General features: G+C 49.7%; 2 protein-coding genes across 3 annotated transcripts; both read left to right on the top strand.

Annotated features, from left to right (window-relative positions):
• The first annotated feature begins 10,446 nt into the window (after window positions 1-10,446).
• Window positions 10,447-11,780, top strand: TNNI2 (troponin I2, fast skeletal type). Its single transcript, XM_066552466.1, has 4 exons — window positions 10,447-10,575; window positions 10,974-11,063; window positions 11,199-11,375; window positions 11,682-11,780. The coding sequence occupies exons 1-4, from the start codon at window positions 10,453-10,455 to the stop codon at window positions 11,778-11,780; spliced, it is 489 nt and encodes a 162-aa protein (XP_066408563.1). The 5' UTR covers window positions 10,447-10,452.
• An 853-nt stretch (window positions 11,781-12,633) lies between these two features.
• On the top strand, window positions 12,634-61,225 carry LSP1 (lymphocyte specific protein 1). 2 transcript variants are annotated; one of them, XM_066551876.1, is made up of 11 exons: window positions 12,634-12,774; window positions 37,255-37,407; window positions 39,526-39,615; window positions 43,186-43,369; window positions 44,313-44,441; window positions 47,565-47,608; window positions 47,780-47,861; window positions 48,213-48,353; window positions 49,139-49,219; window positions 50,090-50,204; window positions 59,881-61,225. In XM_066551876.1, exons 1-10 carry the CDS (start codon window positions 12,695-12,697, stop codon window positions 50,177-50,179), a joined length of 1,074 nt encoding a protein of 357 aa, XP_066407973.1. In that variant the 5' UTR covers window positions 12,634-12,694; the 3' UTR covers window positions 50,180-50,204; window positions 59,881-61,225. The 2 variants fall into 2 exon arrangements, with proteins under 2 accessions (XP_066407973.1, XP_066407974.1); XM_066551877.1 differs by lacking the exon at window positions 12,634-12,774 and adding an exon at window positions 24,453-24,592.
• Window positions 61,226-69,136: the final 7,911 nt, after the last annotated feature.

Here is a 69,136-nt window from a genome sequence, read left to right as displayed (position 1 = left end):
TTTTCTCCCCCTTTTTCGTCCTCCCTTTTCCCAGGCCCTTTCCCCTGCTCTGACTGCTACTGGGGCTCTTGTATCTGGGAGTGTTCCTACCCCAGGTTGGGCTTGTTTTGCTTCTGGATACAGAAATACTGTTTGGACCACTTTACATCTCAATGCACCTTGCCCTGCATGGGCAGGAAGGGAGAGGTAGAAGCCCCAGACAGTCCAGTCTGAGAAACAGGAACAATAATGGGTGCACAGAGGTGCTTCCCAAAGTTCCAATTCGAGCTTTGTGGGCAGACCTGGAAAAAACAGACTTCTCATTTCTCCAGATTTCAGGTCTAGGTAGGATGGAACCCAAGGAGAAGCAGCATGAAGATTTCATAGCTTTCATGCTCTGGGCAAAAAGTGCTCCCTGAAGAAGTTCGGTGTTCCAAACAGGTGAATGGGTACCCATCAGTGATGGCTTGTTGCATGTCAACAAGATGGGAATTTCTCAACCAGCTTTGTTGACTTCACAGAGAGGTGATGAAACCCCTGAAGGCACTTATTGCCACTCAATTACAGAAACAAGCACACTTCCCTTCAGTTAGGAAGAGGAGTTTAACTAAGCTGAAAAGAGGCCTTGACCTGCAAACAACCCAACCCATATCGTATTTTACGTTCTGTGAGCAGCATCTGGGAAGATGGTGGGTTTGTAAACTAGTGTTTCATCACCCTGCTCGTGAACATGGGCATTGCAGATGTCCTTGTCTGAGCCTGAAAAGCTCTTTGTGGGAAACTGGCACTTTGAGTTGTGAATCAGTCATTGCTGACTTACTAAAAGAAGCACTGCCCCCTTGGAAGAGCCAGTGAAGAGCCCAGTGCCCATGAAAGAGGTGCCTGTCTCATGTGGAAACCAGCCCAGTTGGCATCTGGTTTTGCCCTGGATAGAGAGCATTTTCCTCTTAACTTTTACATACAAGTCAGAGCAGGTTAAGCATAGAAGCCTGAATCAGCAAACTGGACTAAAGACAGTCCAGTTAAAACACTTGGCTTTGGTGTTCACTCTGGATGTGACAAAGGATGTGTACATTCCTGCAAAAGCCTTTGCTGAGGTTTCTCTGCTTTGGATGCACTCATCCCACACCATCCCCAACTTTTGCACATGTGCTAAACTCAGGTCTGCCTTTGTAAAAGAACATTCATGTCCCAGATACTCTGTGAATTAATTGGCTTTGGGGATGTTCTTGGGAGATGCTCATTGGTGCTGGGTGTTGAGTTTCCCTGGTGCAGCTCTCTCCTACTCTGAGCTCACCCCCTCCACTGCCTTGGAGAACCTGCATGAGAAGCACCTCCAGAAGAGCTTCCAGAGCCCCATCTCCTTGCAGCTGTCTTCTCCAAGGCTTTCTCAATGTGTGCAGGTAGGTGAGGCTGCCAAGGGTCTTTGCAGCTGACAGCTGTTATTTTTGTAAAATGAGGTGTCTGGGGTCACACAGCATTTACAAAAAGCCAGTGTGCTTGGAATGGATAAATTCTGGAGAATCATTCCTTGCATGGCTACTGGTTTGTAGAGCAATTGCTGACCCTGGGGAGAGAAGAGCTTTGTGATTGATCAGTTTTTCTTGAGCTCTGTTTTTTTTTTAAACTAACACCATGTTCTTGCTGCTGCTTTGTCTTGGCACAGAGAGCCTGGAAGACCTTTTGAGAGCAAAGACATGTTTCATACTCCTTTGAGCACACAGAGGTCTCAACTTGTTCTCCAGACACGTTCTGGGCCATACCCTGGTCTTAACCAGGCTTTGAGGATGTGCATACACATGAAGGATTGTGATCAGGTGTTGGGTCACTTGGGTAATACTATCCAGGGGCAAGCTGGGTGGAAATTCCAGTGGGATCACCTCCTGTACACATTAAATGCTGAAGGCCTGGGCACGGACCAGTGCCTGTCAGAGGTGTTCACTTTCCAGGGGACTGCCAACTCAGCCTGGGGTCATGGAGGAAGGGCCACACTGTGGAAGAGTCCAAGGCAGAAGTGAGAAAAGCTCCTCAGAGGAGTGAGGTTTGTACCCAGGGCTGTGCTGGGAACCGGGTGATCCTAACCCTGGCAATGCCCACAGACTCTCCATCACTGGAGACTGAAGCCCCTGTGTGCTACCATGGTCAGAAGGGATTTCATCCTGAGGAGTTTCCTGGTTTTTGCCCTCTCCCTCAAGCCTCTCTTCACCCTTTTGTGTTTTCATTTTGAAATGCCACCCTTCCTCCAGGCTCCAGCTTGCAGTGAGCTGCAAACTCTTCTGGAAGCCCACACCAAAGAGTGTCTCTTTGGAGTGGAAGGGATCATTAAAATGCCTTGTTTCTCTTCAAGGCCAGTGTTTATATTGAAAGCAGCCATGTGTGAGTACTTCTGTGTGTCCATAGGGAGTTGTTCTGTTCCACAGGCACTTGTCCAAAGTTGGTGAGTACAAAAGTGAAAAGAGTGGGGATGTGGTGTTTATAGTCCTGTAGCGTGGCAAGATACCCTGGTCACTCTTGTTAGCACCCTCAGGAGGCAACGACTGTTTCAGCAAGATTGGTCTGCATGTCTCCTTGCTCGTGCAGCTGCGGAGATGAGTTTTTGTGGTCTCACCAGTCCTTTTTTTAATACTGTTTGGCAGATGGAAGAGGCTGAGAGCAGAGGGGCAGTCCACAACATGGGGTCCCTAATGCAGGCCCACAGATCCAGTCCCACCCCTGCTCCTCCCCTGCCTTCTCCAGGCCGAGCTCTCCTTTCAAGGCCAAGCTCTCCTTTCATTCGTCCCTCTTTTTGCTGCTGTTGTGAGCCCAATTTCAGCCCCTGCACCACATGCCAGCTCCAAGAAATCCCTCAGGAGGAAGAAGGTAAAGCCGCATCCCAAGGAACCCACTTTTCAGAAACTTGTGTGTTGCCCCTTCACAGGACCCATCATCACTCAGGTAACTGACTGCAGCCACCTGGGGCACATCAACAATGGGCAGGGCTGTGCCTGAACAGCACTGACAGCTTCAGCAGTGACAGCTTCAGCAGTGACAGCTTCCCTGACATGAGTTGCCTGCCCAGCAATGGCAGCCTGAGTGTCATCCCCTACCTCTGCCACAGAGAGGGTTCTGCTCACACCTCAGGGCTGACATCTGGGCTCTGCTGCATGAGCACTGTCATGGAATGGGGCAGCCCTGGTTGTGGGACATCAAAGTCTCACTGGAAAAAGGGAATTGTGTCTTCATCCACTGCTGGGATGGCTTCTCCCAGGGTCCTATGTGCATCATTGTGTAGCTGATGGTCAAACACAGCATGAAGCAGCTGTCAGCTTATGAATTTGTGATGTATCTGCTGAACATGAAGAGTGTCATCAGGACCTGCTGGTGGGTTTGGAGCCTAAGGGCATCAACATCATGTGCCTGAAGCACTCCCTGTCAAGGAAGACAGCATGGAGCTAAACAGACAGGGTGGCTCTGTTGGTTGGCAGCTGCCCTGTACAGGAACAGCCAAAAACCTTAATCCCATTGCATGGGCAAATGAGGTGACTGCAGCTGCGGGATGTAGGACAGCACTGGCACAAAGATGTGAAAGTGATGGTAGAGTTCCTGGGTGTTGGTGTCAGCAGAAGCAGAGAAATGGGGCCACATTTTAGGGACACACTGCAGGGGAGTGGGTATGTCCTGGGCAGGATGGGAGCCATGTGCTTTGCTTTGGTGCGATGGGATTTTGGGAAAGCAAAGGGCAGCCAAATACAGGTTTCCCCAGTGATCTTGCCTGAACTTTTACTGTGATCACCATTGCTGCTGAGTAGCATGCTTGTGTTTTGCTAACAGTGTAATTCTTGGAAATAAGGCACAGCATCATCTGGTGTCATAGTGCCTTTCCACTTGATCCTTGTGGGATGCTGAAGAGGAGGCAAGGTGTAAAGTGTAGGAGAATGTCATGAGGAACAGCTTGCATGGATTCATCAGCCTCATCCTTCCAACACGTGGTGATTCCATGGAAGAACCTGGCCCAAAAAAGCTGCACCTGAGTCTCTAAAACATTGTGCAGAAGCTCCTGTGTGTGACAGGTCTTCTCTCTGACCTCACAGGATGGTGGAAGTGCTCTGGGAATGGTGGCCCACACCCATGGTGCGTTCCTCTAGCTCAGGTGGGGGGAAATGAGGGAAAGGAACAAGGTCAGATGCTCCATAGGAAAGTACCCAAGTATGAACAGTGCATCCATTCCTGGCCCCTGCCTAATTACCTCACTAATACCTAATATTCAGAGGCAAACACCTCTTTGAAGGATGTGCCTGGAGCTCCCTTATGCCTTCATTGAGCTTTTTGCAAGGAACTTGTTCTTTCATCACTCAAACACTTAAATAATTCCTTTGGAAACTTCTGTCTTTCCTAACGTTAACCATGGCTTCAAACTTTGTTTTCCTGTTCTTCCTTCTCCTCACTGGGTTTCTTCCTCATGCCATTTAAGTCTGCTGCTTCTTTCTTTTTCTGGGAGAGCTGCCATACAGCTTAACCCCTGTGCAAGGCAGCTCCATGGAAAGCCTTCTGCAGACTTGCAGACTCGACCTTCTGCTCATGCTATTACCACACCTCACCATCCACTCCTCCTGTATCCTACAAACACTCCTGTTGGCCAGTATTTTGGTCATGGGATTCTTTCTTTGAACTCCATTCTTCCACTATATCAGGCCAACTCTTTCCTGTCACAAGGTGATAACCACACCCTTGAAATTCTGAGCAGTTCTCTTTTGCTGTGCTGCATGCCTGGACTCCAGGAGGCCCAGGTTGCCTTCCTCTCACAGAGCTGAAGGAAACTCCCTGCCTGTGGGGAATTTTGAATGGAGAACTCCCCCAGTTTGATTCCTCCACCAAGAGCTGAGCAGCTCTCTGGAGGACTGATGGGCCAACAGAGGCCAGAATGTGTAGCAGCAGCATTTCAAAGGGACATTTCCCAAGAGGGATATGTGGATCCAAGCAGACCCAGCCTTGCCCACGATGGGGGTTTTTCCAGGCAAACCCCTGAGAAACACCAGCCCCATACCAAGGACTTGCTCGCCCTTCAGCAGCACCTGCAGCACCACTTGTGTGGTGCTGAGCATGGTGAAACAGGAAGCCTGCAGCAAGGGATTTGCCACTATCTCTATAATGTCTGGGAGGTGCCTGCAAAATATTGTCAGGGCCATGTCTGAATCAGCCTAAAAAGCCCCGGCTGGAAGAGGAGGGAGCGCCTGGCCTGGGGGAGGAGAGCAGGAGCTGTTTGGGTCCCTGTCTCCATGGGATCCCCTACACACACGCTCTACATATGCTGTGACAAGGGCTGAGGAATATTTCCAGCCACGTTTCCACCTGCTTCTCCTTCAGATCCATGGAGATATGGGTCTGGGTCATCCCACAGAGGGGATTACCCTTCTTGCTGTCAGCATGGGGCTGCTCCCCCATGCGTTGCTGCCTCTGCCCAGCCCCTGGCTGGATTTGAGGCTTGAGGCTGCCTGCAGCAGATCCACAGCTCGTTTTTTTTAAAAAAACCCTGAATTGTGTTGAAATATTTCACACAGGGAAGAGCTACAGGTATTTACTGTGTGAGGGAAATAATTGAGGTTTAAAAAGCGTGCTAGTGCTGGATGGCTTATTAAGGGATTGCTCTTGCCTATGCTGTTGGCAGTGGATATTTGGGGTGCAAGCTCTTTCCTGTCTTCCTTCCTGAAGGGCAGAGTTGCTCCCAAGCCCTTGAAGGCAAATTGAGTCATGCCCTTGTCCATGGATAAGCCACTCTGTGTATCCAAGGGGAAATTTTAATTAGAGGCCTTGCGGATGGATGGCTGTGTGCAGGGAGCCTGGGCATCCCACAGATTTGAAGCCATATCTATTTTGACTGGTTGGTGGCAGGAGAAGGGAGAGGAAGGCTCCCTACTTGGCACTTCTGAGGAAAAACACCTCCCCGGCTCCTCCAGATCCCACGGGTAGAAGATGTTTTCCTCCTCCTCCCCACCCCTCCTTCCCTGGGGGCTGCCCTCTCCTGTTCTCCTGCTGGCCTGGCCTGCCCCAGCCAAGGGAGGTGCACAGCGGACTCTTGCACATCATTGGTCTGAGAAGGTCTCCATGCCCTTAAAGAGAAGGTGGATTTTCTGCTGAGCCACCCGAGAAGCCCTTTTATACCTCCTTACTCAGCCAGCTGCCTGTGGCTCGTCTGTCCATCCCGTCCAGCCAGCACCACTGATTTCCTCCAGACTTGGGTGAGTCTTTTTGTGTATCTCCTTACGACCCAGCTTGCTCTTAGGGAGTGATGGGGGAGCAGATTTACTTACCAGAGTATTAAGGAGATAAATACTAGGTGGGGGTGGCCTGTGGGAGAAACAGGAGTGCGAATAACACTTTCTCCATCCTTTGCTTATTGGAGAGGGTCTGTGCATTGGAAAGGTTTGCTCTCTCTCTTCCAGCTTTTCTCTTTCCGATTTCATGCTTTCCCCTGCCTTGGCCGGTTTTCTCAGCTTGATTGGCGAGGGCAAGTGGTGCCTAGCGCTGACCTCCGCGGGGCCATAGGATTCAGGGTCCTTGCCTGCTGTGACTCGGCTATGCTCGCTACTCACACCCCTTCCTCCAGCTCCCTACCCGGCCCTTGCAGTGCCTTCCTGCCCAAAAACACCCTCGGACAGGCACTCACATCCAAATTTATGATGTTCCCCCTGCAGAGCAGGTGATTCAAAGCCCACATCGTGGGCAGCGAGCTGCAGCCTGGCGCTGTCCCCTGGCTCCCCGGCGCCGCTGCGGCCGGAGCAGGAGCGTGTGCGGGGCAGGGATGGGTGTCAGCGAGCACAGCCCGCGTTCCTGTGTGTGCGGGGCAGGCAGGGATGGGTGTCAGCGAGCACAGCCCGCGTTCCTGTGTGTGCGGGGCAGGGATGGGTGTCAGCGAGCACAGCCCGCGTTCCTGTGTGTGCGGGGCAGGGATGGGTGTCAGCGAGCACAGCCCGCGTTCCTGTGTGTGCGGGGCAGGCAGGGATGGGTGTCAGCGAGCACAGCCCGCGTTCCTGTGTGTGCGGGGCAGGCAGGGATGGGTGTCAGCGAACACAGCCCGCGTTCCTGGGCCGTCCCAGCTGCAGCCCCGCCACCTGCGGTGGCCGCTCCGCATCGCCGCCGCCTCCCGAGTCACGGGGCTGGCACCGCGGAACAGCGGCCGTCCCAGGAGACAGCTGCAGCTCCTTCTGCAGCTCCCTGGCCATTTTTAGAAGCACTTTCCCCCCCCTCCTCTCTGAAGTAATGTGATGGGCCCGCACATTTTCCAGGATAAAGTTTCCTTGGCCCTGCAAGCTGTGCCTCCTGCCTCGGGCATGAGCCCCCATTAACACTTCCCCTCCTGACTGAGCCTCCCAGGCTGCGTTTGGGGGCCTTGTCTGCTCTGCAAAGGAAAGCCTTGCAGGAGATGCAAGTAGATATTGCTCTGATAGAAGACTAACATTCTATTTATGTGGAAATCATTTATAGCAAAGCAAAGGGGCTCTTCCATTTCTTCCCTAATACACTGTGTTGTATGTGTAAAATTTCCACTTAAAGGAAATGCAAGGGATTGCCTAGGGAATTTTTTGTGCTTGTATCAACTCAACACAACTTCCAGCTGTGCTGAGGTTGCTGCAACAGGCTCTCCTGTCCCAGAGGATGAGTGCACACACTGGCAGCAGCATCCTCTGAAGTCCTTCCTTGTCACCTGGGGTCATTTCCAACCCTTTGCAGGCTTTGTGATATTTCTTGTTTATGAAGTGAATTAAGGTTGAATGGCAAAGTAAAGCAGCAAACTGAAAATAGTCTTTGCCTTTTCTTCCCTCATTGAATAAAATGGTTTCGTGAGGGTCAGATAAGAAACATACCTGCAGGAATCACTGTCACAAATCACTCTTTTTCTGGTTCAACCCCATTTAGTCTTTTCCAGAAGTCCCTTGATGCTGTGGTTTGTGTTGCTATGAGGAGATGTTTGCCTCTCATCTACAAACTGCAGCCTAGTTCCCTATGTGATGAAAAATTGGTGAAGTTGGGAAATAAGAACAAAACTGTTCCTCTTTTTATTTTCTAGAGGAGTCTTGCTTTGTTTTTAAACCCACAAAAAAAAACAAGTGGGTTTAAAACTCACAAAAAAAGCGACCACAAGCATGAATAATTGTAAACTTTTTCTCTTGGTTTTCATTTCAGGCTCACAACAACCTAAACCAAGATGTCTGAGTAAGTTCCCATTCTTCTGTCTCTAATATACTGTTGGCATTTCAAAACTTTTGTTCAATCACCAACTTTTATGCTTGTTAAGATTCTTCTGCTTGTTTCCAGTTAGGATGCTAACTAACTGTCTTTTTTTCCTCTTTCCCCTTTCTCTTCCTTCCTTTCCTTGTCCATCTGCTTTTCCTGAACAGTGAAGAGGTAAGTGTGTTTTGCTGGGGTTTTTCCTTTAGCAATGCTTATGGCAGCAGTCCTGGCTTCACTGTTCCTCCCCAGGAAAATCAGCTGCTGAGCGTGTGTGTGGGAAGAATGGCTCATGGTTATTTTCTTGCTGACTCCTCCTGATAAACACCTGAAGGAGAAGAAAAATCCCTTTTGAAAGACTTTTTTTTGTCCCCTGGCTTGGAGTTGGATGCTTTTTTCCCTCCATTCCTGCTTCCCCAGCCGGCCACGAGATGGTGCTGGAAAGGCAGTGGTCCAGAGCCGCCTCTCCTGCATCATCCATCCACCATCCCGACCTTGGCCTGGCATCCTCTCCTCCTTCCCCACATCCCCCTTCATTTTCTACCCACTGAGCACTGACAAATCCCTTCTCAAAGGCAGTTCAAGGAGACCTGGAGCCTGGGGAGTTTGAGCAGGGTGGAAGTTTCATTCTTAGCAAGTCTTCCCTGGCTTCTGGCAAAGCCAGGTGGGGTTGGGGGTGTCTGGAGAAATGCAGGGGAAGGTGTGGGAGGATTGTTTGTGGCTTTGTCACTCCACATTTCCTCTTTGCAAATTGCTCCATCCTTCGTTTCTGCTTGGCATCTCCCCATATGTCTGCAACACCACACCACAATCTCCAGCTTGTTCTCACTGAGAGAAAAGAGGATGTCAGGGACACAGAAATGCCACAAAATGGTGCTGATATCCACCATTTTCTTTTACTCCCCATCAAACCCAGACCTCCCAGAAGAGGCTGGGAGGACACTCTTTGCTAAGGTACCAGTTTTCAGATGGAGAATAAACCCTGGACTGACAGTCCTCAAGGGATCTGATTATCTGATGGTTAATAGTGTGCTGCATCTCTGAGCTGGGTGCCTTTTTTCTGCAGAGCCCTCCAGCCCTGTCAGGAGGGCCTTGGCACCATTTACATATGTGAGACATGTCAGGTTTTGTTACATTTCACTCTGCACATCCTTATCCACTTCCTCCTCCCTGCAGCACAGAACCACACCCAAGTGCTGCTTTCTACTCCCCGCCCCTCAGCATATCAGACGTGTTTCCCCTGGGCCAGCCCAACTCAGCCATGTCTGTCTTCTGGGTGAAATGCTCAGGAAACAGCTGAAATGCAGAAGTTGTGGGTTTTTTTATAAATTGGAGTCCTGTGGCTGCTGGTCCAGCATGGCAAGGACAGAAGGGCAGCCTGTGGTCAGGTCTGCCCTCCAGCTGTGATGAACCTCTGCTTCAGCATCTCTTGGTCTTTCCAGCTCCAAGAAATTACTGAGCCTTCATGTTTTCACCTGCCTGGCTGTCCTTGTCACCAGAGTGTCAGAAGGACACATGCCCTGGACTGCTCAGAAAGACATCCCACAGCTCCTGAGTGCCCAGGGACATGGGGTAATTAGCTTGAGCATAAAGTAAAACACATCTGAGTGAAGAGGAAATTAGAGAAAAGGCTAAAAGTCCCAAGAAGCCAAGTTGGACACCATATTTTATACATATATTTCCAAGTTCATCACCCTTGTTATCTCTTTCTCTGGGACTTTGTGGGTTTTAGCTACCTGAGGTTGGCAAAGCTGGATTCAGCAGGGAGCCTCTTCCTTGAGTGCTGCTGGTTTGGGGACAAACTGTGTGTCGAGATGGAGCCATCTCCCTGGCAGGGCTGCAGGTCCTTGGTGGACTGTGGCATTGCATGGGGGAGGGCAATGGAAAGGGGAATGGGCACCTGATAACATTCTTTTGTCTTTTGTTCCACTTGCAGAAAAAGAGGAGGGCAGCCACTGCCCGCCGGCAGCACCTGAAGGTACGTGGGTGGCACTGCCTTGGCTCTGGGATGTGTGTCCCAGCCTTCCCACCTCCCATCCCAAGCCAGCAGCTCTCAGCACTCTCCCTGCTAGAAGAGGCCATGATGTACAGTGTAGGGGCCTCCCACCCCACTCCTTACTGGGTCTCTACCTTATCCCTTGCTTGAAAATGGTGGGATTTAGGGGAACTCCCCTCTCCATCAGGACTCCCACTCCCCTGATGACCCCCTACTCTCCTTCTTTGCTTCCACCCTGCACTGACGCTTCTCCTGCTGCCTTCCAGAGTGCTATGCTCCAGCTTGCTGTCACTGAAATAGAAAAGGAAGCAGCTGCTAAAGAAGTGGAGAAGCAAAACTACCTGGCAGAACATTGCCCTCCTCTCTCGCTCCCAGGATCCATGCAGGAACTTCAGGTACAGGCTTCTTTAACCCTTTCAGTGCTGGAGCAGAAAATATTTGACTCCATCAGTCAGCCTGGTGGATCTAGACTGGCCTTCCCATCTTGATCCTCTCCTCCCCCTGTGTTACCCTGGAGCCAGATGAACATGCAGCTGGCTTGAGATGCAGGTGGTGTCTCTCTGCAAACAAAAGGGGTCTGGCTGGCAGGAAATATGTGTTTTAAATTATTTGTTGAGGCAGCATTTCTGTGCAGCCAGTAGCATGGAGATTAGGAGCTGGCTGACAAGCCCCTCTTCACCTCAATCCCATCTAGCCTTCTGGACTGAGGGCTTTCAGAGCCAGAGTGGTCAGGAGAGAGGAATCATGTGTGGAGGGTCCTAGCAGTCAACATCCCTCTTTGCTTTCTTCCCAGGAGCTGTGCAAAAAGCTTCATGCCAAGATAGAGTCAGTGGATGAGGAGAGGTATGACACAGAGGTGAAGCTACAGAAGACTACAAAGGAGGTGAGTTTCCTCTGGAGCCATCCTTCTGGGGAGTCTGCAGCCTGTTCCTCATGCCTCCCTGCACTGCTCGGGTCCATCTCATTAAACCCATACCCCCCTCTCTCTTTCTACCCCCCCATATTTCATCCCCCCCAGCTGGAAGACTTGAGCCAGAAACTCTTTGACCTGCGTGGCAAGTTCAAGCGGCCGCCGCTGCGCAGGGTGCGCATGTCGGCTGACGCCATGCTGCGCGCCCTGCTGGGCTCCAAGCACAAGGTCTGCATGGACCTCCGAGCCAACCTGAAACAAGTGAAGAAGGAGGACACTGAGAAGGTATCCTTCCCTTTCCCTTTTTTCCCTAATAGGAGTTGCCCCCACCCTTCAGGGCTCACACCTCACTGTAAGACAGACAGGGTTGAGAACGACTCTTTCTCCATAAGGTTCTTCTTCCTGCTCAGCGTTTCCCTCTTTTGGCACCCATGATGTTGAAACAGGAGGGTGCAGTTTAAAAAGATGTGTAGCATGGGTGGAACTGGGCTCCTCTAGCTGACATGGGGGTTTCCATGGGTGGGCTGGTGTGGGGCTGGGTGGGTTCTTACCACGGCACCATTCACACCTATGCAACCATCCCTCCCCCAGGAGAAGGATCTGCGTGATGTCGGTGACTGGAGGAAGAACATTGAGGAGAAGTCTGGCATGGAGGGTAGAAAGAAGATGTTTGAGGCTGGCGAGTCCTAAGCACCTGTGTCTCCACAGCTGTCCTCCTCTCCCTGCTGTCCCCACTGCCCTGCTTGGCTCAGGGGCACTGACTGGGTGCCATTTCTCTCTAGTTATGCGAAGAGCTGCATCATGGCAGCAGTGATGTAAATAAAGCTTTGGTGGGAGAGGTGGGTGTTGCCTGCCTGGGTGGCCAGACCCTGATTCATGCCACGGTGCCAGCAGGGACTCCCTCACTGTGGCAGTCCTGGTGGGGATGGGGAGGCTTTGGCAGGGGCTGTGCTGAGGACGTGGGGGACCTCTCTGCTGTCGGTCCCTGTCCAAAGCTGCAGGTGCTCATGCCTTTCCCCAGTGGTGAAGAGACAAAGAGACACCCCAGGAGGTGTTGCAGAACTTCAGCCCATGATGATCAGCAGGAAGCTGTGGGGAGGAGCTGAGAAGGGGGGAGAGGGGTGGCATGTGCAGGGCAGAAGCAGACCCTTTGGCCCCGGTGGGATTTGAGAGGTGCAAAGTCAGGAGAACCTTGGCAGCACCTGCAGCAGCACCCTGGGACTGGTACAGGGTAGGGTGCTGTGGTTTAGAGATGATGGCTGTCACCAGAGTGGCATGGGGAGCTGGGGGGGACAGTGGGTCACTCCTTTCCCTGCCATGGTGGGGATGTCCATTCTGCCCACTTTTCTTTTGGGTTAGCTCAGGATTTCCAAAATTTTTAGCTGCCGACAAGTAAAATCTTAAATCAGTCTCAGTGGTTTTTAAAAGAGAACAAAACAAAGCTCCAAATTCACCTTCCTTCTGCCCTCTCCCATCCCCCCAAACCCTCAGCCCATGAAGTTTCCGGCACAGCTCACTTCTGCTGAGCACAGGAAAAGCGAAACAGTGGCAGCACCCTGGTGCTGGAGCTGTCTGTGGGGCTGCTGTGCCAACCAGGGGAGAAGATGTCAGACTCGGAGGGGTGCCAGGAGGGTGCAGAAGGAGTGACCCAAGTGGGAGATGAATCCCCTGAGGAGAACGAGAGGTGAGGCTTGGGGACACCACGGCTGCCTTCCAGTCCCAGGATGCTGGGAAGCTGGGGAGCTGGGGGGGCACAGAGGGAAAGGAGGATGTGCAGCCAGAACAATGATGACCCACGAGGCTGGAATAGGTCAGATGTTCCATCAGGCTTTTGGCAAGCTTCTCCAGCTAGGATGAGACTTAGATTTCCTAAAGGTCTCATCCCCTTTGAACTTCAAAGCCCTTGGGAAGGGGTTGATGGAGTGGGAACCCCAGCTCCAGAAGCAGGAAAGCTCAAGAGAGAGGTCTGATGACCTGGAGCTGCTCTGCTGCTGAAATCAGCCCCATATCTAAGACCTCTCTAATGTGATCAGCTGCCTTCTCTCCTTGCTGGGCACATCTGATTTCTTGCTGCATCCCCTATGTATCCAGCCGAATTAACCTGGCAATGTTTCAGGCTGGCTGCTGTAAAATTATATATCTCCCTGTGCCTCTGCTCTGCTTTATTGCTTTATCAGCAGAGACTGCAAAATATGGGGTCTCTTCATTTGAATACAGACAGCTTTCCATGAGGGCTGACCACATCTGCAGATAGATAAGCTTGGCCAAAGTGCATCACCCAGAAGTGCTCAGATTTGGACTAGATTCAGGCTGAGCATCCCGGGAGCTTAGGAGGTTGCCTGATTTTTCACCTCCAGCTTCAAAGCTCACATTAGCATTTCTCCCCAAGGCTTCTGAGAGCTGGCACAGCTAATGTTGAAGGGAAAAAAAGCCCCTTGAGTGACAATGAGAGGAGAAAGGTGTGTCATCTCCTGTCATCAGTGGCTGCAGTAAGTGCTTCGGCTGACACCTGACAGCAATTAGCCTGGGCTGAAGATTTGACTGGAAGCTTCAAAAGGTGCTGGAAAGCTCTGTACATGACTGGCTGCTGAAACAAAGGGGAAGCCTTGGCTGCTGGGGGAGCACAGGGGTTTCCTCAGCACCAGGATCGATGTGATTCCCAGCACTGCTCCTGGCTGTGCCTGTGCTGCAGGCTCAGCTCACCTTGCAGCAGCAAGGAGCAGGTGCTGTGTGTGGCCCAAGGCAAGCAAACCTTCCTGCTCCCCTCTTGCTGCAGTGAGTGCAGCTACTTTGGTGCATGCAGGGCCATCACTGGGGTCTGCTGGTGGGGCTGGGTCAGCTTGTTCCCTTTTCTGTTTCCTGCTGGAGTTTCAGCTAAATAAAAGGCTGTTTGGAGGAGTCTGTTCTGTGGCACACAGACCCTTACAGCCTTGTTTAAAAAGAGCGTGAACGCTGACAGCAGGGTGGCACATCCTTTCCTCTCGAGCTGTATTTTAGAATCTTAATGAAATATGAAAATTGAGGGCAAAAATAGTGAGCAGAAACGAGTTCCTCTTTGTTTCAAAAATATGAAGAATTACTTTCCCTTACAATTTGTATAATAGTTTCATCTGCACCTCTAAACTTCTCTTGCTTTTCCTTGTACTGTTTAAACGCTTGCTAGACTCTGGTGATTTCCACTCCCAAAATGGAGGAAGGAAGTGTTTATTTGCTGTTTGGGTCTACCTTTTCTCACCCTGTGGCTAGCTTATCTCCCTGATCTCCTCTCCTTGATGAAAAAGCTCTTTTCAAGCTGACCCATGGATGGATGGAGGCAGGACAAAGCTCTAAGGACAGCCTAAAGCATGATGGATGTCAGAGCAACCAATCTTGTGATGGAGCTGCCAGGAAAGTAAATCCCAAGGCTCCTGGGTATAATGCACAGTGGGAGATGTCAGGAGAAAAATATTGGTGCTGTGTTTCTGTAGACAATGTTCATTGTCTATTTAACTATGCCCAGTGTATATAGGAGCATGCATTAGAAAATGGCCCAGAAATATTAATTTGAACACAGCCTACCTACTCTGTTTCTGATACAAATTGGGACATACTGGTAAAGTCCTGCTGATGCTGGTGTAACTCTGCTTAAACCAGACCACGGTTATGCTCTCTTCCATGAACTGGAATTGCTATATGGGAAACTGCTGTGGTGTGAGCCTTCCCCAACAAGTGAGAAGCTGGGGGGAGCTCTGGAGAAGTGGCTGCTTGGGTTGTCCTGCCTTGATGGGGAGAGGTTGGGAGCCCAGCATGCACAGGGTCTGCTACTTAGAGCTCTCTGTAGATCTCTGGAGGCTTCAGGTGACTCCTGCCTTCAGTTCCTACACCCATGGCTGGGCACGTCCCCTGGGCTGTGCTCTGCAGGATATCTGCACCTGGAAGGCAGATTGGATTTGGCTTTTCCCAAATTGCCCTGTCTCTGTCCTCCTGGGGTTTCCCTCCCTGTGAGCTGCAGGGCAGGCAGCCCATGTATGGTCACTGCCTGGGGAGAGGCTCTGCTGTGCCAGCAAGCCCCAGGCTTTTCTTTGCCACGTCCATCCCCAGCTGTCTTGAATTCTCCAGATCCTTGGAGGAGTCTCAGTCTTTGCTGAAATGACTGCTGTTGCTAAGTATACCCATGGTTGGAAGGAAGTTGTTTGGGAAAACTGATACTTGGAGAGTTTTTGGACTCCTCGGTGCACCAGATTCCTTGGGGGTGGAATGGAGGGATGGCTGATCCCTGCTGAGGAGGACCTGGTCACAGTTTGACCCAGCTGGGCTCATTAAAGTGGAAAAATAGTAGGGAAATTAACAGGGGAGGACCAGATGGATTATTTAATGAAGCTGGGTTATACTTCTGGTTTCCAAATTGGATATAGGTGGTCTGGTAGTGGCATTAGGGATAAAGAACTGTCTCTAATTATAGGAGGTATCAGGTGCCTTCACTGTCCTTTTCTCCTTGAGGAAAAAAAATAAATTAAGGCTGGCTTGCCTCGCCTTGCCTCCAGGCTTATTTTGCTATGTAAAGCTATGGGTTTGGAGGAGTGTGTGTTAAAGCAGGGGATTGCCCAGCAGCCTTCATTTGAATTGCACTTTTCTTTTTAAACTACAGAACACTCTCTGCTGGCTGAAAGGCTGGCTTTTTAAAAACTCTTGGTGTGAAGTCTGGCTCTGAAGCTGGTGGGAATCCCTTGCCCCTGGATTTTGTAAGGTGAACTTACTTCAGAGGGTTTAGGGCTTTTCCCCAAATCTGAAAAGCCTGTGATAACTGGAAGGGCTGGCTGTGCAGCAGGGAAGTGCTTAACCTTGGTATGTCCTGGGGATCCTGGGCCCCTCTGCTCTGACCTTCACCGACCTTGCTAATCCAGCCCTGACTGATGCTCTGCCTGCATCCCCCTTTGCATCTGTCACCCTGTGACCCACATGCCCAGCTGTGGGGTCTGCCTGGGGGCTGAGCTGACTCCTTGCTGCCCTGGTGCTCTCTTCAGAGCTGGGCTTGATCCCAGCTAGGCACTCATCCAGCCTGGCTGCTGCCTCTGTCAGGACACTGACTCACATCTGGACAGACCACCTGGCCAGGAGGTGCTCCAAGACCTCCTCAGTGTCATGTTTTTGTTGGGAACAGCTTTTTCTTTGAGGGGGGTGAGAATCCTGACCCAAACAAGGTTGTTGCTCAGGCTCCAGGAGGCATTGGCATGACCACCAGGCTCCTGAGAGTGTAATCTGGCTGTGAGTGACTGCAAACCTGCAGTGGTGCTCAGGGGCTCAGAGGGAACACCACAAGGATTTGGGGCTCTCACTGCATCCTCCCCCTGCTGCTCTCCTGGGCACTTTGCACACCTGCCTGGGAAGGACGGTGCCTGCTCACCTGGAACAGCTGAGGGAGGGCTCTGCTCCCCCAGCCTGCACAGCAGCCTGGACCTCCTGTAGCTGCAGTTCCTCTTCTCTTTATGAGTCCAATAAACTCCTGATCAGGCTGTCTTTGGGATTACTGACGGGGTGCTTTGGCATCCTTTGAGGCCAAATGCACGGGGAATGGATCTTCATGGTGTGGTTCTGTTCCAAAACCTTTCGTGAGGAGAAGCCTTGGGGATCAATGAAAGGAAGACACAGGGGTGTGTGATAGGGGCTCAGGCCTCTTTACCCAGGTCGTGTTCTGGATCATGGCCATCTGGTATGGGGCAAAAAACATGTCCTAGGAGGTGCTGCACACTCTGGGAAAGCAGCTGTCCTGCATGACATGAGTTTGGTATTATCAGTGCTAGAGGAGCACCCATGGTGCCCAGCCAAGGTCAGGGTGTCACCATGGTGGGTGTTCTGTGGCTACTGCCTCAGGGATAGAGGACAGGTTATCTCTGCTGCAAGGCCAGACAGCTGAGGTTGAGATGCTCAGGAAGGGGAAGGGTTGCCCTGATGCAGAACTTGCCCACTGTGGGTTTGGTACCCAGAAGAGGTGGTATCCTACCGGACCTGTGTGACATCTTGGCAGCTCTCTTAAGTAACCCAAGGCATCCCACAATTGACAGTTGTGTTCAGGCACCTGAATCACTCCCTGATTTCCCAGAATCAGCTAGGAAGCACAGGCCACTAGTGAGACTTGAGTCCAGCTCTCCTGGCCAGGTGTCTCGCAGTCCTCAGCCTGTCCCCATGTTCCACAGAGGCTCAGGCATGAGTGAGTTAACCAGCCCCACTTGGAGCCCATGGATGTTTTCCTTGCCAGTGCATCCATCCTAACACACACCAGATGTGTGAGGCAGCCTTTGAAGTGTCTTAATCCCAGGTTTTGGCACTCAGAGTTGTCTTTCTCACGGGCAGGTCTCCAGTGCCTTTCTGGGGGCTCCACTCCTGCAGCCCCCATCCCCTGCAGGAGAGCTGGCAGCAAGGCAGGACAAAACATCTTCTGTTATTGGCTACTTTAAGCAAGTCCCTCCTGGGATGGGCTGCTGGGGCTGGCAGCAGAGCTCCATATTCAGTCCCATGTCGGAGTGTCAAACCCAGGAGCTACTTGGGTTCAGCCTGTCTCACATGAGCTGTGGTGGTGCCCAGCAGCCTGGTGCATCTGGTAACTGTCCAAGAAATACATGGATAAAGAGGAAGATGCAGGAGCAAACCCAGCTGGATTTATTAATGAATGGGAATGGCAGTCAGTGGACTTCTGTTGGCTTAATTGGTGACTTCCATCCAGTCTGAAAACTTGGGGCAATCTGCAAGCAATTGATCTGAGAAGTGCAAGACTCAGATTAGCTGGAGCTCAGTTCATTTGGATTTCTCCTGCTATTGAGCAGACACGTAGGCCCAAATGCTTTTGCCAGTGTATGTCAGCACCATCCCTGTGCCTGCCATAGAGAAAGCTCTGCCAGTTTGCATCAGCTGGAGCTCTTTGGTTCTTTTGCTTAAGTGCTCATTTTGAAAAGAGATTTTTTTTTTTTTTTTTTTTTTTTTTTTTTTTTTTTTTGTTAGGGATTCATTCTGCATTACCAAGGAAGCCTCTCTCCCAGCTCTAGGTATCTGTTGCTTGCTGCAGCTGACTAGACAGTTTGTGCAGTGCCTTTTATCTAGTCCTTGCCAGATAGCTTGGAAAATATGATCTCTTCTTCTGTGCTTGTGCATGCTTGTGCTTTTCTGCTGCAGAAGCAGTTTCCTTTCCAGTGCAAGCTTGCTTTGGAGCCATTAGCATTGACAAATTCTGAATTATTGACAGACCTCAAACAATCACGGCTGCCAGCTATTTAGGAGGGGCAGAGTTCTCTCCCAGTAAAATTGATGACAATAATAATTTCCTTTTGAAATAAGTGCCTCCTTGCAGGTGTCACATAGCTTCCCATACCAGGAGCTGGCAGCATTGTGCCCAAGCTGAGCTGTCTTGAAGGGCAGACTACTGTGATACACAGGCTGTGCACCCCTGCTCTGGTGGCACCTCTTCCTGGGGGTGGCATTTGTCTCCTGCTGCTTCTGCACTCCAGTTGCCATCTTCCTGCATACAGCATTAGCTGCCCTTTGTGCAGAAAGGCTCCTCTCAGCTTTTCTTTGGGCCTCACTTTGGAGCATTAATGACTATTCCCCCTTGATGGAGCCATGTGTCCTCAAGCTCTCTGAATACATGATGATGCTTTTGGGAGCCCTTTCCAAACAGCTCCTGTCTTTTGCCCAGCTTAGCGAGGGAAGCATGGATGGATATGGGCAAGCTGATCTTAGATGCCTTTCCCTGGGACAAGGAGCAACTTGAAGTGAGGGATGCATGAACTGTCTGATGGTGCTTGGGAGTTCCTTCTTACCCATTTAGTGTCCCCTAACCCCAGCTGGAGTGACAGCCCAGCAGCGTAAAGCGGAGATTAATGGTTGCTAAAACTGCTGGTGTTGCACAGCACAGTGCTGCACCAGAGCCTGGAGCCAGCTGCAGATGAGCTAATAAGTTTATATTGGGCAGAAGCTGTATTTTACTCCTTGAAAGCTGTGTGGTCAGCTGAGCAGCATGGCTGGACACAGGGCTGCACTCTTGCAGTGGAACTCACCTACAGGCCCATCCACAAACCCTGCTGCACGGCTTTGGGCGCTGCTCAAACGTGTCACACAGGTGCCACCTGCTGAAGGAAGGTGGTTCCTCTGTTACTGGTAGTGCACCTCTTATAGCCAGCCTGGGAGGTGTCTGAAGGTGTCTCCAGCTGCCCAGTGTGCATCTAATCCACCTAATGAAAGCAAAGACCACTCCATTTATTTTAAAGAGAGATTCAAAATTCAAATTCATTCAGCAGCTTTCCAAACCTTGGTGAGCAGAGACTCGTGACAAAGCAATGTGATGCTATAAAAAGGCCTTTTGAAGATTTTTCCTACAGTGTCTGCTGGGGGAAGACAACCTCTTGGCAGCAGCTGCCTGTATCTTATCCATCCTGGCTGGAGTCCTTTGTCCTGCTTCTTGGCCTTGTGGTAGACAAGCATCGCTAAGAGATGGAGCCTGCCTCCTCGGGGCCAGCAGTTCTCCTCTTGTCCTGTAATGACCCTCCTGTGTGGGATGGGAGTGTCTTATCTGCAGCCATTGTTTTGTCTTCCTGTCTCTTTCCCAATGGCTTTGTTGATTTAACATATTATATAGATAGCAGTGCACAGTATCAGTAATGGCGCTGGCTCGACATGCTGGACCAGCTGCACTCCTCCAGGGCTTGGCTCAGTCTCTTGGCCTTGGCCCTGCTCTGGGAAACCTGGATGGTGGCTCACTGCAGTGCCTCAGGTGGTCTCGTGCTGTTTGCCCAGCCCTTGGTGCAACAGGAGCCCAGATGTCCTGTAACTGTGCTGGGCTGCCCTGGTAATGCTTCTCTCCTTCCCCTGTTTTTTAAATCCATCCTTTGTCCTTGTGTGTATCACCCCTGGGGCAAAAGCATCTTCTCTTACAAGGCTTGTGAACTTGCATCTTCCCCTCTCACTGATAAATGAAGCAAACTCCATGATGGAACCTAGTGATCTTAGGTTTATGGATGGAACCTAGTGATCTTAGGTTTATGGATGCACCCCTTAGGTTCCCCAGGGAGTGCCCATTTTCCATTCTGTGTGAGGGCCAGAGGTGGCAGTGGGGTAGAGGAAGAAGAATGCTCCTTCTAGATCCAGTTTCTGATTCCCTCTCATTTCTGCCTCTTTGGATATCAGAGGAAGAAAGTCATCACTGATCCCATGCCAAATATTTCAGACTTAGTATGACACAGTGTTTGTTGGCTGTTTAGACCCACAATTATACATGTTTCTCATGGTGCTCCTCTGAGCACATCGGCCTGGCAACAACTCTGAGCCAACAGAGCTGGCTCTTGCCTACAGCACCCCCTCTCTGAACCCCCATGGGGTCGTGCATTGCCTTGGGAATATCCTCTCCTGACTCATGCCAGGACAGAGGAAGGTTTGCAGGGGAGCACCACTGGGACTGGACTCCTTGCCCTGCACCCTGAGCTAATTGCAGAGGTGGGGCGCCCTGCCCTCCTGGCAGCACTCTGTGGTGCTTGTAAAGAGCTGCTCTGGGGGGAAGGAGACAATGTGCTGCTTTTGGCTGCTGGTCCTGCTGTCTCCTCAGGATTATCTCTTGTTTGCCTGTCTTGGTCTCTGTATTTGGCTGCCTGAAAGTGAGTGCTGGCAGAGTAAGGTGGACTGAGTTGAGTGGGAGTTGGGTGAAAGTGAGGTGGGCAAACCCTACCCTGCAGGCCAACATGTAAACCACACCATCTGTGCAGCTGAGGTACCAGTGGGGTGCCCTTTCCCCTGAACTGGGGCTCCTGGGGAGGAGCTGGGCAAATGCTGATGCCTGCCAGGCTGGTTTCCAAGTGGTGGATGCATGTGCCTGGTGAGGAGAGGCTGCTGGGATGTCAGGACAGGGGGAGAGGTGAGGGAAAGATGCATCGTTTAAAAGGAAAACCAGAGACCACCCCCCATCTATTCCATTGTCCTAGGGGCTGCTGGTGGAGGCACAGGGTCTGAGATAGGGCTCTTAGTCCTTGCTGAAGATGTGAGGCTGTCCCTGTGAGAACATCTTCTGGGGTGGGATCCCACCACTGCCGTGCAGGCATGCACCTCTGGGAACCATGCTGGCAGATGGAGTCCTTGTGAAGGACTGGCCCTTGCAGTGACTGTGCTTTGGTGCTGGCAGTGGCTGACATCCCAGCAGTATTGGAGAGAAATGCTTGAACTGTATTTAGCAGGAATAGGGTATTTTTGTTTCTTTTTTTTTCTTTCCCTTGACCATGTGTGAGCCTTCAACTGATTTTGCAACTAGTGCTACATAGCAGAAGGATTGTGTAATTAACGGGAACTGGTGCAGCCCTATCTCTCTGGGACTCCAGCCCTCCTTCCCACAGGGATGGAGGCAGACCCACTCTCTCTCACAGCATTTCACCTTCTCTGCCTTCCCTGCTGCTGGGAAGAGCTTGGGGGAACTCCAGTGCCACACAATGTGCTCCTGGCTGCTCCAGTTCCTCTACTGGGCTGGTGTTTTGCTGCAGAGATTTATGATGGTTCTCCCAGCTTAAACTGTGCCAAAAAATAACAGATGAATTATTTTTTTTTTCTTTTTTTCTTCCTGTGTCCACTGTACTCCTACCCACTTCCTGGTGGGAGCAGGGGGGTTGTTTCTGTGTGTTTCTGTGAAAGGATCCAAGCAGCTGTGGGACTGATGCTGACCTTACTGCTGCTGGACACATGGTGTGACTCACAGCGATGCACGTGGCAGTGAGGGGCAGGAGAGGAGAGGGGGCCCAAGGTGCCTCTGCACTCCAAGGCAGTGGTGTGGCATCTCTCCTGCACTGCTCTTTCTCTGTGGGCATGTCCTTTGTGCTTTTGAGTAGTGGGTTTAAATGCTCCCTACCCCACAGAGATGGGGATAGTGACTCTGTCCATTCCCCTTCTTGCAAGCTGTGGGTCCTGCCCTGCTCTCCCTGTGGTCCTGCAGGACCCCGCTGATGCTGGAGGAAGGATGAAAACTTTCTTGTCATATTTAATATCTTTCTCAAAGATGAAAGCCAGGAGAAGGGCAGGAAACCTTCTCCAGAGGTCAAGTGGCCCAGCCACCTTGAAATATTTTTCCAGGCAGAGTTCAGTACCAGGAATTTCTCTCCCTGGGAGCAACACAGAGCTCAGCCTGCTGCCTGTTGCAGTTAAGGACCCCCTTCCTCACTGCCTCACTTCTGGTGTTTCCAAATTATCTTAGCACCTTAGACCCGTAAGAGCTTATGTCGTGACCTCTCCCCAGTCCTGCATTTCATCATCCAAGCATGGTTTCTGTCAGCCCTGTTCATTGAAAGCCCCATCTCTGAGAGGCAGCCAGTCCTGGAACTAGGGTGGAAGTCTGCCAAGTGCTTTCAAGACAAGGAGCTCATGCTGGCATCCTCTGGGAGTCAAACCCAGTGTGGAGCCAAGGCTCTCTTGCTGGGGGAATTACCAGCTTTTCCTCTGCCCATTTCCACAGAGACTTTCACCTCCCATAGGTAGCAGTGTGCTGTTACCTCCATGAGGCTCCTGCCTTCTCCTGGTGACAGTGGCTGCATTCCTCCTCACCCCTCCTCGGCTCCCTGAGGATTGTCTGGCATCTCTGCCTGAATGAAGAATGCTTGCAGTGATTTCATTCAACCCCCAGTTGCTGCTGGCCCATGGCTGCTGAGCTACACCTCTGCCTGCCAGGACTCCCTTAAGTTCCTCCTTGCCTGGCTTGGACCATGGGAGTCAGTGGCAGGTTTGGGCTGATTCTCTCCAAAATGAAAACCCTGTAGGTGTACACTTCATTTCAACTCTGGCCAATTGTGGTGAAGTCAATAGGAATGCTCACATGCTTAAACCTAATTACTCCTGGAAGCACTTGCAGGGCTGGGACAAGCTTTTTTTTAGCATGAGATCTTTGGTGGTGGATCTCTTACATCGTCTCACTGAATTTATAAAGAAAAATATGCAGTGTGATACCATCTGAGCAGCCCACAGAGTGAGGCCAGCATCGATGTCTGAGCTTTGTGGATTTTGTTGTTCATAATCACTTAGGTGATGCTTACTAAATACCTGCAGGGGAAAAAAACCAAGCTGTTTTGAAATTAAGAGACAGTGGAAGGGAGGGTAGGTACTTCCTTTTTTTAATTGAGATTTCTCGGTGTATTTCATGGGCAACTTCCCCATTTCAGCTTACCAAGCATCAAGAAACATTTCTGCAGGAGAAATCGAAAGGAAACGTGTAAATGAGATGAGAGGGACGGAAAGCAGAAGGAAGGTGGGGGTCTCAGCAGAGTGGTTCCATCATAACTGCTCCCATTTTGCAGACAGCCAGAGGAACATTCCCACTTTCCTTGGGGAACATGGGCAGGCCATGCCATGAGCACCATAATGTGCAAGTATAAGGCAGGGCTGGAACTTGCTAGGTACAAGTCCAGGCATCTGTTGGTTTGGCATACTAGAGGTTCTCTTTTCACCCAAAAAAGCACACGTGGACCAGGAGATGCAGTTCAGGGAGAAAGACTTTCTGTTTTTTCCTCCCAAGACTACTCCCATGAGGAGGCAGCATGAAGAACAACCATCTGAATGTGTGGCAGATGGGCAATTTGTTTTAGCAGGTGACAATCTTAGTCCTTCATCAAACAATCTTGCACTTCTTTTATCTCCTGAAATACCAGTGTTTCATGGAGGCAAGCCAGATTTAGCCAATTTTTTTGCCTCTTTCCCAATGTGATGGCTGGGAAAGCTGAGGCACGGGCGACCTGCTGACTCGGTGAGGGGCAATGTTTGAGAGCAGAAGCAGGGTGTAGGCTGCTTGCCTGCCTGAGGCTCTGTGGCTTCCCCCAAAATCTTGCTGCTATCTCCATCCCAGGAGAACATTCTCCTCTGGTGTGGCATTTCCCAGTGCTAAGCCCCTTTCGTGTTAATCTGACTCTTGGCTCACCTTCGGACGTGCAGGGACTGTTTGGAGGTGAGACCTTCACGCAAGACTTCTGCTGGGAACGGAGCAGGAGTGATTTACAGCCCGTCGAGTGCAAGTTGCAAACCTGGATGTCTGCTCCCTAGGTGCTTTGTGTAATCAGAAAAACAGTGGTGAAGGTGCGAAAAAACAGAAGGGGGAAAAAAAAAAAAGAAAAAAGGGCGGGGGAGAGGAGGGGGCTGGAGAAGATGAAGGAGGGAGAGCAGAGTTAAAGGCAGGAGAGAATCCCCCTGGCAGGGGAGCGGGGAGCGCCGGGCTTTGTGCTGCGGCCCCAGAGGTTCCCCCGTGACACTTCCACGAGGCAGAGGGGGAGGAGGAGGAGGAGGTAGAGGTGGAGGAGACAAGCCGGGGGTGTGGAGCAGGGGGGGCGAGCAGAAACAAAAGGAAACCAGCTGCAGAACTTCCTGAAGGCGGCGAGGGGGCCGCGGAGCGCGCAGTGCCGGGCGGCTCCTGCGGCGCGGCGCTGGGGAGGGGGCGGCAGCGGGACCCTGCCCGCCGCCACCATGGCCAGCGCGATCCTCAGGCGCAACTCCAGCAAGCAGGGCCTGCAGAACCTCATCAGGTGAGCGCCCACCTGCCCGGGGACCCGCTCCGGCTCCGGCGGGATGTGCCCGAGCCCAGGGGCGCGGTGGGGGACGCCGCGGGGAAAGGGAGCGTGTTCCAGACCGACCATCTTCGGGTCCCTTTAAACCGGCGGGATTTCCTCCTTAGCCTGATTTTACAGCAGATCCCATGCGTTGGAAGGGAGGATAATAGATAACCCTCCCTCTCCTCCCCTAGAGCTGTATGAGAAAAGCAGATTTGAACTTACTGATGGCTTTTCCAGGAGCTCCCAACTGAAATAACTGAGCACAACTGTACTGTGACACTCACCTGAGCCGCTGGCTTCCCCTCTCCCTGCGAGGCATGTCTCAGTACGTGGCTTTTTGTGTCTCCCGAGTGCTGAACGCTTCTGCCTAGAAAAAAGGGTTTTCCTTTTTTCCCCGCAGGAACTGTACGGCGTGCACGCTGTGATGCTCGTTTTTAATTCAGAGATCAGTACAGGGCTGGATCCTCCCAGGGCTGCGAGCTGACACCGCTCTTTTTTCGATTTAATTGATCACAATAGTGCTTTGAACCTTTCTCTCAGAGTATAATTGCCAGGGCAGGGAGGTGGATGGCTCAGTTGGGCTTTTCCCGTTTGTCAGCCGGCGCTGAGCCCGGGAGGACGGCTACATTGTCTGCTGGCTTTGAGATTCCCTGCCATGTGGTCACTGGGCTCTTCCCCGGGGGCTGGAATCGCTGCCTCCCTCCATGAGTCTCCGGGACCCATCTCTGGCCGATGGTGGTGTGCCACGCTGATGGCCCTGACTGGGCTGAAGAGAGGCACTTCTCCCCTTTTCATGTTTAGTTGAGTAGATGGATGGGTGAGAGGTGGGATCAGGCAGTGCTGGACTCACATTCTGCATCTCGGGTGCCTCTTGGCTCCCTTGTGCTCACTGTGAGTGCTGGTCTCCAGCTGAGAGGTGGAGGATGTCACGGTGGGGTTTATTTCACCAGGCATTTTCCAGTCAGGTTGGGATCTCCTCGGTTGGAAATGCAGCCTCTAAACCTCATCTCTCAATAAGTTTCTTGCCTTGGAAGGTAAATGGGCACCTACTGCCCATCCAGTCCTTGCCGCTTCCTGCCCTTCTGGACCCAGGGAAGTTGGCAGGAAAGCTCCCACTGGTTGCACAGGCCCCTGGGGTGGAAAACGGGCAGGAGAAGCTGACTCCTCTCGGTTCATCTTTTGTTGGCCTGTTGGACCCATTCCCTGGTCTCAGCCCAGGGGGATGGGATCTGAGTTACACATCCCTGTTTCAGAGCAGGGCTTTGTCAGCAGCTTGTGAGGGGCAGGGAAACCTCTGGGGTGTGCAGAAGGCAGGGATGAGCTCAGATTTGGGGCCAGCTGGTACTGAGGAGGGCCAGGGAAATGAACTGGGGTGGGAGTTGCCTGCTTACAGCTGGGTAGCAATTTATTTTGCAGGGTGACAGATGGGGGGGAGCAAGGGGAAGCACATGTGCTTCATGCAGAGAAAAGGGGTGTCCAAAGGACTGTCCTCAGCACAGCCGAAACCAGGGGTGTTTTCCTGTCCTGAGTGACATTTCCAAGTTCCTCTGCTTTGGATAAGGGACTTTTTTGTGTCCCAGAGACTCACAAGGACTTTTTTACAAGGTGACATGTTTCCTGAGTAGGGTTATTACACTTAATTGATTGAGGTTTAGCTTTGTGGCTGTGTTTTCCAGTCCTTCTTACAGATGAGGAGTGGAGCGGGGTGTGAGGGATTTCCATGGTTTGCACACAAAAAGCCTCACTTATGTTCACAGGATTCAGCAGTGGAACAGGCAGGGTCTGCTCCATGCACACCATAGCCAATTTTGCAGCTGTATTTTTCTCCTGGAGTTCCTGAGATCAGCTGTGGGGCTGGCTCTGCAAGTCCTGCCAGCTTGGCTGCAGGAAGGAAGGAGCTCCTTCAGTGAATGGCTCGAGGCTCCTGTCTTGAAGATATGTTGCTGTCAAGATTGCTGTGCTCTGCTTTTTTCTGTCCCAAGGTGACTGCAACAGAGTGGCTACACTGTGCAGGTCCTGGGCCCTTCTGGTGTGTCCAAGTGCTTTGGAGACCTGGAGCACACAGTGAAAACAGCAGCTCAGAGCCATAACCACGAGCCCTGGGGAGATCACTGTGGTGGCAGGATATACCTGGCTGCTCCTGCTGCAGGGCAGCAGCAGGGATAACCAGGGAATTACCTTCTCTGAGCACTGCTCAGCTACAGGAGCTGCTTGCCAGCTGCCCAACAGCTGGGTTAAGGGTTCCTGAGCTGAAACCAGTGTAAGTCTTGTGCATTTGGGGTTGAAGAGCTGAGTCCCAATGCTTTAAGCATCCTGCCTTGTGCTTGATACAAAACCCCAGCATTTCAGACAGAGGGGCCCATGGGTGAAGCATCACCCAAATATCAGTTCCAGGAGTCAGATTTGCATTAAATGGCTTTTCCACTGACTGCTGACAGGCTTAGTGCACATGGTGCTCTGGTATGGTTTGGTGTGCTTGGGATCACTAGGACATGTTGGAGACGCCTGGGGGCTGAAGCACGGAGCCAGTACTCAAGGAAACATCTTCCACCTCTGCCCAGCCAGGAGGTGGGCTGGAAAAATTAGCCCTCCTTCTTCCTCACTGGTTTTGAGAAGGTGCAGGCAGGGTTGTTCCATTGACATCTGAAAAGTTGGAGGCTGAAAAGAGCCCAGGGTGAGGCCTTGCAACTGCAGAGCACGAGTGGCTGAGTAATTACCTGGGAAAGGTATGAGAAGAATGGGCAATTGCAGGGCTATCTACCTTCCCTGCTTTGGCCCATGTGCCCAGGCACTCCCCTTGTCCAGCATAGTTTCTCTATCAGGATATCACTGGGGAAATATTTCTCCCTTTGTAGCACGCTTCCAGTGATGATCCCTCACACGCCCACAAGGCTTTGTATTTTTTTAAAGTCCTCTCCAAACATGAGCCACTTTATCTTGTTATCATGATCTCTTTCTCCTTATCCTTCTAATGAATTCCTATAAATAAGATAGGGATCCAGCACCTGTCATGTCGATTCATTCACTTCATTATCTTCTCCTGCTGGAATTTTACTCTCCCTCTATTTATCGAGCCTGAAGAGTTTCACAAAAGAATATGGCTGTTTAATTAACCTACAAATCAGCCTCTCTGTGAAGCAGCTGTGCTGCTCCTTGGAACTGGATTATTGGGCCTCGTGGTTGACACTGCTCCCACTGGGTGCTGTGGTGCCTTGCTGCAGTGGTGTCCCCATGGCTGGGCTCTGGGTGCCTGCCTGGGATGTGCTGCCCTGGGGTGCAGTGTGTGGGCATATGGATGTGAGTTGAGAGCCCTGCTGCTCTTGGCTCTTTTATCTGGCTTGTCAGATAAAAGAGCCAAGAGCAGCAGTGCTGCTACCCAGCTGGCTTATCACTGCTGAATCTGGGGTACCATTAGGAAGCGAGCTGTGATTTGTTCTTGGGGAAAAAGGACAGTGTTCTTACGTGCTACAAGACCCCTTTCCTTCCCAGCACAATGGGGACCTGGTCCAGAACAGGGGCTCCAGAGCATGGCTGCTCCAGAGCAACAAATAAACCAGTGTCTCTAAATGTATGTCTTTGCAATGCCATGGAGCTTGATGTACAAATACTCCTGTGGGAAAAGGGGGCTGAATCTTGAGGATGAAAAAGCTCAGGGGAAGAAAACAAGTCAGAAAATTTGATCACAGCATAGAGCTAATTATTTACTCTGTAGGATGAGATTTTTGCTTATCTTCTGTGGAGTCATTAACATGGGAAGCCAGAATGTGAGATCTGAAATGAATCTTGCACAGTGCTGTGTTTTGGCCTGCTGTATGTGATGAGATGACTGCCACCTTCAGCACTCATGTCCTGGCACCCATGAGGTGCTGCGGGGCCCCTTCTTTCTCCCTACAAGAAGTTTTTGCATTTCCAAGCAATACTCTTGGTGATTCTCAGAGTTCCTCAGCACTATGGTAGCTTTAAAATTCCCTGAACGTGAATTTTGGTGCATGTCATGAGCGTAATATTTAGTTTGATCAGGATATGGGGGCTCTGCCCAGCTCTGCAGGACACTTTCCTTTCTGCCTGCATTCGATGTTTCCCAAAGATTGCCAGGATGTGTCTCAGCAGGGAAGATGCTACTCCAGTATTTTTGTCTTGACTTCCTGAGTGCTGAGCTGGGAACAAGGAGCTGGAAGCACTTGGGAGGGCTGGATGGCTCTTTGAAGGGGAAGAACATTTTTTTGTGGGGTGGGGGAGTGTGTGGTTGATGCCAGGACATGGTCTGGGCACAGTTTGTTGCCTGGGAGATAGCTACCGCCTCCAGGGGCTACTGCAGCACCACTTTGCTTCAACTCCCTGGCACCTAGAGAGGTGTAGGGAGCAAGGAATTCTTGCTGTGGAGAAGTGGGGCAGCTCTTTAGGGGAAGATGGGGAAACTGAACTGTGTAGGAACGAGCCAGTAGCTGAGCAATTGTGTGGGAAGAGGAGGGAGGGATACCTGCATGGGGACACCAGGGGACACAGGGCCTTCATCGGTGTGATTCATGCTTTGCAATGCTGCCTCAGTGTGTCATGAGGAGCCTATGTGCTTCCCTTCTTGAATCTTCTCTATTTTGATGTTTTTATTAGTGGCATTCATTTCTTTATCCCTCTGTGCCCCGTTGGCATGGCCAGGACAGAACAGACGGTCACCTTGGTGTACCCCACAAATGGAGGGCAGATGGAAAGGGAGACATGAGCAGAGGCTGCTGGCAGGGAGGAGCATCCAGGAGACCCCTTTGGGCTGGACTGATGGCATTTCCACATCCCAGGGTGCCTTCTGTGGTGCCAGCTGCTTGCAGGGTGATGCCACCATATTCTGCAGCCCAGGAGGAGCCTGGGGATTTGCAGCCCAGCTGAGCTGTGGGGCAGGGTGAGGGTAAGGGCTAAGCCAGAGCGTGGTGGGTAGGTCCCTCCCTGGGTGCCTTGTGGGTGCCCACCCTCAGCTTTCACCCCAAGGATAACAGCTCATCCTTTCTCTCCAGTTGAAGTGGCTCATCCGTCCCCTCTGAGTACTCTGTGGACCCATTCCCAGATTTTTTTCCAGCCCTGGGGTTTGTTTTGTCAGAACTCCACCTACCACTGACCTTTCCCAGAACCAGTGCATGGGTTTTGTTTGCCTTTAGCCTGGCCTGACCCAGATTTTTACCTGCTCTCAAGCAATTGGATGTTCAGGGCCTGAACTTTGAGCCCATGGAAATTTTGGGAAGCTCTAGTGAACCTTTGAGCCCATCAGGGCTGCAGCCACAGGTCACTGGCATCCTCTGATGGTGTGGAGAAGGACCACCATGTGTATCTGAGTGTGGCTCAGCTAGAAAGGGCACTGGTTGGAGAAGCTGAGGCCTGAGACACCAGCTGGGATGGTGTCTAAGAACTAATTTTCAGCTTCCAGATTTTTTTGATTTCTCCTTCTTGCTCCAATTCTAACGCTTTTGATGGAGCATCAAATAGCATCAGCACCATCCCTCAGCTCTATGGTGGGCAAAGGGCAACTGAGGTTGCCAAGAGCCTCAGCAAGAAGCTGGGGTGCCATGCCCTCAAACACAGGATTTTGGGATCAGTATGTTGGGGCAGAGTCTTTTTCCTCATGAAGATGCTCTGCCCTGGCGCAGCAGGGAGCGAGGGCTTGCTGCTGCTCTGGTTCCTGCTGCAGCACAGCTCCTCAGTGATGGCCATAAAGGAGGAGATCTCAGCTGTCCCAGGGCATGGAGCATCAGCGTTCTCACGGCCTGTGCTCAGACAGCAAACTCCCTCCTGCTGCTGGGGACAGACACGGCCTCGCCCTGGGGCTGCCAAGGGAGGGCCGAGCCAGTTGTGCTATAAAAACACCATGCTGATACAAATCCTGCTCTTAATCCTGGCTTGAAGCAGCAGGGATAAGGCAATTGCTCACCTTTCTAGGCTCAGACTTGTTTTCCAGCAGGAGTGTGTCAAGAAGGATGCTGGCTGACTGTAGCCGAGGCAGGGAGGCTGTGGAGTCTTGCTTCCCTCTTAAGGAGGAGAAAAATAAAATACAAAAGCTGGGTAAGGCAGTCTGCATCTCTTTGGCAAGTCTATTTTCTCCTCTGACATGCTTCTCCCTTGCAAAAACAGAGGCCAGACTTCCTGCCTTGTAGAAAAAACCCTCAAATTCCTTGAACCTTTGGGCTGAGATGGAGAGGCCATGAGAAAGGGCCGTGGTTCGAGGTCGTACCCAGCACTGATTTCTCACACCTACTGAATGCAGTGGAGTGCTGGGAGTGCTCAGGCTCCAGCCCTTTCCTCCCCCTGCCAAATTCCTGGCCGGTGATGCTGATACATGATTGCACCAGCCTATCTGTGTGCTAAGGACCACGGTCCTGAGGGTGCAATTCATCATCTTGGAGGTGATTCGTTTGGGTTCTGTCTGCTGTGATTAAAATCAATAATAATAATAAAAAGAAACAGTTGTTCCCCCTGGTTGCCTGGTGCCTCTGTGAGGGGTTGTGCATCACCTATGGTGTCTGGAAGCATGGAGCATTCCATGCACCTTGTTGGAACCACAGTCCTGGGAGCGGCAGGAGGGGACAGATGAAGCTCATGATGAAGGACCAGCCCTGCTTTCATCCCTCCTCCAGGGTTTGCTCCTGCCATTTGCCACCAGCTTTCTCAAGTGTGTCTTGTTTTGCTTGTGGAAGCAGTAAATTACCATCCTGGAGCTTTCCCTGCCTGTCATGACACAGTGACAGGTCAATCTTTGCAGGGCATTTAATGAAGGCTAAACTAGGCAGAGTTTTATATGTGGCACATGCATGCGTGGCTGTACATCTGCACATCCTTCTCAGGGCAAAAAAGGGATGTGCTTGTGCAGAGGAAATCCAAGATCTGTTTAAAAAAAGAAGAGTTGCTTTTATTTTTAAAAGGGAGATAGGTCTCTGTGATGCTAAATGTGGTTTTCCTTCTATTTCTGCTTGATGAAAGTTTGGGATGTATCATGTTCTGTTCCAGATGCCTTGGTGTGTCCTTATCACCCCATACGTGCTGCCTCTCCACAGCCCCAGAGTTCTAGCAGGAGGTGGAGATGGGCTCTGTGGCCCCTCCTGGGTGTGAAGCAGCTCTATCCTGCTGTTCACATCCTGGAGGTGACCTGTGATTTATAGGAGAAATGGGGAGACATGGCCAAGACTGCACAGCTACGTGTGGGGTGGGGAAGCTTGGTATGAGAACAAGGCTGAGGGTGAAGCACATAGATGCATTTTTTCCTCTCCCCCTGCCCCCCTTCTTGTTCAAACTCTGTAGCCTGGGCTCTGAACAGAGCAATGCAGCTGAGGAATTACATGAATGTATGGAAGGGAGAGGCTTGTGGAGTATCTCTGGCTGCCTTTGACTGACACGCTGCTGTTTCAGAGCTAGAATAACTCTCCCGAGGCGAGGCTGAAATAAACTTCAGGATGTGACATAATAATCCTTGATTTTATTTCTTTTCTCAGTCTCCCTGTATTGTGCTGCTATCCTCCCCCTGTTCATTATTCAGTGGGATGATGACCCAGCTGTAATCTTTGCTGTCCAGCCACGTTACTCCTAAGGCATGGAAACCCACGACTTCTGTGGTGGCCTGACACCAGTGGTCCTGAATGACATGAGTGGAGGCTTTATCTGTGTATTTCAGCATACTTGACTCAGTCACACAGAGCCATTATATGCCTCTAATAAGTGATTAATTTGTTGGCAGAAGGTCAAGTGGGTGAGGGAGTTGTAGCCTTTGGAGGGTGTCCTCTTCCCTTTCGTGTGACAGGGTGAGCTGCACATCTCCTGCCAGCAGTCAGGGCCCTTTATAAAATGTGTGATAAATGCAATATGAAATAAAGCCTGGCAGATCTGGTCAGCAGCAGATGAACTTGTTGATGGTCCTAGGCCATATTCTGCACTGATGTGTTATCTGGCACTGTGACAGGGCAATGCAGGCTGCAGTGGATTGCATGGAAGGGGAAGGTCCCTTGCATTGGTTCTGGCACGTCCCTTTCCCAAAGCTCAACAGAGGGGAGATGGGATGGCTGCCCTTCCCAGTTCTCCTCTAATTCATGCAGCCCCGTGGCTCCCAGGGGATATTTCCAGCTGTGCTGGATGCTGGGTTTTTCACAGGTGATGGGGTGATGTATCTTCTGGGGTTGTACCTGGCTCCTCTTACATCCTGTTCCCAAAACCTCTTCCTTCTTGTGCCCTGGCTTTGTGGGGGCAACCTCCCCAACAGAGGTGGCAACCAAAGCTAACACACTCCTGGCCTGGTACCCCAGTGAGCTCAGGAAACAGGAATGTCCAGTGTTGTTGCAGTGTGATGGTAGAGGGTTCCTGAGTTTTTCTGGCATAAGTCTGCAAAAGCCCAAAGCCTCTGGGAGGCATTTGATTTTCCTTTCTGGAATTAGCTTTAGTGCTGAAGGTTGGGTTTGGGCCAGCCAAGCTTCCTTTGAGCCGTCAACCATGCGAAAGACTCCTCGAGTCTGCAGAGTTTCCCTTAAACACTGCTCATCTGCTGCCAGAAATTCCCCTTGCCTGAATATTAAAATCTCCTCAAGTGCTGGTGAGGAATTGCCCAAAGGAAACGTGACCTTCCCAGCCATGCTGGCTTGTCTGGAGTGGGTGTTTGTGGCCATGTGGAGCAGGGCATGCAGAGTGTGGGTGCCTGTGCTGCTGTGCTGCAGGAAGAGGTGTTCTGTGGTGCAAACAGAAATAAAGCCCCTCCCTTGGCTGGGTGTCTGGAGGGAGGTGAGGTCAGGAGCTGGATCTGAAACAGGCAGCAGGGTCAGAGCAGAAATCTAAGCATCCCAAATGCTTGGCAGGCAGGGTCTCTGTGGGCACAGCTAACCAAGGTGCTTTCAGCTCATCCTCACACCTGCAGAATGTCCTCAGAAGAGAGAAGACCATTCCACAAAGTGTGTTTGGCTCAACCAAGACGTCCAAAAGCTGTTGGCAGAGATGTAGGGGCCATGTAAGAAAAATGACCCAGCCCTGTGATGAGCTCTTGCTGGAGGAAATCTTGCCACAGCTCTGGGCTGCTGGGGCCTCTGAGGTCTCTCTACCTTTTCTCCTCCCTTCTCCAGTCACACTAAAGTCTGTATAAGGGGGTGAATTTCCTTTCACATTGCATGAAAATCCCTCTGTGGAGGGATTTTATAAAGGCAGATGGCTGGATTCAGGAGTGTAGCATGCTGTAGCTCATCTTGCAGCTCCTCAAGCTTCAAGTCTTGCTTTCCATTTCCCCATCCTGTGATGGGTGAAATGCAGTTGAGAACTCTTGGTCCCACTGGCAGCTATGAATCTGCTTCTTCCCCAAACCTCTCCAGCCTGAGACCAACCTGGGGCAGTGCTGGCTGGAGGTGAAGATCCGTGGGATCAGCCTGATCCTGAAGCACTGGGTAATTATTTCTAGGATTGGGAAAGACAGTTGTGAAATACCACTGTGGGCTGAGCACGCTGAGTTACTGAATGTGGTTGTGAACAATTAGAGCAAATGGGAGACCATGGCCCCGTTTTAGTAAATGGAACCATTTGGAAATTAAATCTTTCCACCTTTTTGCTTCAAAAGGCAATTTAACAGCTGACCCCCTGCTCACACTTGTGCTTGTCCAAATTGAAATGGCACATTTTGTCTGGGGTCCAACAAACCCCTGTAGCTGACCCAAACACAAGGACTTTGGCAAGGCTTAGTTTCTCATTCGCTTGTGTTTTTTTTGCTTCATTTTGTTTTGTTTGTTTTTCACTAAAGACAAATATTTGTGCTGCTCGGTCAGTCCAAAAGTAATCATCCTTTTTCCTCTGCTTGTCAGTGTGATTACTGAACCCCAACACATCACTTATTAAACCTCCCTCCCCTACCAGCCTATTTGAGCATGACAGAGAGCTCAGAATCTGAAAATAAATTCAGTTTAGGTGTTTGCTGGAGTGTGCTGGTATCTTTGAATCTGTGGGGGCTTTATCTTCAGCCCTTTTTGCTGAGCAGAGGGGTGGTGTTCCCAGCATCACAGCCTCCCCAGGATGCTCAGAGTGTCTGAGGCACATCCCAGCACAGCAGCGGGCAGCCTGGAAGCTGAGATTGCTCTGTGGCAAAGCTGCATTGCTCTGTGGCAAGGGGAGCTGGGAAAGTTATTTCTCTGCTTTTGCAGAAAAATCCTTCTCCCCAGAACGGTCGCCCCCGGCTCTGTCCTCAGCCTGCTCAGAGGAAAGGATGCAGGGACAGAATAGCGAGCCGGTGAGGTCATGGGGAGAGAGTTAGTCACATCCAACTGGGAAAGGGAGAGGGCTGCCAACCAGTGTTGCTCTCACACTGTGGAAAGCTCATGTGGTTCAGAAGGGATTCCCCCCCTCCAGAGCACCCCGGCCAAGCTGGGGGTGTTGGTGGAGCACCGCCTCTGAAGCAGCTTCCCAAGGAACTGGAGGAAGGAGTGAAAGATTTTAATCAAAATCTAACTTTTTCTGGCATGAACGTGGACTTTGCTTCTCGTAACTGGGGCGGTACGGGACAGAGGGGGTTAAGAGCCTTTCCAAATTGGAGACTATCTGGAGCTGTCGCACAAGGGAGGGAGATCATGGCAGAGTTTAATGAATGACTTCATTTATATATTAAAAAAAAAAAACCAACAACAACATGGTGGCTTCCTGCCAGGTCCACAGACAAGGGTTTCTATGGGAACCTGAGGAAAAATAATAAATAGGAGTGTGGGATGAGTAGGGAAGGGAGGAGGGGAGCTCAGGCTCGGGTCTGGGTCTGCTTTGTTCCTCATGGAGACCAAGGTGGCAAGGGGTGATGACAGGGTATAAAGGGAAAGAGCTGAATTTGGTGCTTGCAGAAAGACCCCACCCAAAATAAGGCAGGCAGTAACTACACTGCAGTGGAGCATTCTCTTGGGCTAGTCCTGGGGTCTGCTTTGTTCCCTGCTCCTCTGTGGGCACAGCAGGCATGGGCAACCTTTCTTCACTGGGCTCACAACCTGGCTTTGCTGCCTCGGGGCAGGGGGAGTTTGGGAGGGCATTTGGAGTCATCCCCAGCTTCCTGACAGGGTGGTGGTGGGACCACTGTGCAAAGGGATGCTGCTGGGGCTAAGCTCAACAGTCCTGCTCACACTGCAGAGTAAAATAGGCTCTGAGTGAGTCTTCCCTGGAAAGGCTAACAAGGTTCACAGTGTAATTAGAAAGGCTACGTTTTTCATCAATTAATCCCAGTGGGCTTTTTCCACCCCCTCCATTGCTGGGATAGGGAGGTATCTGCCCTGAACTTTAAAAGAAAACAGCTTTTTGGTGAGACCCATGGTGAAGTGAGGCCCTCTCATGTGCTTCAGAGTCCAGACTGAGGGCAAAGCTGGGCAGGCTGCAGAGTGGCACTCCTGGGGCCAGCTGAAACCTGTCCCTCATTCACTCAAACTGGGCTGAAACACGTCTCAACTAAGGCATTTCTGTTTGGATTTTTCCCTCATTTTCCCTTCCACCGGTTCTTTGTTCCAGTCTGAATAATGTTGCACTGTATCTCCCATTGAGCAGGTTCATCCTCAGAGGACTGTGGTCCTCAGGATGTGCCTGAGGTAGGGAAGTGCAGGTTGGTCTGGGTCCTGCTGCTGGTGGGAGATCAACTTCCCAGCTCCCATGTGTGTGCCTCCCTGAAGTCCTTTCTGTAAACAGGCTTGAAAATGCCAGGGGAAACAACTTTTGTGTCTGCTTTGGACCTGGCTGAGCCAGACATGAGTGGGGTGAGGAGGCATCTGTCCCAGCATCAGCCCTGTGTACCACAGTCAGACCTGCCCAGCTCCAGCTGCCATCACAGGTCCTTTGGGTGAGTGGTGGCTGCCCCATGGCCTGTCCCTTTCTGCCTGAATCTCAGCTGGTGCTGCCAGTGGAGCAGGAGCTGATCCCACGTGGGGAGCGCCTGGACTGGCGTTATCACCAGGGAAGGAATGTGGCATCCGCCTTATCACTTCCTTGGGGATGCAGGAGGCTGTTCTGTTGACAGAGGCATTATTGTGCAGCAGTTGAGATGTCTGGGAGAAGCCAGGGCAGGTTTTTCTTTCCACAGGGTTGGCAGGAAGCCAGGCAGGGCAGAGCAGGGCAGGACATAGGTGCTGCCATCCGCCACTGTTTCCTGTGGCTCCTGGTCGGGCAGGAGCAGCTCAGCTGCCTAAGGAAGCTCATCCCCAGGGTACAGATCTTGCCTTTTGTGGGCCAAAGTTTGGGATGAAGGTGTTGGATATCTTGCAGCACTGCAAGACCCTTTACAAACCCTTCAGACACCTTGCAGCATTGCAGGATTACTTAGAAACCCTTCCAAAGTAGGGGTGCAAAGCTATTTTTGCAGGGAATGGTGCTTTCCAGTGGGCTTCAGCCCTCAGGCAGGTGGGAGGAGGATATGTACCACATCTTCCTTCTAGAGATCCTGTGTCTCTCCCAGTTCCTGTGTCCCACCTTGTCCTTGCCCATCACTCAGTCCCACGGCGGAGCTGTGCTGATGGAGGTGAGGATGCCACTTGGAGGATCACGGCTCGTGGTGGGAGGGCTCCTCTGCAGAAGGCTCCTGCTTGCTGGGGGGACCCCAGGCACCTCAGAGGATTGTTACCAGGTTTCACAGGACTGCCTGATGGCATTAAAGATGGGTTTTCCCTCTGGCTTGGCAGGTTGACAGCACAGTGGAGCGTGGAAGATGAGGAGGAGGCGGCGAGAGAGCGGCGGCGGCGGGAGCGGGAGAAGCAGCTGCGGTCCCAGGCAGAGGAGGGCCTGAACGGCACCGGCCCCTGCTCGGAGAGTGCTGCTCTGGCACAGCAAAACCAGTAAGAAATACCCGTGGATAAATCCTTCAGCAACACACCTTTTCCCTGCAGCAAACCCCTCCTGCAGCACCAAGTGTGTGTCCCTGGTGTTTGGGGAAGATGGGGAAGTGCTCTCACAGGTTTGGGCTGGATTTAACGCACACTAGCAAATAGTGTGCTTTCTTAGGGCAGAAAACCCCACGAGTCCTGCTTTGATTGTTTTCTTGGCTGGAGGCTGGAGGTTTTACTGCCCTGAGAGTTTACACTGGAACAGCTTGGGGCAGGCTGGGCTCTGGTAGGGAGTCCCCACTGCCAGTGATTTCAGTGCTTGGTTAAATTTCAACTTGGGAGTCATCCTACACCGAAAGTAATGGAGTTTCCTGATACGTGCAAAGACAGATGTGCCTGAGGAGGTGATGCACAATCCCAGGCAGATCACAGTGCAAGCAATCACCTATCCTGGCTAAGCTTCCCATTCCTCCCTCAGAGGATGCTGCCCTGGCACTGGGAAGCATGAAGCAGCACCTGAGCTGGTGCCGTTCACAGCTCCAAGGATTAAAATTACCTTTGTGCTTTAATGGGGAAAGTCCTAGATGGAAATAGCTCAGGAGGCATTTATGGAGATGCTAAGCTCTCTGCTGTCAAAGAGGAAACACCTGGAGAAGGGATAGGATGACATCCCCACCATCCCACGGCACATCCTGCTGCAGCCTCCCCACGTCCATGGTTCAGCAGTCCAGATGCTGTGCAGCACTGGGGCTAGCACAAAAACTAGTCTGCACTCTGAATTGCCAAATTCTTGTCTCAAGCCCTCAGTCTTACCACTATTTATGTGTTCAACTTATTTCTAAATCTATTGAACACAATGGAAAAGTGGTGGCAGGATTTGGAGTTATAGTCACAGAGAAGCAACATCTCCATTTTACTGGGAAAAAAAGCAAAAGTTATTTATGAAAACCTTTTTTTTCCATTAAAAGATCTTTTTTCTTCCCAAGATACTTCCAAAATTATTCAGGACTTTTTTTTTTTAATATAAAAGCATTTCAAGACACCTTCATAATCTTTTGTGGAAATACACACGGTGATATTCTGCAGACAAAGCTGCTGCAGTCTGCTCTAAAAGCAAACAGAAGGTCTGGAAAGTAATAATAGTCATTAGCTTTTCCAAACCCCCCCTTCACGTGGGGGCTAGGAAATAATTTGAAAAGGTCTTTAAAACAGCAGATGAGATCTCTGGTCTCTATTTGCTGGTTGGTGCTGTGAGCAGCCTCAGGCCCACAGCAGTGTGCAGTAACCCAGCCTGCAGGCTCCAGTCCTGTTGGCATGGGCACAGCACCATTGCCATTGCCCAAATTCAATTGAGTGCTTAAGAGGACAGTGACAAGAACTCTTCAAATGAAGGGTTTTGCTCCCTGCTCCATGATGCCAAAGCTTGCTGGGCCAGGCTCAACCACAAGGATGTTTCTTCTCCTCTGGCCATTCCCTGGTTTTGTTTACAGCTGCTGACAGCCACCTGGGCTTGCTCATGCAGCCAGGGTCAGCCCTGGCTATTAATCTTCTGAAAAGCTTCATTCTCTCTTGTGTAAATCCTGCCCCCTCCTTCCTGTAGCTCTTCCCACGCTGGGACTTGTCCTATCCATGTCACTCCCCTTAATTCAAACCCACCTTTGCATTTCCTTGCTCCAGAGGGACAGAGTGAAGCTCCTGCTCTCCCTTACCCCACTAAAGAAAACCAGAAATAGGAGAACAGAGGGTTTGCAGGAAAAAGATAAGAGTGTTTTTGGGAGCCAGAGGGATGGACATCAGTGGAAGTGGTGATGGGGCTGTGCTGGCTTTGTGCTTCTCCTGGGGCTGGGTTTGCAGAGGGACACAGGGAAGCAGCCAGTTTTCTGACAGCATTCAGCCAGTCTCCCTTGCTCCCTGGGAGCTTTTCTGTCAGCCTGAGCACACATTTGTGGCCAGGGCCACACATGCTGGGATGATTTTGCTGTGGCTATCTTCAACAGTGCAGCTCAGCCAGAGAAGAATGAATGGAATAACTGATAGGAGAAGGACTGTGTCAGGCTGTGGCTCTTCCAGGCCAGCTTTAGGCCTTTTTGCATGCCTCTCATGCTCCTTTTCCTTCTTGCTGTGTTTCAGCTATGACTTTAAGCCATCTGGGACTTCGGAGCTGGAGGAAGACGAGGGGTTCAGTGACTGGTCCCAGAAGCTGGAGCAGCGCAAGCAGAGGTGGGTAGGACACAGATGCTCCAAGGGGAGGGGTTCCCCTGTCCCCAGCTAAAGGACTGTCCCTGAGGAGGGGTGACCAGCCCCAGGTCAGGTCCAGCACGTGTAAGAATGAGGCCAGAGCGTGGAGCATCAGCAGGACAGAGCAGGCCCCACAGCAGTGGGACAGATGCTCTCTGCCTGCCTTTGGGCTGGCAGGGGGGAATGGCCCAGGGATGGCCCCAGGCTTTGGGGATGTTTGGATTGAGCTTTGTGCTCCAAGCAGTGGCAGCCTGCCAGGACTCCTGGGTTTGGAGGAGTGACAACAGCAGATTTAAGCCACCTGAGCTGCTGCAGGGGCTGAAATGGTCTCTAACATAATCCAGGCCAGCCTAAAAAGCTGTTCTAAGTTATTGCTGCTTCCTGGCTCATGTCAGCATAGTGGGTGTTATGGCCCCAGCCCACCTTGTGCCTGACTCCTCTTTGAGCAGGGAAAAACAGGCAGCAAAGAGCTCTGGGAGCCCTCCCATCACTCCTCCCTTACAGAGCTAGACCAAACTCCTGCCTTAACCACTTCCCTTGGATACTGCCTACCTGCACATGAACTCTGTGACTCAGCTCTCTTGGCAGCTTGATTTTGTAGGGAATTTTTGACATAGCCTCTTCTTTGCCCTGAAGAATTCTTTGCACAGAGAGGTGGTGGATGCCCCTTCCCTGGAAACATTCAAGTCAGGTTGGATTGGGCTCTGAGAAACCTGATCTGATTGAAAAGGTTCCTGCTTATTTCAGAGGGATTGAACTAGATGACCTTTAAAGGTCCTTTCCAACCCAAACTATTCTGTGACTGAAAAAATGCTTAAGATTAATATTTACTGCTGAATAAATAAAAATGAGCTCAGAGTTTGGTTACTTTTCTCCAAATGTTGTGGCTAAACCCCATTGCAAACTGTACCTTTGCAGCCCTGACCCCACAAGCACTTCTCAAGCACCTCCAAGGCCCAGCACAACTTAATTATAACATCTGTGGGAGCAATTAGAAATCATCTGCTTTTTGGTTTGCTGCCTCTTTTTCCAATCCCCCCTTGCAAAGAGCTTTTCTGGAAAGAAAGGCTACTGCTTTTCCCTCCTTGGCCTTCAAGAGGGAATTAGTTGGAATTAACATTATCCTCCCCAGCTGTTTCTTGTGGTTTTATGTGTTTATCCTGTAGCTGAGCAGGGGAGGTGGTGTTCACGGCAGGTGAAGCCCATCAGTGAGAGGTGGTACTTTAAAAGCAGGAGCTGTAGGTGAAGGCTGGTTGGGAGAGGCAGCTAAAGGAGTTCAGGCTCTGTGGCCTTTTTTTGCAAAGGCTGGGCTTGTCCTGCCAGCAGGAGCTGTGCCCTGTAAGGTCCTTGCAGCAACTTTCTGCTTCATCCAAGGGACAGCCTGGAGTGTGGTGGGAGCACAGGTAGGTTGTGTCTCTGCCTGTGCTGGGACAAGCAGTGCTGTGTTCAGGCTTTGCCAACTCCTTTCTCTCCTGCTTAACTGGAGATGAAGCAAATCCTGGGTTTTAAGTGGTGGCTGGAGATAACTGCTGTCTGTTGGATGGCACTAAACCAGGTCCTGCATCCCTTGAGGGCCTTGGTGCTAAGGCCTGTTTTCTGTTTGGTCCTGGCTCTCCTCTTTGAGGTGGGAGATCCATGCTGTCAGCGGTGTGCAAGGGGGTGAAGCTGTGCCAGCCTAGCTGCCTCCCATGCAGCATTGCTGTGCTGTGAAAGGCATCCTATAGGCTGCACTGTGTTTGCTGGCCTTAATTTTTGATATGAGCTTGCACTTGAGCTGAAGACATTGCTGCCATCCTGGTGGGGAGCTGCAAGCTTCCTGGGCCTTCAGAGCCTGTTTGCTCTTGGTGAGAGGATGATGAGAAACAAGTCAAGTGAGCCAGCATATGCATCATCTTTTTCCCCATGTAGTCAGTGTGGAGGACTGGATGGTGGCTGACCTGTGAGCTGCCTTCCCAGCAGCAGAGAGCTGGGTGGAAAGGTCTTGTTGGAACTTGTTTTTGTGTTTTGGTGCTGCCTGTTGAGGGAGGGGCAGTGAGTCAGCCTTGCCCTTTGGCAGCTGCCTGCTAGCCAGCTCTCTAGCCCTGCTCTCTCAAGCCAGGTGATTTTCTAAGAACTGGGTGGGAGGAGAAAGCTCTTTTGGCTGGGGAAAGGAAGATGGCAATAACTGCTTGGTGTGTGGCTGTGAGCCAGTGAGAGTTCTGGGGCTCTGTACTCCCAGTGTCTCTGTGCCCAAAGGCATGGGCTGCTCTGCTCTTGCAAAGCTGATTGCATAAACATGCTCCTGGCTCCCCTCTTGCAGCCTTGGAGACCTGTGGCAATTCTCTTGTACCGAACCCATTGTGGCTTTTAAGCCCCTAAGCCAGGGGGTGACCTCATCTGCTTTGGAGCTCCTTTGTTTTGCTGGGATATGAGATGAGTGTTGTGAGCAGGGGTGCCATTTTTTCCAGTGGGCAAAACTGAGGCTTGGGACCCAGTGTCAGCACAGCATTGCTGGTCAAGCACTGTGCCCTGCCCATGGAATGATTCCAGGGGAGTGGCTCTGCAGCCTTGCCCTGGAGTTCAGCTCCGGCTTGAGAAGCATGCTCTTGCCTTGTTGGTTGGGCTCTCCTGCAGCAAGAGACTCTGCTAACGTGAAAGATGAGTTCAGGGCTGTGTTTGGTGCCCTCTTATATTTGTGGGGTTCCCCAGACGAGGAGAGGAATGATGCATCTGACTCCATGTTCTCAGGAGGCCAATTTATTATTTTATGATACTGTATTATATTAAAGAGTGCTATACAAAAACTATACTAAAGAATAGAGAAAGAATACTTACAGAAAGCTAAAAAGATAATGATGAAAACTTGTGAATCTTTCCAGAGCCCTGACACAGCTTGGCTGTGATTGGCCCTTGAGTCAAAACAAATCACATGAAACCAATGAAACAGCCACCTGTTGGTAAAAAGCGTCCAAACACATTCCAAAGCAGCAAAACACAGGAGAAACAAATCAGATAATTATTGTTTTCCTTCTTCTCTGAGGCGTCTCATCTTCACAGGAGAGAAATCCTGGGCAAGGGGATTTTTTCAGAAAATATGATGGTGACAGTGCGTGCCCCACATGGAATTAATGCTGGGAGCCATGAGGGCAGCATCAGATTTGTGTTTGACTGCAGGATGTGCTGGTGCACCTGGAATTTTAGCTGTAGCCAGGCAGGGAATTGGGCCAGCATCACGTGATGGTAGCAGTGGCCTCTCTGGCAGGGGTTTGAGCAGAGGGCTCTTCTCTGCTTTCCTCTGGGTTTTGGCCATCATGATGCTGGTAACGTGCAGATCCCTGCAGCTCTGACACAGCTCTTAGCTGGGCTGAGTCTTGGACACTTAAAGTTGGGGGAGTGAGGTGTGACTGCTGTTACATCTGGGTGCCTGGAATTGGCTGTGAGCCCTGGTGTGGAATACCCAGCATGCTGTAGGCTTGGGGAAGTGATAAAATTGAATTTCCAGAGGTGTGAGGTACCTCATGGTGTCTGTAGACTCATAACTGCTTTTATTCCTTGATCTCTCCCCATCCGTAGGTCTCCAAGGCAGTCCTACCAAGAAGAGGAGAGTGGTGTGAGGGAAGCTGAAGTCAAACTGGAGCAGCTCCAGCTGGATCAGGAAAGCCCAGAGGAGAATATGGTTATCAGAGAGGAAGAGAGGGTGTGCCAGGAGGAAGAAGAGGTTCAAGAGCAGGTGGAAGAGGAACAAGCTGAGCAAGAGGTGGGATTGGGAGGAGATGACCTTCTTTCTGGAGAGCTGATGCTGGGGGCTGCTCTCCCATGTTCTGGCTCACCATTGCTGCTGGAAGCTGAGCCCATGCAGACATTAGATGTGTTTTCATGGCCTAACCTGGGGCTGGTGCCACTTTTGCCTGTGTGCTGTGCCTTCTTGTGGTCACTGCAGGAGCCTCTGCCCTTTTGCAAGGGGGGTGTCCTTGCTCTCAGAGTTCGTGGTGGCTTTGCCATGTCCCTGTCATACTGAGGAGGAAAGTGTTATTTCTCCTGTGGGCAGTGAGTAGCTTTACAGGAGAACTCAAATCTAAATTATACTGCTTGTTTTTCTCTCCCCAGCCTTTATCACACCTTTGGAGTACTTTGTCTTGATAGATCTCTTAGCCTTGCATTGCTCCCAGCTGAGGTGTTTTTGTTCTGATAATTCCTGGTTAAGGGGAGAGGGAGAGAGAGACAAAGCTGGAATTCAAGTGGTGTGCAAGTCAGGGGGCTGAGCTTCAAATATAATTTGTCATAAATGGACTTTGATGTTCTGGGGCTAGTAAGATTTTTGCGTTTGAGCTGTGTGTTAGCCTTTCCATCCCTTTAGAATAAAGGCAGCTTCTCTCTGTCCTTTTGGCCTCTAAATGAGGAATTAATGTTTTCCTCTCTCAGGTGTGGTAAGAGGTCTTTATAACTGGTGCAAGGACCCCTTTTCATACCATTTAAGAATCTTGAACCTTCAAAATTCCTGATTTCTGCCCTCCCTTCCAAATGACATACGAGCGTCTTCCTGAATGTTTCCAAATTAGATAATGTTAACTCAAAGTTTCTGTGCTTTTGTGTTTATTTAGTGTCAAGCAGGAAGCCTGGGAGACGGGAAAATCACTGTTGTTGCATAAAAAGCAGTTTGACCAACTCACTTCCTGGCTTCTTCTTTTTTTTGCACTCAGGAAAAGAAGAGAAGGCGAAATGATGGAGAGAAAGAAGAAGCACCAGAGAAACGCCAGAAGACCCCAAGTGTTGCCAGCCTGGAGGAGGAGGAGCTGTGCTCTGACCACACTGTAGTGTGCTCCACAAAGGTTTGTGTTCCTGGGGCCCCTCTGGATGGGTGACAACTGTCACAACAAGGACCCAACCAATGATGAGGAAGGATTATCCAGGGTTTACACCAATGTGGGGTGTGAATCCCGTTATCCATCCTGCTACCAGCTGAGACAAACCACCTGAGCAATTTGCCTCATCTTTCATGGCTGTCAACCTCCTCTCCTCCTACTTTGCCTGCTTGAGCTGTTGGAGGCTGTAGCAGTCACTCTAAAAGTCTAAAGCTCATTGAGAGCTCCAGGGAATATTGTGATACTGAGATAGCTGTGCTTTCAACTTGTGTAGTCTTTAACAAAATTCACAAGAACTTAATCGTAATGAAATTTCCCTTCCAAAGGGAAAAAGCCCCAATAACTGAAACAGTGGCATTTCTCTCTTAATTAGAACAAAATGTATGTCTTAAGTTGTTTAAACAGATGGGGATTTCTGATCTCTGAAGCATTGTGTCCTTCCCAATCACATCTGTTTGCATGGGTGCTCTTGTGAAACTCCCATTATTAACACCACCCGAATTGCCTCTTATGACTTGTGTTGCATTTACTACAAATCCTCAGTTCTGTGTGTGCTTTGAATACAATAGATACAGATAAGTGTTTCTGTACTGAATGTTTTTTTCTGCCTTTGTAAGCCCCAACCTTTTTGATTGTAGCAGTGGGGGAGATGGTGAGGAGTCTGTGCAGCCTGTTAATCTGCTATTAGAACTAGCTTTGCTTTTTGGTTTTTTTTTTTTTAGTTTAGTTTTGTTCTATTTGTGGCTTACTCAATATTTCCTGAGTGGGAAAGACTGTATGAGTACTTTCTTTTGCATCAGTAAATAGATGGCAAGAGGAAGGTTTCATCATCTACAGCCATCAGATTCTTGCTCTTAGTGGAGAATCCATTTTATAGTCAAATTAAAAGAGGGGAGACAGAGTAGGTGTGGATGCAGCCTGGGTGCTAATGCCAGGTTTGGACAGTGGTGGGGCTAGCCAAAGCATATTCCTGAAGTGGGACTGGTGGGAAAATGTGGAAAATGCTTTCAGCAACTTTTATGTGGTGAACCTTCTGTCTTTACAGCCCCAAAACACACATAGCTTCTTGACCTCAGCTTAACTGCTGGGATTAGCCCAGGGAAAGGTTTAGAAATGCAGTCTCTGTTTTGTAGTGGTGATGTCAGAGCTCACCTGCACACTGAGCTGGATGTTAAACTGCTCAGGAAAAATCTGTGCTTGGAATCTTTCCAAAGGAAGGCTGATCTTTACACCCCAGCAAGCAGGGCTCTGTGAACACTGAGTACTAAGCCCACTGGCCACCAAGAAGGTGTTTAGCACAGGAAGCCCTGCTTGTCGTGGAAAGGCAAAAGCACCTGCAGTCAGTGTTGTGTGCCCCTGCCAGATGTGGCTGCTGGAGGCTGGGTGCACACCTGGGGCAGGCTGGTGGTGGGTGTAGGCTGCTGGGGTGTTTGGAGTTCAGAGGGCTGAGGGCTGAAATAGGGGCAGTGGAGGCAAGGGGGAAGTCTTGTACCAGTCCTGTTTTGTCACAGGCTGCTAGTGAGCCCTGAGCTTTGAGGCTGGCTGAATAAGCAGCTGTGGTTTCTTCTGACCTTCAGAAAGTGCTTGGGACCAGGGAAATGCACAATTCTCACTGCAAGGAAAGGCCAGGGGTGGGGGCGGGTGGTCTCCAAATAGCACAGTGAAAGTTTGTTCCTCCCTAGACTGTCATACTGAGGTACATTGCCACTTAGAGCTCTTTCTAGGCCCCTCTGTGTTTAACCTGGTGCTTGTTCATAACCTTTCAGAAGTGCCTCTGCATGGTTTGCACCTGTGCCCCATCTCCCTGGCAGGGTGGGCAAGGCTTTTTCCTTTTGACATGTGCTTGTGTTTGGGAAGCTGAGGCCAAGATGTACCAGATTCCCCTTTCAGGCTGGTGCTGTGCCCTGTCAGGTACCAGCCTGCCCATCAGTGAGCAAGGTGAAGTCTCTGAAGTTGTGGCTCAGAGGGAAGCAGCAGCTCCTGCAGCAGCGAGCAAAGGAGTGAGCTGGCAGCAGACAGACAGACTGCCCTGCAGACAGAGCTGCCTTCTGTCGTGCTGCTGTGGGGGACCCTGCAGAGTGGCTCTCCCCAGGTCATCTCTATTAGCCAGGGCTGCACTGTTTGGTTGTTCTCTAATGGCCTTGTGCTCCTGGGCACAGCTGGTAAATGTGTCCTCTGTGTGACACAGTGTTGTCTTCTGTTTAGCTGAAATTTAGCACTGGCATCCTGAAAGCATCTTAAAGGATCATTTAGTGTTGTTTTTTATCTGCTAACTTGGTAGGTGATTCCTGTGGCACAGGCAGCAGTTTTACAGGGGAGAAGGCTCCTTTTTACTTGGTTGCTGCTCCTTGACTCTGTGGGAGCTGGTGTTAAGAAAGCCCCCCTTTTGGCTTCAAGGTGATTTTTCTCTCTGTCTGCTTGTTTTCTGGGGCATGAAAGAGTCACAAGGTTTAGCAACATTTCAGCTTTCCTTTCCTGCAGTGGTTGTGAAGTGTTTGCTTGCCTTCCTGTCTTGGTCAAAGAGTTATTGCACAGGAGCCTCTGGTGCAAAACTCTTTTTCCTGATGGCTTGACATGAAGAGCTGCCTCACAGGTGTCTCCATGTGCTGATCTGCCCTGTCTATGTGCTTCTCTGGTGTGGACAAGTTGACCTAACCCATGCCTGTGCTGCTCCTGTGCTTGGCTTCTCTTCTGTAGATGTGGTCTCTAGTTTTTCGCCTTGTCTTTCTGTACTTGCCATTTCCCTTTTTGTGTCTGGCTAGGAAACCAAAGGTCTGAGAGAGACCTTCTCCTTCACCAGAGGGAGTAGAAAAAATGGTCTTGGTTGGTGTTCCAGCTGTCATTCATTTTACACATGGTTGGTTTGCCCCTGCAATTGCTTGGGATTTTCTTCCCCTGCTTGGAAAGAAGGAAGAAAGGGAATGCTCACTGTCTCTCTGAGCTGTAGGGGAACATGGGGGGTTGAGTGAGTCATTTCTAACCAAAATATGGGTGAGAGATGAGGGCCAAGAAATGGTCAGCAAAGGTGACCTGCATCCATCTGAGGACCCTGGACAAAAGTCATATCTTTGTCTTCTTTGTCCCCTTTAGCTCACGGACAGAACTGAGTCGCTGAACCGCTCGATACAGAAAAGGTAATTCTGGGCTGGCCTCAGGGCAGGGCAGGTCACTTGCTGCAAAGGGAGATGGTCAGCAGGTCCTGCTGTGGGGAAGGGCAGCAGTGACAGGCTGCCTGTGCCTCACCAAGTCCTCCCTTCTGCCTGAGGCACTGGGGGAACACCTTAATCCTCCTCTCTGTTCTGCAGCAACAGCATAAAGAAGAGTCAGCCTCCTCTCCCCGTGTCCAAGATTGATGACAGGCTGGAGCAGTACACACAGGCTATTGAGGTGGGTTGCTGTGTTGTCTCTGCCCCCACCCTCCCAGAGCCCTCTTTGCTGGTGCTGCTCCCCCACCATGCCTCTCAGCTTGCCATCTGTGAGATGACAACTGAATTGTGGGAGTTCCCTTAGGTGGGAGCACTCCTTGCTCCTGTCTGTGTGTCCCTCCACAGCATCAAGTAGGTTTCTTTGGCAAGCTGTCCCATGCACTTTTTTTTGTGTTCTCTGCTTAAAGAGTGGGAGTATCTGACAGGAACTAGTAGGACTCTACAAGTCTCCTTTTACACCCCCTTATCTGCAAGGATAAAAATAATCAAGAGGCACACTCTGATGGCAAAACTCTCTCCATTTATTTTCCAGACCTCCTCAAAGGCTCCAAAACCTGTGCGGCAGCCCTCTCTGGACCTTCCCACCACGAGCATGATGGTAGCCAGCACAAAAAGCCTCTGGGAGACTGGGGAGGTCACAGCCCAATCTGCTGTGAAGCCCTCAGGTTGTAAGGTACAGCCCTTGGAGGACTTGCCTTGCTTGTGCCAGGGGCAGGGACTGGTCCCTGGGCACAAGGTGCACTGTCCTTGTTTATCCTGTTGGTGCATCTTGTTTGTGGGGCTTCCAGACTCCAAAGGCATCAATGTTGGAGGTCTTCCATTGTGTTCTAAGGCTTTGCACCTTGGAGGTTCCATTTTTCTGACAGGGTCCCCAATTGTTCCTTGGTGGTCCATGCAGGGAAACCTCTGTGTTGCTGATTGACGCTCTGATTTGAAATGGGAATAAAATCAGCTGCTGGGGAGAATGCATGTGTCTCCTACAGGGGCTGAGCTCTAGCTGTCAAGCATGACCTTGCATCTAGTACCAAGGTGATAAATCTTGTAAACTTGGAAAATGCAGAGAGCATTACGTATTGCTCTCAGTGATTTCACTTTCTGGCTGTTGTGGGTGAGGCTGGTTCTGTAATATGGTGGTGGCAAGTCTGTTTATGAGAGCAGAATTCCTTTTGGTAGAGAAGCCTTGATGTTTACATGTCCTAAATAGTTAACAAACTTAAGAAAATAAACATCTTGGAGCTAATTCAGATTCTTGTGGAAGAGTGATAGGAAAACATAGGGTACACTGGGAACAGCAAGACATTTTCACAGTCATGGGTTTTAGCAGCAGCTGTTTTAGGTCAGATGTGATATTATAAATAAAAAAAAGGAGGTCGGATGTGTGGGTTGGAAATGGATGTGATTAAAGACATGTTCAGCAGCATTAACAGTGAAGGGTAATGAAAGCATAATTTTTCTCAGGATATTGTGGCTGGAGACATCGTGAGTAAAAGAAGCCTTTGGGAACAGAAGGGGAATCCCAAACCTGAGAGCAGTATCAAGGTGAGTTGGTGTCTGTGAGTGTGAGAGCACTTGCTCTGCTGAAGAAGAGCAGAGCTGGTGGCTGGGCTGGCATTACTGAGAAGATGATGTTCTGTAGGGACGAGAGATGTATCTGTCAATGCAATTGCATGCTTAAGAGCTCTTCCTAGCAGTGAATTGCTATTGGTTCAGCTCTAGTGAAAATGGGGGCAAAAATACTTTTATATCCAGTAATTCTGAAAAGTCTCTTGAATAGCATGTTGTTCTCAGCCCATGAGCTGGGAGTCACAGACTTCTAGGCTCAAATGGAACTGAAAATTTGAGCAATTTTGCTCTTGTTATGCTTTTTGGCACTGAGAGTAAACAAAACGTGCAAAACTAAGTGGAACTGAACCTAATGCAGTATCGCTTGCAGATGGATCTGGGGTTTTGTGGGAATGTTTGTGGAAATGTCTTCTAAAATGCAGCAAGTAGCTACTGCTCAAACTGTCTAGGCTGGGAGAGAAAGATCAAAGTATCTTGTCAGTTCCTGTGCTGAAATTGCCAGTACCTGGTAAATCCCACAGTCTCTTGTCAATGGATAAAACAACCCTGGCTTGGGGGTCTGGGCTCTTAGATGAGCCCTCCCTCACAATGCCTGCATTGCATTTGCTTTCCTATTGCATATCCTGTTCTTGTGTTGCCTCATGCTTACAGAAGGTGGTGATGGATCTGTGCAGAGAGTTTGTGTGAAGGGGGCAGGAAGGCAGTGCAGAATGGGCTGTCTCCGAGCCCTCTGGGATTAAAGGCAACTGTATCCTGTGCTCCTCTGGCTTCAGTTACTTGATTTTTTGACTGCCTATTTAACAGAGAAAAATGCTGACTTTGGCTCTCCCTTTCTCTCCTGTTCAGTCCATTCCTTCTGGCAAAAAGTACAAATTTGTTGCCACAGGCCACGGCCAGTACAAGAAGGTGTTGATAGACGATGCTGCAGAGCAATAGTATGTCTGGAGAACTCATTAACCAGGTAGGTGGGATATGGCTCTGCTCTGTGTAACAGCCTCCTGGGCTGTTCTAGCAGCATGCTGGGCTTGTTTCTGCCAGCAGCACTTCGGGTGAGTTGGAAGGTGCTCTGTGGGAACAGCTGGAGCCTGGCTTCTGGGCCTGTCTGGGCTGGAACAGAGTGGGTACACAGCAGGGGTTTGTTTTGGTCTCTGCCTTTCTGATGCTGCTGGATATCTGTTAGTTTAATCTGCAGGGCAAGTCCCTTAGCTACTGCTGTGTGGGTGAAGATGTGTTTGCCTTTGCTAGTTCAAAGGAATGGTCTCTATCTGCTGTCTTTCCTTATGCTCTCTTAAGTTGCAAGGAGTAGAGAGAGATAGCTGGAGATCATTCTGGCTGAGCATGGGGGCTGGTGCACTTCTGAAATTCAAATGTTTCTGGGGTTTAATTCCCAGATTTACTGAATTAATCAGGGAGAAAACTTTTAATGACTTCAGTAACCTCTTGGAACCAGTCTATAATAAGGCTGTAGCAGGAAGGATGTGAACATCTGCTGTACTCGGTAGAACAACAGAGCAGAAAGGACTGCTCTCTGGTGTGCAGCGAGGGTAGGGCAGAGCTGAGTTGCTGTCTCTCTGCTCTCTTGAAATGGCCTTTGGATCTCATGTTCCTATTGTGTTTAGGCTCATAGATATCCTGGTGTTATCTTGAGTGGGTGATAGTGGAGGGCTGTGGCAATAAGGAGGAATGGTGTAGAGGGAGGCGATAACTGGTTGGATCCAACTGGGCAGCATCTGGCACGATGAGTGGAGAGGAAGTTGAGGGTGAAAACAAGCTCATTCTCTTTTTTTCCTACTATAAAAAAGAAGCTTTATTTCATTGCCAAGGTTAAAATAGCTCTGCCTGCTACAAAACACCTTTTGTTTCTGAATTCTTCTGGGGTTTGTGTTCCTTCTTTCCCCTCCCTCCCACCCTTAAGGAGCTGGCTTCTGAGTGTTGCATATTGTTTTGTTTGTTTAGGCTTGTTTTTTTTTCCTTTTGTAGTGCCCATTTAGAGGATATGCCCTTTTGAATGCTACTTTGACATGGGCAGCAGTACAAGCCCAAGACTGCCTGAAGCTCTGTTTTTAGTCCACAGAACTTCCATCCTCAACTTGCTTCTCTGCCTGTGACTTTGAGAAACCTATTATAGGTCTCCTCCTTCTCCTGAAGTCTGTTTCAGTGCAGCAGGTGGAACCTCCTGAGCTTCAGTTCTCTGCAGCAAACAGGTTTTGCTAGGTTGTCAGCAGGTTTTTTTTGCCCTACCTGGGTTTCTCTGAGCAGCTCAAATGAAAGTGCATTTGGCTCTGGTCTTTGTCCAGCAGCCTTTCTTGAAAGGCAAGCACTGTCACAGGATGTCCCCCAGGATCCACCCAGCACTCCAAACAGCCATGGCACTACACTGTTGCTCTCTGGGTTTGTTCATATGGAAGTATTGGGTTTTTTTCTACTGTGAATAGCAAAATGGCTGTGATAGCTGAAGGAGCTTGGCTTGTTTTGTACTTTGGTTCTTAGCTGTCTGTTTTGTATGCTCTGAGCTCCCTGGGGAGCTGCTCCCCAGCTCCTCTGAACCCCCTTGAACTATGTTCATCCTTTTTCCCTCCTACTGGATCACTGTCATGACCTTCTTGCTCCCAAACCCTTCTGGCTCACCCCTGTCACTTGCTTCACACCACCTTAGCAGCTTTCTACTTGCTTAAAGACAGGTGTGGCTTTTCTCCTTCCCTCTCTTCCTGGGCTGCAGGACCTCACTGCAGGCTATGGAACAAGGATTTTTTTTTTTTGTAGGTGTCAGTTTGGGCATTTAGCAACTGCCTGATGCCACTTGGCATTGAGAAATAGGCAAATTCTGTGCCCAGTAGCATTCCTCTTCTCTTCCTCAGCACAGCAGCTCAGGCTGGATCACACCACAATGACTTTCAGTGAGCAGCCATTGATAGAAGTGTGTTGCCTCCAGGGATGTGTCCTCCTGTCTGTGCTGCTCTCGTGTCAGGGTCTGTCTCTGCAGGACTTGCCATACTTGCTGTGTGCCTCTGCCCTTTATGGGGTAAAAGGGCTGAACCATGCACCCAAACCTGCCTTCCTCTCTTTGCTTCTGCTTGTGGGAATTCTCTCCCCAGTGGCATTTCCCCATCCTTCATCCATGTGCAGTGGGGCTGGGGTGTGAATGCAGCCTGACTGGAAGCCCAGCAGATGCAAAACCTAAGCCTTGGGTGAGTGCTGGATTGTTCTGGGTGGTTGTCCTTGGTGCAGGACAAAAGCTGTTTTAAAGCACAAGTGCTTCTTAAACCACCTTCAGTTAGTCTCCCAAATGTAATTGATGTTGGCTGCTCTGCTTCATGCCAGTACTGTGGCTCTTGTGCATCCAGACCTTTGTGCAGAGGCATCCATCTGGCTGTGCTGCAGTGAGGTGCCATTTATCACTCTCTGGTAAGGCTGCCTTTATCTGCTTTATGTGTTTTATGCTGCACTCTTTAAATTTTTATGGTTGTGCTGCTGCATGGGTGTTTTCTGTAGCCTTGTCTTGCAGCAATATTAAATTATCCTGCAGAGGCTTGCCTAGGATTCACTTGTGATTACTGCACATTTCCAACCTCTTGTTACCTTTTTCTTTGAAAACTGGGGGTTTGAAGAAATCCCCACCTTAGATAATTGGGTTATTCTTCCTACTTGCTTTTTGCCCTTTGAGTAGGGAATGGGTTACAGAATAGACATAAGACTGGTAAAGTGAAAACTGAAGGTTTGCTAAATGAACTGCTCTCACAGCATCACTGCAAAATAGGAAGACTTCAAAAAAGGCAAAAGGGACTCTTTGTTTCTAAGTCTGTTTGCTGCTTGGCCTGAGCAACTGTTGGTCAGTTCCATACCCTCTGCACATGTAAAAGGAAACTCTGTACACAGCTCTTTATATTCTACTTGGACTAAACATAGCAATCCTATATTAGCTGTGTAGGAACACCCCAGCACATGACCAAGTCCCTTGTGAAACAGAAATAACCAATCTCCCAGCTTTCACGCTCACAAGCTGCTGGCAGTGGAGCTGCAAAGGGCAATGCTGGAAAGCCCAGTTGTCCTTGTGGGTGGGCAGAGTTGGGGATTTTCCTTTAAATGCCCTTTTTTCAGGACATCAGGGACAAGCAGGTGTGCAACTGTCATGATGTTCACCCTGAAAATGAGACTACATGTGCTTAGCAGAACCCCTCAGAAACCAGCACCTTGTTATGTACAGAGTTGGATACCCACATGCTAAAGCAGGGTCTTGATGGTTAATGTTTCCACTGTAACAAACAACTATTGTGGAGAAAACATGGTAAAATACATAACAGAACTTGATTATTGAAACAAAATTATTCTTCTGTGCATCGTTATTTAGTGGACTAGCCTAGGAGGCTGTCAGATGATGCCCGTTTTGATAGGCAGATGAGCTGCTTGGTGAGAGCAGGATAACTTTGTCTCTTGTCTGTGCCTTGGATGAAAGGATGAGTTTCCATTTTGTTCTCAGCAAATGGGCATGGGGTATGCTTTCAGTGGAGGAGTTAGAGGCTATATGTATCCTCTTTGAGTTTGGTTTCTAAGACGCTCCCTAGAGACATGGAGCAACCCAGATTCCTTCATTTCAGATGCAACTGCTGTTGTTCCTAGGATCAATCTCTTAGATAAATGCAACAAAAAAAATCAGATTCCATTATCCTACTCTAAACTGGTCTTTTTTTCTAGAGGCAGCTTGTCCTCTTCACTGTGTGCCTTTACTCTGTTACTGCCTCCAGTGATTGTTGACTCTTCTTAAAACAAACATGTTTGTTTTCCTGTTACCTGTGGATGTGGTAGTTACATTTGAGCTTTCAAATGGATGGAGAGTAACCCTTAAACCTGCAGCATGGTGCTGCTCGCTTGGAGGGTTTTTATTTAATTTCTTTTTTCCTTACACTTGGCTCCACTGGGCTTGGTCAGAGGCTGGTGCACTCCCAGAGGTGTGGAGCAGCCTGGTGTCAGTGCACAGACCATCCCGATGCCGTTCTGTTGAAGCTCTTGGTGTGCTCCTCGGCCCCTTTGGGCCGGAAGCGGCCCACCTCAAACATGGTGCTGATCTTTGTCATGGGCTTGGCTGCCAGCTCCTTCAGCTTCCGGGCGTCAAAGCGCGGCTTGTGCAGGAGGATGGGTAGGCGGCGGGGAAGAAAGACACTTTCTTCCTTCTGAGGCTTCTTCTCTTCTGCTTGCTGCTTCCTCTCCTTGCCGACTGCCACCTGGTATAAAATGGCATCCCACATTCTCATGGCTTTCGATTTAACCACCATGCAGTCTTGCTTGATGACTGCTTGAGCAGCATCCACTTTATTCCCTTCCTCCTGTCCCAGCTTCTCTGGCTTGGACTCTGGGAAGTTGGTTGCTTCTGGCTGCACTAACAAGTGCTTCTTGAGGCGATGCCAGCCACTGGTACTGGTTCCAGGAGGTCTTGGTGCTTCTCCTGATGATGGTGCTGGCTCAGCCCTGGGGGCACAGCTGGTGTTGGGTAAACTGGGGGTCATTAGGGGTTCAGTGACGTGTTCTGCCTTGGTGTCTGTGGGGGTGGACCCGGTACCATCAGTTTGTGCTGGAGTTGCTGTTGCTGGGTGTGCATGCCTCCAAGGAGCACTGGATGTTGATGGTTCTGGGATGTCTCTGTCTTGCTCTGGTAATTCAGGAGCTGCCTTGCATTCAGTGTCACTTCCATGGGTTGTAGGCTTATTGGTGTGGGCATCAGAGGTGCTGGGCTTCTCAGTAGGAACAGGCTTGGGAGCCTGATCAGGAGGCTCTGTCTCTGCAGCAGGAACGAGGGGAGGTTTTGGCAAGGGGGGAGCTGCCTTGTTGTCTTTAAGTGAGGTGGGTGTCTGCTCAGGAGGTGGTTCAGAGCTGCTTGTTTGAGGTGCTGGGGAAGTAGGCCGTTTGTCTTCCTGGCTGACAGTACCTTGGGTCAGGGTTGGTGTGGGAGTCTTAGCCCTGGGTGGCTTGACACTGTGGAAATAAGTGTTCACCTTGGTGACATAGGTAACCTCTGGTGCCCTTTCTTTGCTGGGTGTACTGGGAGGAGGCTTGGGGAAAACAGATACTGAAGGGTCAGATGGAGGGGGAAGGTGGGAGCCCATGCCTTCAGGCTGCTGTGGAGTCTCAGGAGCTTCTGGCCTCTGTAGCAGGGGCATGGCTGAGGAGGCTGTGAGCTTGACATGCTCAGCGATGCGCCGCTGCTCCGTGACCTTCAGCGTGAAGGGCTTCCCCTTTCGGAACGGGGAGGGGGCGCGGTGGCCCACGGGCCTGATGGAGAGCTGCGTGGGCAGGGGGGCTGCTGGGGCCTCAGGGGTCTCTGCTGCTGGGGCAGCACTCTCTGCACACTCCTGGTCGGGGCTGGCTTCGTTCACAGGCGACAGGCTGGAGCGGAAGGACTTGCCCTGCTCCGAGGTGAGGATGGCGTTCTTCCTGGCTGCCTTCTTCAGCAGCCGCTGCAGCCGCAGGTTGTCCTTCCCGGGCTTGGGTAGGGTGGGAGGGGGGGAAAGGGGGTGGTGTTTGGAAATAGGCTGGGTGGCGGATGATACTGTTATCAGCATTGTCATTTCCTGCAAGAAAAGACCAAGTTTAGAGTTGGTGTGGGCTTAGCCTTGGGCTGGATTCTGAAATATTTATGTATGAGTCCTCCTCTTCCTCTCTTTAAAAGCTATGAGTATGGAGTCAGTATTGTGGGAGAAGAGCATCAGTGTTTGTTTTGTTGCTCTCCTGAAGTAACCTCAGCCAGTCTTGAGGGTGGGTGTGGCAGGGCAAGAGATGTCCTGGGGGGAAGCTGTATTGCCAAACCTAGAGCCCTTCTGCTCCTGGCATTAGCACAGTGAGAGCTCCAGGGGACCCCAGATGTTCGTGTCTTGGCAAGTCCTAATGGGATTTGGAAGGAAATGTCAAGGGAAACAAAGTGGGTTTGAAATTTTGAAGCTTTGAAATATCTCCAGAGGCAAAAAGCAGGAATGTTTCATGGCTTTCCAAATTTTGGTTATTAATACTCTGATACAATGTTACATACAGCAGAACAGCCATAAACTACATGTGTCATTTGAATCAAAGTCAGTGCTGGCCTTGATTCATTTCAGCTGGCATGAAGACACCCCTGTGAAATACAGGGCTTCTCAGGACCTGTGTTTATCAGTGAGGAAGTGCTTTGTCACAGCACTGATTCTGGTTGGTCTTCTCTCACTGCATGAAGCACAGGGACAACATTTTCCTCCAAGATAAAACCAAGTTTTCTCTTTCCCTTGGGAGGCTTTGCCCCATTTTGCTTTTATCACTCATTCTTGAATGAAGCAGAAATGGCTTGTACTCTCTGTCAGGTCTGATCTCCAATGGCAATTGCAGCCCTTTGGCCAATGCTGGGCTGCATGGTTGCTTTTCCTGCTCTTTATTGCTAACTCATCACTGCCTCTTTTTTGGTGTGTGCTGGTCAGTGGAGCTCAGTGACCACTAGTCAGGTGGGCACAGTGGAGTTAAGGGTTTGTGTTGGGGATACAAAGATAAAACTCATCTCAGTTCCCTCTTTTGTTCCTGAGCAAACTGGGGAGCACCAAACAGCCTCTGACCTGCAATGACTCTTTGGCAGCCCCAGGAAGGAAATCTGACTCGATCCTGGCTCTTGCTCAGCACAAAGTTGCTGAGTTTTGCTATGAAATGAGACATAAATCACTGAGCCCCTTAATCCCTGGTGCTGGATGTAACTGAGCATCCTGAAACAAGGAAGAGGAGGGCAGGGTGATGTCAGGCTTGCCCGGGGGGCTGTTTATTTTCTGTGCAGTGTTCTGCTCCTGGTGGCTCCCAGCCTGCTCTGGTTAATGTGGGTGTGTAATGTGATACCTACTGTGCGGGAAAGCTATCCTGAATAGAACTCTGGGAAGTGCAGAACAGCTATTTGTGCTTGAGTGCCCAGGGCTGGCTTTGGGCTTGCAGTGCTGCTGTCAGCCCTGGCCTGGGAAGGTGATCCATACCCAGCAAGGAGGTGGTGTGTCTGCTAAAACTGGTTGGGCATGGGGGGAGAAGGATGAATTTTTTTTTTTGTTAATTTTTTTTTAAAATTATTAATAAGGGCGGCAGCAAATAAAAGCACTGAAGAGGTGGCATGTTGAGCTCAAAAGCTTCAAGGTCAAGCCCTCAGTGTGGTGGATGAGCTGCCCTCCAGAGCAGAGGCTGTGGTGGGCAGGGTGCAGGCAGTCTAGCCTGTGCATTCAGTACCAGAGAGACAGGGATCTGTTGCAGCAACTCCTGAGGAGGAGCACGGAAATGATCAGAGGGATGGAACACTTCTATGAGGACAGGCTTGAGAGAGTTAGGGTTGTTCATCCTGGAGACGAGAAGGCTCTGGGGAGATTTTATTGTGGCCTTTACATATGTAAAGGTGGCTCATAAGAGAGATGGGGCACAGGCATTTTAGTAGGGCATGTTGCAATAGGACAAAGGGTAAAGCTTTTAAACTAAGAGGGTAGAGTCACACTAGATGTAAGGAAGAAGTTTGTGTTTGGATTTTTTTTTTATGAGGAGGGTGGTGAAACACTGGAGCAGGTTTCTCAGAGAGGTGGTGCATGCCCTATCCCTGGAAACATTCCAGGTCTGGCTGGATGGGGGTCTGGGCAGCCTGATTTAGTTGCAGATGTCCCTGTTTATTGCATGGGTGTTGGATTAGATGACCTTTAAAGGTCTCTTTCAACTAAAGGTCCCATTCAAGCTATTCTATCATTCTATGACTTGCTTTAGCTGTAGGCATGAGAGACCTGCTGTTTTCTGTGAGGGGGCTTGGAGGGGATTTGTGTCAGCTGGGGCTGACAACTGTTGGACATTCCCAGTGTCTTACCAGCTTCATTCCTTAGGCACAAGGCTGTCATTAGGATTTGCTTTGTTCCAGGGGCTACTCTTAGAGACAAGTCTGCACTGTTCCAAAAAAAGGCTGAGAGCCCATTCCTTTGTCATATACCTGCTTTCCTCCCCAGCCTCATGGGTATTTTAGATTCTTTCTGGGTCAGAAAGCCAAAATGTCTCAGTTGGAAGGACATGTAGGTACTTTTGTGTGACACTGCTTTGGCTCTGTTTGTGTAGGAATTGGTAATTGCTTGTGGGTTTTTGTGCCTTTTTAAAATCTGCTGAAGGGTGAGCAGTACCTGCACTTCATGGTAGGATTTATTGTGGAATGACTTCATCTGCTCCTGTTTAATGTGGTCCCATGGACAGCCTGTACTACAAGATGAGCTATGGTCCAGCAGCACTGGTAAACCAGATTTATAAGGTTGACCAGTTTCAGGCTTGTGTAGGGAATACTAAAGAGGCAGGGCAGTGAACTTCCGAGCTACTGATCAGCTCTGAGTGTTTTCCTTGTCCTATGGACTGCTGCACTCCAGAAAAATACAGCTCCCCACATGAGTTAGAGAGGGATCTTGCCTGGGATTTGCTGTAAACTGCCAGATGCAACTGTGGAGGGCAGGGGGGCTCTCAGAGTTTAGTGTGCACACACCAGGAAAATCCCTCTGCTCCCAAAGTCAGAGGCTGCTTCATGCTGTATAACCTCAAGATTTGTTGTCTCCTACAAATAGTCTGTACTTTCAAAATTGCTCTTGCTGCTATCTCAGCATCCCATCTGACTTGAAACCTGCTGTGCTGTGGGTCTTGGAGTCCTTATGGGTGGTGACTTCCATGGCATGTGACTGTACTGGAATCTGTGTGCTTGACTAATAGAGCAGTGAGATGCTGAGAGACAGCAAAAGGAAATCAGCTGTTAATTTATTTGTCTTCCCTGTCATGCCTGGCTTTGTTTTGAGTCTCCTTCAGGGCTTTGTGTGCTCAGGAGAAATTCTCCACAAGGAAGATTTGTCTTCCCCCTTGCCACCTAATGAAGCAAAAATAAAGGGGCAGACAAATTTGCTTTATTGCCAGTGCAAAGGCTGGAGCTGAAAGCCTGGGGACAATAGGAGGAGCACTGCCTGAGAAACTTGTGTGGGTTTGTGATAAGCTAGAAGGAAGTGAATCTAGAAGTCCAGAGGCTTTCAAAGGGTTAAATTTGTCTGCTGCTGGTTGAGCTCCCATGGGTGGATGGATGCTCATCCACTCTTGGGCCCCAACTGTTCTCCTGACTTGGCTCCATTTGCCATCAGCCCCAAATCAGGAATAGTGGGGAGAGTGTCAGCATGCAGGAGTCATTTATCAAGTGATGGAAAAGTCATTTGTGTGCTGGAGCCCCTTGGCTGCACCAGCTGTCGTGCGTGGAGCAGATGGAGAGCTGCAGGAACCCAGCACTGCTGCAGATGGTCCCAGGCAGAGCTGCGGCTCTTGGGGCTGTGGGGACACTCTCTGCTTTAGTGGCTTGCTTGGGCTTGGGAGGAAGCCTGCAGATCTCCTTTTTGGGGTGGGAGGCAGCGTGGCAGGGAGTGCAGCCATGACTCTGTGGGGCATGCAGCCCTCAGCATCTCCTCTGCTGTGGGCATGGGCATTTCCAGCACGGTTCACTTGTGCCAAAGCCTTACGGGTGGGCTGATTCACGGGGCTTTGTGAAAATGGGTGGGAGAAACCCAGCTGTAATTGCTAGAGCAGATACAGTTTCTGTGTAGCCCAGGGTGTTGCTCATGAGAGGCCAAATGCTCTCCATAACATTGTGTTTTCTTGTCTTGCAGCTGAGCTTGATCCTGACTCAATGCAACCCTCCGTGCCACTATTTCCTCTGCTCCACAGAAGATAATTGAAGGATGATTCTCTTCTCCTGACTGCTGTCAGTCTGCTTTGGTACAGCCTGACTCCCCTTGGGGTTTGAGCAGTACCCCAGACTGCCTCCAGATGGATGAAAGGAACTAGATCAGCTGACAAAACTCATCCCTGTTTTAACTTTCTATGTGACTCTTTGGCTTTTTTTTCCCTCTTTTTCCTTTTTTTATAATCTGTTTCTGCTATGGAGATGAGAGGCTCTGTTCCCTCACCTTAAGTGTTGGAAGAGAGGGATCTGCTGCCCTGCTGAGCAGGCAAGGCTTTTGTTATGTGATTAGGAATTTGGTGGATGGTTGGTGGCAGAGAAGGAGCTCAACAGATATTTGGTGAAGAATTGATGTTTGAAATGAGGGCAGTGGGCAGGTCCTGAGTGTAAAAAGACTGCAGGGAGAGTGTGATGAGAGTGCAAGGACCACTTGTCACTGTTGGTGCCAGCTGTGGGTAAAGTCTTGCCCTGTTTATGATGCATCCTCCATCCCCCTATGTCATCTGCTTGGAGGGACTTCTGTCGCTGCTCTGTGTACATCAAATTGCATTCAATTTAGTCTTGGTTTCTTTTAGTTCCCAGATCATTCTTTAATCACAGTTGTGTACCCATGCCAAAATGTTCCTGCTGCTTTTGTGTCTCAGCAGGGCAATAGCAGCTTTGTTTCAAATAGCTGCTGCCTTCCTCTCCTGCCTAAGATGGATTGGAGATCTCCTTTCCCAGGTGGGGAGTGCTGGCCCCGGTGTTATCTCCCTTCTCTGGGACAGGGATTTGCTTATTCTCTGACCTGTGGGCTGCAGTGCCAGTGACTGAAACACTTCTAAAAGTCAGATGTGGTGGCACCTTGATACCTTGTGAGCTGTGTTCCTGAAGCTGAGCAGGATATCTGGAAAATGGCTGCTGCTGGAAGCTGTCTTGGTGAAATGGCATCCTAGTGAACTGTCTGGGGAGACCAAGGCTTGCTGTGAACTTGAGGAAGCTCAGTCCCTCAAGAGTGGCATTTCTGCCCTTGGGCCTGGGGGTTGTTTCTGAACTCTCCTATGTCTTCAAACTTCATGGTGTTAACATGTCCCCCATCCCCTCTTTAGTCTCATTCCTACCTTCTTCCCATGGCAACATAATTTTGAAACTTGTTTCTATCCTCCTGAAGGAGGGAGGGCACCTTGTTTTTCTTCCTGCATCATTGTGCTTTCTGCTTAAAACATTTTGCCCCCTGGATTTTCTTTTTGTTTTTTGTAAGCATTTAATAAAATTTGAAGAAGATGTTGTAATGATGGCAGCTCTGAGAATTTTGTTCATGTAGAAGTCTGCAGCAAAGCTGTTTTCCTTGAAACTCTCTGCTTGAATGTGAGGTGGAGGAGAAAAAGCATCAATCTGAGTGACAAGGAGAAAAGGAGCTTGACATATGCAGGAAAGGGGTTTTCTGTGTGCCTGCCCCATTTACATCCATGTTATTCTGCTGTACTTTTCCTTGGGAGTAATTGTAATTCCCCTCTAAAAGGGGAAGGAGTAATGCTTGGGTGAGCAATGGAGCAGCCTGCAGAGACTCCCTGGGGAGTGTGAGCAGCCGGAGAAGCACAGAGCTGAACTCCCCAGGTAACAGACCTGAGCAACATCACAGGCTTCAACCAAAATCACTGGTGATATCAGCTATAAAAAAATTAAATTCCTCTGTATCCTGCTCATCCAGCTTTGATAAGGTCAGTATAGCTGTTCTGTACTGGAACCCAGCACACTAATGGGCTGATGGCTCTATTTGGAACCATCTCCCTTTTTATGGAAAAACCTTTTTATGGGGGTGACCTTCCAAGTAATAACACTTTTATGGTGTAGAGACAATGAAGAGTTTCTGCTATCCTAACACTTTAGAAAAGTGTAGGTGAAGAAGGAGAATTCCAAATATAACTTCTTGCTCTTATCTGTCTGCTGATTGGTACCCTTGTTCTCCCCATCCTCTGCTTCAGTTCCAGGAGGTAGGAATTCAAGGAGTCCTCAAAGCACTGAGCAGGATGGCCCCATTTTCCTCCCTTCAGCCCTCCCTCTGCTGTGCTGGGATTTTCAAGTGGGGCTGGAGCAGTAGCAGTGAGGTGCACAGAGATGTGCTCTGGCTAGAGTGAAAATAACACTGCTTTGCATGTGTGCAAACTGGTTGCACTGATTTCTCAACACATTCTGTAGCTGGCTGGTGGAAATGATGGCTGAAAACTTCTCCAGTTACTATTCCTGTGCCCTGCCAGTTTGGAGAGGGCAGAGCAGGCCCCAAAGGCTGTTTGTGTGAGATTCCTTCTCTAAGGAGGGTTAATTTGCAGAGTGTATTTTCTCCACTTAAAGCCCACAGGGACCTAGATGTGGTTTCAATAAACAACTGCTGTAATTCAGGTTGTGGTGACAGCAGAGAAGTGAGCAGGTTATGGGAGACCAGAGCTCTCTAGTGGTGGTCAGGAACCAGGGAGGGAACTGGCTCAGAGTAAATCTGTGCAGCGCTTTATGAGGTGCTTAAATCTGCCAGGGGAATGTTTCCACAGCTAAATTAACTTGATGATGTGCTGTTTCTCCTCCCAAATTAACATGGTGTGTACAGAGTGGTGGGACTGGCAGTGGACTTACCAGAATGCTGAAAGCTTCCCCTACCTCCCCAAAATGAAGAAAAAGGATGCTGCAGCCCAGAAATGCTGGATGTGCATTTTGGGCAGTGCTAGGAGGGGATGAGGGCATGGAAGCTCATCTGTTCCCTCAGCAGGAACCTGTAGGGAGCTGTGGCTGATGTTGTGAGTGAAGGAGAGCAGGCTGGTGTCACTCTGCAGCAGTCACTGCTCTTGGGTTAGTCAGTAGCTGACTGCTTCCTATCTTTCCTCTGTTCATTTTTCACAGCAATGTGGTTTCTGCAGCACTGGCATCTCAGAGGCTTTTGCTGTGAGACCTTAGCTCTGTCTTGTCCTGAGACTGCTGCATTTTGAGCATAACAAGACAAACTGTCACACTGAGTGAGTCTTGCAGGATTAGTCGTACCCTCAAAGCCTGGTGGAGAAGAGTGATGCTTTCCTGGTCCCTGTATCCCTGTGCTCCCTGCATCCCCTGTCCTGCCGTGCTTCCCCAAATTACCATCCCCTTGACAGGTTGGCAGTGCCCAAAAAGAGGGACTGGGAACCCCTGTGTGGGCTCTCAGTGCTCTGAACTGGTGGCATACCTTGAGGTGTTGCTTCACTACAATTTCTTCTTTACCCATCTTGTCTAGATTATGCAGAAGAGGAACATCATTTTGGCAGCATTGGCTCTGAAATAAATCTGTGGAGGCTCCAGTGCTACTGAAATGTGCTGCTTGTCTTTCTGTGGCAGGCTTCAGGGCTGCTTTTTTCCCCAACAGGGTCTAACAGATGAATTCTATGTGAATGTATGCAAGATGGGATTGAAAAAGGTGGTCTATGACTACTGTAATGCTATAAACCAGCATTATTTAAACTTGGGGGAAACTTAAATGATGGAAAACTCAAGTCTGTTTTGAGTGTTATGTCTTTATGTAGCACTTGTTCTGCCTCAAGACTGGGGGCTGGACTTCATCTGATTCTCTTTCCAGGTATAAAATAATTACTCATTTTTAGAGGCTCATTTTTACATCGATCCTAATGTATATCTATGCATACTAATTAACGGATCTCTGCTCAGCCCTTGTTTGCAGCTCTGCACTGGGTGGTAATGGACACAAGAGTCTAGAGTTTCCAAATGACTTTGTTCCTTGAAATGTGTCTGCAGCTTCTGCTCTTTGAAGGAAAGGTCAGCCTCGGGGACACCTGAGCCTGAATATCAGAGCTTTGCCTCCTGCCACCACCACCTTTGGGAAGGAAAATAAACAAGCTCAAAGAGCAGGGTGGCTATAAATACTGAGGTGGCAGCTGATATGCTGCTGAACAAGGCTCTGAGGTTGATCTGTTGGTAACTCCTTGCCAGCTCAAGACACTTTCCCTGATGCTGCATTTTATATATTTATATATTTTTATATATATATATATATATATATGTATATATATATGTGTCTGTATATAAGCAGGTTAGGAGAAAAAATGTATTTCGCATTGACAGAAATGTAGCTGGAGCTAGGATTTACTTTAGAAATGGAACCATTCCAAGGATCCTTGAGAGAGGTAATTTCCCTGGGATTTTGCATTGGTTGCAGTGGAGTGATTTGATTTAGATCACAAATTTTCAGAAAGGTGCTTCATCTCTTCCTGATAACTCTCAGAAACAGTGGCTTAGCAATGCTAAAGTCAGGCATCAAATAAATACAAAAAAGTGTCGTGGACTTGGGACTTGTGAGAATGATGGGAAGAATGGGGAAAGGTTGAGTAAAAGTAAGGGGGATATCCCATTGGGATTTATACAAGTGAGCCCTTTAAGGCATGAAAGCAGCAAAATGCAAGTGTGATTATCCAATGAGATGCTTGGTTGGGTAGGTGGGTCTTCCCCAAGGTTGTGGAGCAGCCGTGAGCTCCTTGACTGGTCTCCTGCCTTGCTCACCTCCCCTGGGGTCACAAAACAGCAGCTCCTGGCATTGGTCCTGACTGCCATCCTGCTGCTCAGTCTCCATCCTCACTGTCAGCCTGTCTCATCCATTTAGGTGTAAGTAGTGTGAGGATGGGACACAGCCCCTATCTTGAATGGCCAAACATGATTTGTTGTCTTTGGAGAGATGTTTAGCCTGGATCTAGGGTGTCCAAGCAGGATCTCCTCAATCCTACCGGGATTGTACCTTAGTTGTCTAAAGCAGATGCAGCAAGCACATGTCCCGGGGCAAACAAATGAGTGGTGGAGGAACAGTCTACCACAAAAATCAGAAATCAATATTAACTGAAAAAAAATCCAAAACCAAAAAGAAATGCATTACTTACTGATGTGTAATTTGTTTCCATCTGATATCATTTGCGTGTTGGGAGCATCATGCTACTCAGTCCAGTTTACAAAATTAACAGGTGATTGTTCCTTTGAGATCATGCCAGGTGCTGGTTGTTTGTGACTTCTAGAGCCCTGTAGGTAAGTTCAAAACATCAGATAGAACAGTGTTTATGGTAGCCACTAAGTAAAAGATGTTTCTCAAAAATAAATAAAGGGACTTTTTAAAAGCATGAAAAGTTCCACCACCTAAAATTAGCGTGAAGAGGGGCTATCAAGTGACACCATTGCGTGCTCCCAACTTTGGCTCTGCAAAGTTCAGCATCTGAAGAACTGGAGAGGTGAAGGGCAGAGGATGGTGATGTTGCCAGGATAGCTATTCTAGCAGAGTAGCTCCAGGCGATGAAACCAGTTGGAGGCATTTCAAGTTGGCCGATAAGATTTACTGTTTTGCAAAAGTCAGGGTTGCAAAATGCAAATTTGGAGCTGTGCTTTGATTGTTACCTTCCCAAGAGAGGAAGAAAGCAAACTCTGGCTCTGTCCTTACTTGTTCCTAGTGAGGGACAGGCTATATGCAGAGGATGCAAGTGTAGAAAATGCTGCACTGGGAGCAGGGAGGGTTTGGAGTTGATTATTTTGGTGAATTTTGGTTTAGGAGTTTATGTGCAGTTTGACTCCAAGATCTCAGCTAAGACTGCTGAAGTGAGCTGGAGACGATGGCATCAGTGCCTGCCTTTGTCCTGGATGGCCTGTGAGCTGCCCCAACACCACGCAGGTGCTCACTGCCTCTTGGCCTTGAGGCATTTAATCCTGTTTTCCAGCTGACTTCTCAGGTTCTGCTTTTTCTCAGCCTTTCAGGAGCCTTTAAGTGTGAATGCCATGGCAGCTGGGGGTTTAAACATGTTCCCAGGAAGATGGGGGCACGTGAGAGCAGTTTCCTGCAAGTCTACAAACAGCTTTATGCCCAGGTTAAGCTTGGGCTGTTTCATATGGCATTTGAGAGGCTGGTGAGCTACACCACAAAGCCAGCTCTGAAGGCAAATTCCTTCTGCTTCTCCTTGTTAAGCTTTGTTGCCCACTGACTCCTCTCTAATCTGAGTTACTCCATCATGGATCAAGGCAGCAAAGCTCTTCCTTCATCCTTCACATGAGGCTGGTCCTTGTGGGAAGGAGGGCATGTGCTGGTGCTTTGGAGTGGGTAGCAGAGGTGAGCTCTCCATTTGCCTTGTTCCCCCCTCTGCCTCCCTGCTGACTGGTGAGGTCCTGCCTGGCTCTGCAGGACACACTGCTCCTTATTGCAGTGCAGACCTCTAGAAGGATTTGGGGTAGGTGCTTGGTCCTTCATACAAATACCCTAATGCAATTAATCCCTCTTTGACTGACAACTTCAATGTCTTAAAAATGCCCTTGTGTTTTAGGAGCGCTAGTGACTTTGTGTGTCCCCAACACTGAAGATGTTGCTGGGGGGGAAAAATAAACCTAGGCAATGACAACCCAACTGGAAATGTAAGAAACTCCATATTCTGAATAAGAATATTTTAACAGACTTCAGAAATGCCCAAGGACACATTGTACCCTGCTCTGCCACTGTCATCATTGAAGCCACACCAGCCTAATGCATGTGTTTGCAGCACTCACTGTATGAATGATGCAAAGGGCTGGCTTGTGTTTGCACATGCTGAAGTAGGGATCAGATCCCTTCCTATTTCAGATCCCTTCCTATTTCTTAACAAAGATGTAGAGTTCCTGTTCTTACAGGCTTGGAGGGGATAAGACAGGCAGATATTTCTACCAACCAAGTTTCACAGAAGGGATGACACACTAGAGACCTCCATGGAAATGTTGGTTGACTCCTTCCCACCAGATGCAAGGAGGAGAACAGCAGTGCCAGGAAGCTAAATGGAGGTGTATATAGGTCATGTGGTCATCAATAAGAGAATGCTAGTTTGTTGCCTTTTATTCTCCTTTTCACGCCTCTGAACTTCTGCGATTCCGTGAAGCCACAACCAGGAGAAGGTGTTGGCACGTTGATGTTCCCCAGCCACCTTCCAAGATTCAGGTAGGTGAACCCAGAGCTTGGCAACTGTTTGTTCTCCTTGTTATCTGAATAGCTGCTGCAAGAGGTGCATCCCTGTTCATGGCAAACCCTGCACCAGGGCACTTCTGGGGAAAGGAGAGGCACCCAAGGGCAGAGATCCTGAGGCCAAGTGCCACGAGGATGGTATTAGAGGAACCAGGAGAAAAGATGGTCTTTGCTCAGCCCCTTTGAGCTGTTTCATATTCCCCAGGATCCCATTATCACCACTAAAATGATAGTGGTCTGCTGATAGCTCAGTGGAGCTGGTTATAAAGTTTAAGGCTATTCTGATCTCTTCTTGACTGGCAGCATAAAACAGGTCATTGGACTTTGCCCAGGAACAGAAAATAATTATATATATATGTATTTATATTCTGTCCTTCCTCCGAATGTACTTACTTAGCCACCTATCTGATCTGCCTTTTTATTGACAGCTACTTCAATTAACTTGGAAAGAGTGTTCAATGAACTTAGAGCATCTACTCTAACCTCGAACTGCTGAATAAACCCCCCTGCAGAATCCCTTTCTCTGGGGTGGGAAGAAGAGAAGAAAGGGCATAGGGGAACTGTATAAAATTTACTTTGCTTTCTTAAATGGCTTTTGTGATTCCCATTTCCCTTCTGCCCTGAATCATGGTAAAAGGTTTATAACTGAATGTCACAGAACAGGAAAATGCATCCCCACACTTTCCCAGTCAGCTTAATACATTTTTCTGGATACCTTCAATTATTTCAAGGCTGTTATTTGTAGAAGCAGACAAACATACCAAACCCAAAATATCTATATCATGCAAAAGAGTAAAAGATATTGTTTTGAAAGCATTTAAACATGACTTTGGAGAGAAGGGAGTATAAGGAATCATTCAGACTGCGAACTCAAGTAAAACGCATTTTCCTCATAATTAATTCACTTTGGAGAACTTAACCATTTTAGAATGACAGAAGGTGTCAGTGAAAGTTCCTCTGTAGCTCTACCATGAAGGTGTAAGTGCAGTCATGGGCAAGTCTGGGTGAGGAAGGACCTCAGGATCTCCTCTTGCCTAACTACAGGGCCAAAGCAAAGTCTGCTTTGGAAGTAGATCTGTTTGTTCTGTGTTGGAGGGTAATGGGTAGATAGGAATTGCTTTATCTCAGAAATTGGATCTCTCCTGGGGAGTTTTATGGGAAGGATGTAGCTGATTTTATTTACAAACTCTGTAGTCTTTAATGGACACGTAGAATTTCAGACTTGCAGGGCTGTAGAGGTTTTCAGATGAACTTTTCCAGTGCTATTTCAGCTTGCTGGCTGAGTATTAGCCAGCCATGGAGGCAATGATCCATGAAAATGCTGCCTGCTGACTGGTGTGCAATGAGCATAGGGAAAGGATATTTAAAAAAAACCTAAACAAAACACACACACACCAGCCTTTGACCAAGGTGCACATCTTTATGCAGTTTATAAAATTATCTGGGCTAATGTGTGTGCATACTGTATGTAAAATCATCTCCCCTGAGTGCACTGGCTGCTGCAATAGGTCAATCAAAAGCCAGAAAAGATGAGAAGAGTTGATTACAGCTTCCCTGCAAGTGGCCCAGCAGCACAATAAATTCCTGTGGCCCATCTCAAGTAGCCATTCTGGGTATTCCTACTTACCAAGAAAAAATGTGACATTGGGCCAGGCTACCTATGGAAACTTGTCTAGATCTCTGCCCCAGCCTCCAGTTCCTGTTCAAGGAGGGACACTGGTTTGCTGTATGCTGTCACAGTAAAAGCATGCCAGGCTCTGGCTTGAGGTCAGCTGGCAGAGGGACTCTTTGTGGTTTGAGACCCTGGTTCATGCCTATGACCTCACGTGTGCTCTTTAGCCTTGGTGCTGCTGGGAGAGAGGGGCTTCTCCCATGACAGGTGCTTGCTGCACCCTCCCCTAATGAAGTTGGGTAGCTATTGGCAGCTGGGCAGGCACAGCTGGGATCATCTCCCCCTCATCTGGTCTCTGTGATCAGCAGGGAGTGTGAGGCACTTGGTGGTGCTTGCTCTCTCTCTAGGCTGTGCTGTGGAGCTCAGAGGAGAGCCCCAGACACCTTGCTGCTGGTGCAGGGAGAACAGATGATGTCAAGACAGCAAAAATTATATATCCTAGAGCAGGTGCATCTGAAGTAACTAGAGACAAATCTGATGAGGAAAATGTGGCAGGTTGTGAACGAAACTGCTGCGTGATGGAATCAAGGGGTGAAATTGGGG

This window comes from Molothrus aeneus, chromosome 6, assembly GCF_037042795.1.
Source record: "Molothrus aeneus isolate 106 chromosome 6, BPBGC_Maene_1.0, whole genome shotgun sequence".
In the NCBI taxonomy this organism is placed as follows: domain Eukaryota; kingdom Metazoa; phylum Chordata; class Aves; order Passeriformes; family Icteridae; genus Molothrus; species Molothrus aeneus.
The sequence above is the reverse complement of the archived record's forward strand: the minus strand, read 5'-3'. Positions and strand labels throughout refer to the sequence as shown.

Excerpts from the sequence above, each read along its gene's own strand:
- LSP1 (XM_066551876.1), top strand. The coding sequence starts at position 12,695 with ATGTCAGACTCGGAGGGGTGCCAGGAGGGTGCAGAAGGAGTGACCCAA. Across the intron at positions 43,370-44,312 it reads AGGAACAAGCTGAGCAAGAG|GAAAAGAAGAGAAGGCGAAA; the intron begins GTGGGATTGGGA and ends TTTTGCACTCAG. Across the intron at positions 47,862-48,212 it reads AGTACACACAGGCTATTGAG|ACCTCCTCAAAGGCTCCAAA; the intron begins GTGGGTTGCTGT and ends TTTATTTTCCAG.
- TNNI2 (XM_066552466.1), top strand. The coding sequence starts at position 10,453 with ATGCTCCAGCTTGCTGTCACTGAAATAGAAAAGGAAGCAGCTGCTAAA. Across the intron at positions 10,576-10,973 it reads GATCCATGCAGGAACTTCAG|GAGCTGTGCAAAAAGCTTCA; the intron begins GTACAGGCTTCT and ends CTTTCTTCCCAG. Across the intron at positions 11,064-11,198 it reads TACAGAAGACTACAAAGGAG|CTGGAAGACTTGAGCCAGAA; the intron begins GTGAGTTTCCTC and ends CATCCCCCCCAG.